General features: G+C 37.2%; 1 protein-coding gene and 1 pseudogene across 1 annotated transcript; one reads left to right on the top strand and one right to left on the bottom strand.

Moving 5' to 3' along the window:
* The first annotated feature begins 7,470 nt into the window (after positions 1-7,470).
* Positions 7,471-34,408, top strand: TMEM64 (transmembrane protein 64). The gene is made up of 3 exons (XM_022584823.3): positions 7,471-8,491; positions 25,751-25,906; positions 32,087-34,408. The coding sequence occupies exons 1-3, from the start codon at positions 7,691-7,693 to the stop codon at positions 32,276-32,278; spliced, it is 1,149 nt and encodes a 382-aa protein (XP_022440531.1). The 5' UTR covers positions 7,471-7,690; the 3' UTR covers positions 32,279-34,408.
* A 22,002-nt stretch (positions 34,409-56,410) lies between these two features.
* Positions 56,411-63,167, bottom strand: LOC149746952 (vascular cell adhesion protein 1 pseudogene; annotated as a pseudogene).
* Positions 63,168-72,089: the final 8,922 nt, after the last annotated feature.

Raw genomic sequence — 72,089 nt, forward strand, 5'->3', positions numbered from 1 at the left:
CTACTTGAAATGGGAAAGACAAATCTTTCTGACTATTCTGAACTGGAAGCTTTATCTGTAGAGTCAGCCTATAGCTTTTCATTTTCTTACTGTGAGTAGTAATTACTAAACAATTACTTAGCTGATATGACTGCATTCTTTCCACTAATCCTTACCTGCAATCTCTGACAAGAGCCACTTCTTTGGGGTCAAATATATAGTGAAGAGCAATGAAAGAGGAGAGGGGAGCTGGAGATACTCCTCAGGAAGATGTGTACTTGGTAAAGGATGGACAGGCATGTAAGCGTAAGGATGGCAGATCGAGTCTGGATGAGATTGTTGCATTTCCCACCATAACTGTAATGCTGGACAGAAGGCATTGTAGAAGACTGATTATATTCACAATTTAGCTCAGGGAATTAAGGAAGCCTTTAATTGGAAGTATTCTAGTTAAATACAACCCAGGAACAGAAGTAATAGCACTCTTTGGAAATGACTACCCCATCAGTAATTATCTTCCTTGTCTCTGCCATCCCAAACCTCTTGGCATCACTCTGATGCACCTATCACACATGCTTTGTAGTGGAGTTATTCTTCTCTTCTCCACAATTAGACTCCCCAAAGGTAGGAAATGCCTTTAACTCATCTTTACATTCTCAATGGAATCTATCAAAGTATGGACCTCCAATATGCTCTTGTTGAACAAATAAGTTAAATACACGTCATTCAGAAAGAACTAGTTGCTAACACTGAAATAGCAACTTCATACAGGGTCCAGATATACTCATTTAAATTATATATCTTAAGCAGTTCTGAAAAGAGAAGGCATTTGTCTTTTATACAGTGCTCCAAAAGGGTGTTCAAAGTATCCATCTTGCTAGCTAGAGAGCCTACTGAAGAACAGCACTGTTCTCCTGTTACTACCATTTGATGCAGTACTTACACTTCCATTTCCTTTGGCTGCAGTAGTCATTGAAAGATGCCTGACGTGTGTTTATTTGACACAGAGTTTGTCATGAAGAATTCAAAGGCTTCTGGAAGCCTATTATAAAATAAGCCAGATTCTAATTTTGATCCCAGAGCCCCAAAATCTCCCCCAAAACATACCAATCAAAGACATAAATAGAAGCAAGAGAAAGGCAAAGACATCACAGACCACCCAAGTCAGAAGAAAAAGAGATGCCTAATTGTGCATGAGAAATAATTTGCATGAATAACAACAAATCACAGCAAACCAATTTTAACTGTTAGCTTCAATATTCACATATCAAACTGTATTTATCACTACTTAAATTTAAGTGAAGGTAACATTTTACAGTACATGGAAATCCATAATTGTAAAATAGATAATTCAGAGTTTGCAGAGTAATTTACCATTGAATTAGTTTTTAATAGCCTCTTCCCATTTTGCATTTAAATATGATTACTTAACAATGTTTGACTGAATTCCCTCTTCTACCCCATTCCCTGTTCTCACAGATACTAACAAAGTAAGGTAGCTAAATGGCAAGCACAGTGGAAAGTCTACAACAAGGAGGCCGGAAAAATGTACCCATTGTATGACTGACACCTGAAGAGCTGAGAAGACAAACCAGTCCTTATTTGTGATCAGGGAAATTCATGGGAATCATGCCTTAGGCTACCAAAGGAGAAAGAAAAACTATCAGCATCTCCCCAAATACATTCAAATAAACCCTCAAATGACAGACTCCATTACAATTAGAAATAAGCACTGGCAACTCTTCATTCATTTCTATATCTCTTCTTTGAACTTCAAGCATTGTCTCCTCTGCATCTAATCCTTTCCCCAGATCTTAATCCCATTCCTTCTAATCTCCTTCAGAGCCTGGCTTCATCACTTACTTTCTCCCTTCTGTTCCTTAACTGTTTTCTCACTCCAGCCTTCTTTATCTCAGTTTATAAACACACTGGAACACCTCACTTATAATATCCCCATCTTCCTCATCCTGCATTACCTTCTAGCTGTCATCCTTTCTTTCCTTCCTTTTTGTTCAGGATGATCAAAAGAGCTATTTAAACTCACTCTTTTTTTATTTTTTCTAATTTTCTATTGTAAATTACTTATAAAATTTACCATTTTAATCACTCTAAAAATTTTATTAAAGTATAGTTGATTTACAATGTGTTAGTTTCAGGTGTACAGCAAAGTGATTCAGTTTATATATATATGTATATATATACACATATATATATTTTCAGATTCTTTTCCATTATAGGTTATTATAAGATATTGAATATAGTTCCCAGTGCTGTACAGTATGTCCTTGTTGTTTATCTATTTTATATATATCAACAGTAGTATGTATATGGTAATCCCAAACTTCTAATTTATTCCTCCCCCCACTTTCTACTTCAGTAACCATAAGTTTGTTTTCAATGTCTGTGAGTATATTTCTGTTTTGTAAAGAAGTTCATTTGTATCTTTTTTTTACACTTCACATATAAGTGATATCATATACTTGTCTTTCTCTGACTTACCTCACTAGGTATTATAATCTCTAGGTCCATCCATGTTGCTGCAGATGGCATTATTTCATTCTTTTTTATGGCTAATATTCCATTTTATATATATATATATATATATATATATACACACACACACACACACACACACACACATACACACACATACCACATCTTCTTTTTCCATTCATCTGTTGATGGATATTTAGGTTGCTTCCATGGCTTGGCTATTGTAAATAGTGCTTCTCTGAACATTGGGGTGCATGTATCTTTTTGAATTAGAGTTTTCATCTTTTCTGGATATATGTCCAGGACTGAATTTCCTTTTTATTGAAAGTAGTTTACCTAAGGCCCTAGTGGCTACTTTTGAAATAGATACCTAAGGGGCACTTATTGGTCCTTCTCTCACCTTGAATCCTTTGCTACATTGGGCACTGCTGACTCTTCCTTCTTTCTTAACATTCTCTTTTCCTTGGATTTCTAGTATAACAGTTTCTCCTGATCTCCTCAAATTACCTGAACTTACTTTGAATTTGAAACCTGATTCCATCACTTTCTCTGTATAGCCTTCGGCAAGTTATATGAACTCAGGTGTTGGGTTGAACTCATCAGTCTCTGACCTGTCCACCTATGTCAGTCAGGGTCCCAGCAGGCAACAGCAGCCATAGTAAAGAGTCTAATCAAGGGAGTTTTACAAGGGATGGTGAAGCATCAGGAAACCATTACCAGAGCTAGGAAAGAGCTGGAAACTTAAAGGCCACTCAACAGGAACTTTGGACATGGAAGAATTCAGTTACTACCAAAAACACAGTGAAGCTGGGTTGGGAAGAGATAAATACCCTGACCACCTCTCACTCTACTATCTTCCAATCTTCTTCTGGTGACACTCATTGGTCAAACCTAATTGGAAACCCAGAGCACAATGAATACTGGGTGATGCAAACTCTAGAAGTCAACCTCCTGAGATGCACAGCAAGGCAGGGAAGAGTAGAGAATGAACCTGGATAGAGGACTAGCGGAAAATAGCCAGTAGATGAGCACACTACCTACCATCTCCTTCATTTACTTAAAAAGTATTTTGTGGGGCTTCCCTGGTGGCGCAGTGGCTGGGGGTCCTCCTACCGATGCAGGGGACGCGGGTTCATGCCCCGGTCCGGGAAGATCCCACATGCTGCAGAGCGGCTGGGCCCGTCAGCCATGGCCGCTGAGCCTGCGCGTCCGGAGCCTGTGCTCCGCAACGGGAGAGGCCACAACAGTGAGAGGCCCGCGTACCGCAAAAAAAAAAAGTATTTTGTGTGTCAGGGACTATTCTCAGGAATACAGGGGATCACAAGACAGAAAAGATGCCCATTTTCATGGTGTTTTCATTCTCCTTGGGGAAGACAGATAGTAAAGCAATAATCATACAAGACAATTTCAAATGGTAGGTGCAATGAAGGAAAGGAGTATATGACTAACATAGATGAGGTGATGGCAGAAGAGCTTAAAGTAGATAATAAGAAGAAAGGAATAATAAGAAAGCTTTCTAAGAGGTAGGGGAAGAGTATTCAAACAAGAGAGATCATCAAAAGCAGAGTACAAACGTCCTGAGGTTGAAACCAGTTTGGCTTATCCAAGGGAGAGACAGGAGGCCAGTGTGGCTGGGGGAAGGGTGGCAGAAGATGAGGTAGGAATGGTAGGTAAAGGCCAGATCATAAAGGGCTTGTAGGCTACTCAAGGACTTGGGTGTTTTTGCTAAAGCAACAGAAAGGTTTTAGGCAGAGGGTGGGAGGTTGGAGCATTTTTAGGTTAAGACACACCTAATTAACATTTGTAAAATATAACTCTCACAATTCTTTGAAAAATAAATTTTGGTGGGACAAAAATGGAAATGTCCCGTTATAGTCTGACCAGAGCTCCCATGTTCAGGAGCGGTATTTTGCAAAGCGGTGGCACTGTTTGGATCAGGATGGGCACCTGATATAACAGTGGCCCAACCACAGGCTGGTTGGCAGCCCATGATGTGGCTTAGAGCTATGGGCTCTGGCAACTGAATTGTGCTCCTCTGAAATGTGTATTATAAGATAAGAAGAGGGTTAATTAGCTGTCAGTAGTGTGAGAACTGATCAAAGAGGTAGAGAAAAACAGAGATACAATGGGAAATAAAAGAACAGCTTCTCTTTAGAGGTGCCTTGATTCCTAATAGCTATTAATATATCCATATAAATACTCCTGCTTCCAACCCTTTTAATTAAGGTGGCTTCTTGGTCTCTCTTTCTTGCATGAAAATAGTCTAATGAGCACACTGGTGTATCCAAGTTTTTGCTCTTCTTCTCATTCATTCAGTAAGAAGTGACAAAGATTTGCTCTGAAAACAAACGAACAAAAACACCCTCAAATCTCAGTTGCTTTAAACAACCAAAGTTTACTTCTCATTCACTTTAAATACCATCATGAAGTGGATGGGACACTATTCTGCCTCAACCTTCCAAGACCAAGATTAATGGAGCATATTCTCTGGAACATTGTTGATTGCCATGGCAAAGAGAAAAAGAGTTCTGGAAGGTCTTGCATCAGCAATTAAACTCTGTGCTCATAATTCACGGGCAGAATGTGTCACTTAGCTCATCCCAACCACAAGGAGGCTGGGAAATGCAATCTTACCATGTACCTGAAAGACAACAGGAAATATTTGACACACCCACCACCATTCACTCATCCATAACCATGGCTTTAACTGCTGTCTATATACCAATGTCAAAATTTCTAGGAGAGATGCCCCGTTTCCCCTCTTTATCCATATTTTCAACCACCTACTGACATGCCACAACTGGATTGTATCATAGACATTTCAAGTCTCATGCACCAAGACTGAACCCTTCATCTTTCTCACAAACTTTCTGTATTTTTTCTCTTGGTCAGTGGCTCCAATATCTATCCACTACCTCAAATAGAAAACCCAGGTGTTATCTTTGACTCTTTCTCTCTCTCTTCTAACATCCAATCAGTCGACAAGCCCATAGCTTCTAATTTATCCCAATTCTACTAACTCCATGACCATTACCCTACTTTAGTCCCTCATGGATTCTTGCCCAAACAATTCTGTTAGCCTCCTGTCTGGTTTTCCTGCCTTCATACCCTCCCTTGTAAACTGTAATTTATTCATTCAACAAACATTTAAAGAGTGCTTACTGATTCTTAGATTAAATAAGTAATGGGCCCACCTTGAAGAAATTCAGCGTAAAGAGGGAAACATTGATGTAAACAAAAAATTTCAACACAGTGGACAAATGATAATAACTATGTAAAAAGAGGGGTGGGAACAGAAAGGAGACACCAAACTGGGTGTGATGGTGATGGGAAGGTAGTGTTGGAAGCTTCTAGGAAGAAAGTAAAACTTTAGCTAAATAAGGGAGTTGCTCCTCCATGTGAACCACAGGAGTTAAAAAAGAGGTGAAGGAAGCAGCTTGTGCCTGACATCTTTGAGAGACTTTGACTCAGCCAAACCAACATGGATTGAGAGGAATGGCATGAAAGAGAAAGCAGGCACCTAATCAGTAAAGACTCAAAGTGTCCTGGTGGCTACTTGGCTGATAAGTGGGTGGAAGATCATCCACTGAGGTTAGAAAAGAAAGAGCAAGTCTATGGGGTACAATACTTTTTTTGTGTGTGTGTGGTATGCGGGCCTCTCACTGTTGTGGCCTCTCCCGCTGCGGAGCACAGGCTCCGGACGCGCAGGCTCAGCGGCCCTTGCTCACGGGCCCAGCCGCTCTACGGCATGTGGGATCTTCCCGGACCGGGGCACGAACCCACGTCACCTGCATCGGCAGGCGGACTCTCAACCACTGCGTCACCAGGGAAGCCCTACAATACTTTTAAATTATGGATACCTTCACCATATTGATTCCAGGCACAGTGCCAAGCATCTTTATTATTTTATTTAATCCTCACAACAGTTTTATTAGGTAAAATTGTACTATTGTCTTCATTTTGCAATTTAAAAACAAATACTGAGATTCAGGGATTAATACCAGTTACATAGTTACCAGATCTGTTCTGCACCAGAGCCCAAGTTGGTATCTTTCTACCATGCTATGCTGAATTTGAGGTGTCTACAGGAATTCCATCTGGATGTGTCCAGGAGTACAAGGGAGGGATAGGAAAAGAGACACAGACTTGGGGCTTATCAGCATATGGGGACACAGTGGGATCAAAGCTATGGGCTCAGATGAGAGGGTTTAGCGAGCTCTAAATAGGGAGAAGGAAAAAAGAGGACCTGGGGAACACTAACCTTAGAGGGCAAAAAGAAGAAAGGAAACCAGCAAAAAAATAGTTTGAGAAGGAGCCATCTGATACTGCGAATCCTAAAAATGTCCTTCGGTGAATCTTTTTGAGAAGTCCCTAGTCCAGGTGTCTGGCGCTCAGTAAAGGACTTCTGGGGTCAGAAGCGGCATTCTGTCAAGGTTGGGCCTTTGTACCTAATTCTTTCAGTTCCTTAAGGACCAAACGACGACCTGAAACCTATACGGAAACTTCACTACCTGGGTAGGTAAAAATTAGCAAATCCTCCTTAAAGCAGATTAAGAACTTTTTCCTCTAGTGTCCCAAAGGAGCTGTGAATGTGAACCATCAGAGGTTACTGCAGAAACAACCAACAGGTATTGGGCAAGGATCCAAGCAGCTGGCGGACTGCGACTGGGTCCGGGGAAAGGAGAGCTTGCCCTGACAGGCAGGCACGCGCACGCCTAATAGGAAGGCCGGGAGAGCCCGGCGCTCCCCGCGCTCACCGCGCGTCACCCGACTCTACACCTCATTGCAGTCCCCTCCTTCTCCGGTGCCCGCATACTCTCTGATCTTTTTGCCCTCCCAAACGCTCCCCTCAGCATCCCAGCCCTCCCTACGCGGTCACTACCCCTCTCTTTACCCGCTCAGCCGGCTGGGCTGTGCGTCACGGAGGCGGGGCCAAAATGTAGCTCCCGCCAGGCCCCGCCCCGCGCGCCTAAGGCCCCGCCTCCTCTGGACGAAACTGGGAGGGCACTGCTTGTGTGGGGTCCGGAGTTTTCTCACTCAGCGGCATCATCCCACCGTCTCCGAGTCCTTGCCTTTTTTGGAGGCCCTCTAGTGCCACCTGAGCGAACGCGGGGAGTCAAGGCCAGGCGTGCGGGGCGCCATGAACGGCCGCCGCCTGATGGGCGCGGCGGCGGCGGCGGAGGGACTGGTCGGCTGAGGGCCTCTTTGGGGCCGAGGCATGTGGATCCCCGGCGGGAGCTTGCTTCAGACTCTGCCACGACTTCTGCAGCACGACACCCTTCCGGGCCACGCAGAACTGCCGCCCCGCTGGGCCCTGCCGCGGGCGGCGGGCGGGGACGACTCAGAGGACCGCCTTCCCCGCGGGGGCGGGGCGAGCGCGGCGGAGGCGGCGGCGGCAGCGGCCTCCGGAGCCTTGCTCGGAGCCTATCTGGGGCACCACGGTCAGCCTGCGGCCTCTGAGCTGCCGGCGCCGGGCGCGGCCTTGGCGGGCAGCCCCGGGAGCGGCGGCGGCGGCGGCGTGGTGGTCGGCGTGGCCGAGGTGAGAAACTGGCGCTGCTGCTGCCTCGGCAGCACCTGTTGGTGCCGGAGCCTGGTGCTGGTCTGCGTGTTGGCCGCGGTGTGCTTCGCTTCCCTGGCCCTGGTCCGCCGCTACCTGCAGCACCTCCTGCTCTGGGTGGAGAGCCTTGACTCGCTGCTGGGGGTCCTACTCTTCGTGGTGGGCTTCATCGTGGTCTCGTTCCCCTGCGGCTGGGGGTACATCGTGCTCAACGTGGCCGCCGGCTACCTGTACGGCTTCGTGCTGGGCATGGGACTAATGGTGGTGGGCGTCCTCATCGGCACCTTTATCGCCCATGTGGTCTGCAAGCGGCTGCTTACCGCCTGGGTGACCGCCAGGATCCAAAGCAGCGAGAAGCTGAGCGCCGTTATTCGCGTCGTGGAGGGAGGAAGTGGCCTGAAAGTGGTGGCACTGGCCAGACTGACCCCCATACCTTTTGGGCTTCAGAATGCAGTGTTCTCGGTAAGTGGTGTCCCGCTGGTCCATCTCTCTCCAAGTATGCTTTTGAGCGATCTTGTGACAGCCCTGGGAGGACGCTCCAACAGAAAAATGCCAGCAGAGAAGTGACATTAACAACAGGAATTAAAATTACTTTCCGTCGTACCCTGAGAAATCTCAAACAAATAAAGCAAATCTAAGTCCGGCCCTCAATAGGAGATTTGGTAGAGAAAGAGCTACTCCTTTTTTGGCATATGAGTTTGATTAAAAATGAAGAGCCCTAGAGAGGGTGGGAGGGAGGCTCAAGAGGGAGGGAATATGGGGATATACGTATACATATAGCTGATTCACTTTGTTGTACAGCAGAAACTAATACAACATTGTAAAGCAATTATACTCCAATAAAGATATAAAAAGAAATGAAGAGCCCTTTTAACTATGAGGGGAGATGAGTGGAAATATCCATTTTAAACATTTGTCATCTGATTTCTGTAGCAGCTTTGGCAACAGTCAGGGAGTAAAGGCTTCACATGCCTAGCTTTCTCTCTAACCTGCGTAAATGCATCCAGTGTTTTGACTCAAGTTTTTAACAACGTGGGGCTAAAGGAAGTGTTTGGGTAAACAGTGTAGAGGGTAGTTACAGACTCCATATTTTGGAGTTTCCTAAAATTTTTAATAGGCTTTTTTTTTCATCAAGTAATTTGCTTTTACAGTGTAATGGGGGGAAGCCTCCTTTTTATCTTTTTTTGGAGGAACTTCATTTTGAAATCACTAGGTAGTAGGATAAAACAAAATAGGACAGACAACCTTTCTCCCAGTGAGAATATATTTGTGTTTTTACACACCTTCTGTGCTCTTTTTGCCTTGTATTCATATGTTCTGCTTATTCAGTTTAGGTATTTCTAGTTAATGTACATCACACTGTAACTGACTGAGGAATAGAAACACTGCGAAGTGAGGAAACCATCCCATTGGAAGAAAGGAATCCAGTATTTACAAACTTAGTGTCTTTGGAACAAATTATTAACACTATCTGCCCTTGCTTTCCACTTTTCTAAGGTGAAGGGGTTGAAGTGGTTACTGAGTTCCTCAAATTCAATGATTCTAAAGTTCAAAGAGTTCAGATAGAGATTCCCAGGAACTCAACCCTTCAGCTAGACCTAAAGAAAACTCTGTGTGAAGAAAGAAATTTAGCACTCAAATCCATAGGAATCAATGTATTTTATGTTATTCTGACACATTCTTTTGTCTCAAAAATAAATTGGTAGTCTCTAGAAACTTTCTCATTTTGTTTTATGTTAAGAATAATTCTAACCAACCTACCTCTCTGTGATGAAGTTAAGATTTTTTTCTTTTTTCTTCTTTTCTTTTTAAATGCCTTTTGCAAATCTCATGTTGATTCTAACCAACAGCAGTAATGACTAGATTGAAGCTTGGGGAGGCATGGAAATAGATAAGGAGTTTTCTGTACAGATACAGTTTGGTGTTTACAGGCAGTTTGGTATGTTCACTTCCTTAAACTTTTACCTTTTCACAACCTCCTATAAACATGAACTTTGACCCAACCTTGGATAATAATAGGTCAAGTATCCTAAGACTTTGAAAGAGAGTGGGAACTAAGGAACCTGAATAGTTTTCATACCTTTAGTTTGCTTCCTCTCTAGTATAATTTCCGTGTGCATTTTCTTGTCCACCTACCATGTGCCTACTATCCTAGGCTCTTTCCCACATATTATTTCTAATCTAAACTAACCCTGCAGAAGGTGATTATACATATTTTATAGACTATTGTCTAATAGTCTGGAACACAGGGTTGGTGCTCTGGAATTCTATTGTCCCCATAGAAGCTGTTGACCTTGGTCAAGTTACTTATCCTCTCTGTGGTTCATTTTCTTATTTGCAAAATGGGGAAAGTAACGGTACCTACTTCATAGGATTATTGAGACAATTAATAAAATAAATACTGCTACTGACCTTGGATTAACAAACACTCACATGTTGGCTTTTGTCACCATTACTGTTGTTATTACCCAGGGTCACCTAGGTAGAGTCAAACTTTGCACTACGGTTTGAAGATAGGGTCTCAACCCATAACTCTGTTTCTTCATTGTATATTTAATACCTAGTATAGTCCCGGGTATATAATGTGGACTCTATATATTTATTAATTAAAAATTAGGTTTTTTTAAAAGTAATCTCTTAAACATATTAAACATGTGATTAAGAAGTTATACTTCGTACTTGGAAATAATTTAAGGTAATTATGTAATTGAAACCAAACTTGACAAGGGGCAATTCTCAGTTGGCCTTGTGGGGTCAAGAGAAAAGAAGGAAAAAAAGAAAACTGGCCTCTTGAAATAGGTATTATTGGTACAGTTTTACTGAGGAAGAAATGGAGGCTCAAGCATGCAGGAACTTGTTCAGGATCACCGACCTACCAAGTGGTGGAGCTGAGTTACAAACCCCAGACCAGCTGAAAAAGTGCATGGTAGTACTGTGTGAAATTCTCACTCTTGGCCATAAGCAGGGGGTTTGTGGAGCCATTGGATATAGCCTATTATATCTTGTTCATTTCTATTATTGACTGTCTGCTTAGTAGCTCTTTCAACCAAAACTGTTTACTGAATTCACCCAGGGTATGTGAGTGAAAAGAAAGCTTAGTTTAGGCTGATTTTTGTTTTAGGCTGACTTTCCCTTCTGCCTTCTAGAACTTCATTCTGCCTCTACCCTCTCTGCCCTCCTACCCCTCAGGCTACCCACAGCTGCCCCCTTTCCAGGCATATTTCTTTTGTTTTTTTCTTCCCTATCTTTTTTTTTTTTTTTTTGCGGTACGTGGGCCTCTCACTGCTGCGGCTTCCCCCACCGCGGGGCATAGGTTCCGGACGCGCAGGCCCAGCGGCCATGGCCCACGGGCCCAGCCGCTCCGCGGCATGTGGGATCCTGCCGGACTGGGGCACAAACCTGCGTCCCCCACATCGGCAGGCGGACTCCCAACCACTGCGTCACCAGGGAAGCCCCCTACCTATCTTTTAAATTATCCCTTTTCCCTGCTATTTCAGTTAAAACTCATCTTCAGTGTCCACGATTGATTGATCTTTAATCAATGCCCATGATTAAAGAAATTTATCTGGGCCCACTTCAAAGAGGAAGTGAAGTATAGTGGTCATGAGGGGCACAGACTTTGGAAATAGTCCTTGATTAGCCTGTGCTGAGTTATGAGGCTTAAATAAGCTAATGCAGTGAAGGCATTGAGTATTTGCCTGGCACATACTCAATTCTCAAAAATTATTAGCAATTATTATTCTTAGTGGTGGAGGTGTAGTGGTTTTTATATTTTAGAGGCAGGAGCTGATTGTAAAAGGTGAATGTATGGAAGAAGGAAAGGTGCTCTCCCTTGCTTCCTATCTATTCTTAATTTTATTTCTTTCCTTCTCCCATGTGTGCTAGAAAGGGATAAGCAAACTGACACTTACTTTTGAAAAGCTTGAAATGGAAAATAAGTACATAACACTTCATTGTATCAATCCTTAGGTTATAAGAAATATAATTTCCAAAGGACATATTTAAATTTTTTCCACTTTTAAAAATGCACTCATTGTTTCTGTTGGGAAATAGTTAACCCCTCTCCCCCGACCAGTGTTTTTGATGTAATCTTGTATCTGTAGGTATTATTGTACATTAAGACAGATTTCTAGACGTGCAGTCTGTGTGTGTTTCTAGGTACTGTTCTTATCTGCGCACGTATCTAGGATGACTGTTTCTTACTGCTTCAGTCAGGATAGGCTAAGTTATGCTTACAGTAACAACCCCCAAACCTCGGTGGATTAAAAAGCAAAGGTTTGTTAAAAATGCAACTTGAATTATTGTTTATGATGAAAAGGAGATAAATTTAATTTATATTTTGAATTCAGCTTTTATGATTTGGGGGACTATAATATATGCTTCCAGCATTTATAATACAATTAAAAAAATTTTTTATTAAATAGACTCTATATTGCATATGATGCCATATTTTTCCCATGACTTCTCATAAATATATGTTCTTTAAGTATAAAAAAGAAAAAAATCAAAGGTTTGTTTACTTACTTGACACAGATCCAGGTTCAACTTGGTTTGGGGAAGGGGTGGGGAGTCTCTGCTTTATGTCGTTTTTACTTTGGGATCCAGGATGACAGAGCCACCATTTTTCACTTGGTTTATGTGACATGGTGAATTGCGCACTGGTTTTTAAAGCTTTCACCTGGAAGTAATCTCACTTTTTACTGGCCTGAACAAGTTACATGGCCACAGCTAACTTCAAAGGGGCAGTGTGTGTGCCAGGAAGGAGAGAGAACTGGAGTGTTTGGTAGCAGTCTTCATGACTGTGGCACTTGACTTAAGGATTCTGCCTCCCAGGCCCTTCAGTTCAGTCCACTGCCACTACCCTGGTTCAGGCATCTCAGGCTCCCATCTGGTCTCCTTGCTTCTTAAACAAGGGTTTCTAATTTTTTCTCTCTCCAGAAAGCTCTTTCTAGAATGCATATCCAATCTTGGTACTCCCTGCAGGGAAACTCTCAAGTGGGTTTTCTTTTCCCCTCAGGATAAATTCCCAGTGCTCATCTTACCTCTATAGCCTCTCTATTATCATTCCACAATTACTAAGTGCCCTTTGATGTGTTAACTATTTCATCCTCATTCTAAGAGGTAGACATGATTATTTCTGATTCAGACATAGCAAGTCTTGTCTGTAGCCTCAGAATTTCCTTTTTGTTGATAAAGTTGAAAACTGTAAACATTCATTAGAATAACATCCCATTCTGTATTGAGTAAACATTAAAGCATTCTTGTAAGGTCTCCTATAAGATGCCCCCTTGGAGACATCTGAACTTCTACAGTTTAAAGTTACCACCTGTGAAATGTCAACTTTAATCCAAATATATTACACGATAATTGGTTGTTATGGGTAACAGTATTCATATTGGTGCTTGCAACTTCCAAAGGGGTTTGATTTTGTTGTTGCTGTTGTTCCATAGGAGATCCTAAAAATCATTCTCTGTTTTCACTTTGGTTATAGAAAAACTTCTCAAACAATTCCACATGGGAAATTTTCTTTCCATCATGGTTAAATCTTTGAAACCTCAAATAAAAACATATAGCATGGAAGATCCTCTTTTTCATATGTTGTATACCACTTTACAATATGCAGAGCAAATTTACATACATGATATTCTTTAATCATCACAACAGTCCTCTGAGGAGCTATTAGTGACTTATAGGCAGTTATATAGAGGACAAAATATCACACACTTGAAATTAGATTTAGTTCTAACATTTACTCTGACGTCTTGAGCTACTCTTTTGAGCCATACTTTCTGTTGTAAAATGTGTTTACTAATACCTGCTACAAAGCTGTGGTAAAATATATAGCTTGCTCATTACTTACTATTTCTTTCTGTCTATCCTCTGCGTTCCAAAAAAAGGACATTGATACTCAAAGTTTTTTTTGTTTGTTTGTAATTTAACCATTATTTATATTGTACTTAATAACTGCCAGGCACTGTTCTTCTAACATGTACACACTACTTATTTAAGACTCATATAAACCCTAATCCTCATCTTAAGCTAAGGTAGTTGAGGCAGAGTGATGAAAGAACTATCCCAGAAACATACAGTTAGTAAATTGTAGAGTCATGAACTTACCTAAGATTCTGTTGTTGATCTGAGCAGAGCTGGGTTGCTCAGAGATCTCCTTATTCCATTGATAGTTGCAGAGCACTTGCCCTAGGGCCTCCCATGTGTCAGGCACTGGGCAAGGTTCTACACAGTTGAATTAGACATCATCCCAGGAAAATGATTTTAAAAAATATCAGAAGAATAATGTTTTGTGCATGTGAGAATTACATGAAATTGGAATTTTAACATCAGTAAATAGTGTTATTGGAATACAGCCATGCTCATTCATGTATGTACAATTTGTGGCTCTTTTTAAGATAAAACAGCAGAGTTAAGTAGTTGTGACAAAGACCCTATGGCCTGCAAAACCTAAGATATTTCCTACCTGGCACTTTGCAGAAAAAGTTTGCCTTAGAGCTACAGCAGTCACAGCCACCAGACCTGAGTCCCTGCAACTGTAGGAGGAGGCCCTTAAACTCTCATATATATATTTTTACCTTTGTATTTAGCAAAACCCTTTTTATAAAAAAGACCATATGTGGATAAAAAGAAAAAAAAAAAGAAAGGAAAGAAAAGAAATGAGTAAATTTAAAAGTACAAGGCCTGACCCATCATCCTGGCTCACTTCTCAGTGGAACCACTTTAAAGAATTTTATGTTACCTAACTGTTAGTTACTTTGGCTATTTTTATTAGCCCACAGTAGGTTAGAAGCAGCAACAGAAAGGTTCTTTGTTTGTTTGTTTTGGGAGGGGCAGGGAGCTGTGAAACTGGTGTACTGACTAAAATAATGACAGCAAAATAAGATTAAAGACAAAGTTGAAGCAAATGTAACTGTAATGTATTTTCCTAGAGTTTGCCTTGAGTAATCAAGAAAAAGATACATTACTTCTAGTAATTTAGTTCACAATCGAACTGAAATTTATGATAATTAAATAAAAGTATTTTATTAGCTAGTGACTGAAAGACCAGAAAAATGGTAAAATCTTAGCCTCATGGACTCTTTGGGGACCTTAGGTTCTGTCTCAGCTCCTGTGTGACTTTGGTGAAGTCATTTAATGATCTGGCCTCCAGTTTTTGTTATTTGTAAAATGAGAGAGGTTAGACCGGGTCTCAGAGTTTGCTCTTAAAAAGACAAATGTTCTGAGTAACTAGCATTACTTTTTATTTAACAGTTTGGTGATAGTATGTTTTATAAAAATGTTTTCTCATCTTATTACATTCTTATTCTGTATTATAGATATACTCATTCATTCATACACAGATGATGGGTCATGATACTTGTCACTGTACCAGTATATCTAATGATTATTTCTTCTTACTATTAAAGGATACTGATTCATTGCCAGTGGTACAGTTCAGATGGAATAGAAAGACAGAGGCACAGTCTGTGTTTTGAAGGAGCTTGGAGTCATCAAGTCTTGAAGGTTGAGACATGATGACCAAGTTGAAAAATGTCATGCCACCTTAGCCCACATCCTTAGACCTCACAGTACCACTGAGTATAGCTGGCTGTTGCGTCCTCAAAACTGTGTTCTCCTGTTTGTGCCTCTTCAGTTATCTCACCAGCTTCTGTGGTTTTCATGTGTCATATATGGGGTTAGAATTCACAAATCTGTATCTCTAGCCTGTTGTATCATAGTAATGAATACAGTATATCTTATTACCCCTTCCTAGATAAAAAAAATTTCTTTAGAGACAGAGAGTCTTATTAAAACTTATTTTAACAATATTTGCTTTTTCTGTCTATGAAATAAGTATTCATTGTAAAAACTTTGAAAAGTATAGTAAGTACAAAGAAGAAAAATCAGTAACATTTCAGTGTTTATTTTTCTAGTCTTTGCATTTGTTAATGCATGTGTTTTCATTATATAACATTGTGGGTGAATGTTATAAATGATTTTTGTGACTTTTTACTGAATGTAATGAACATTTTGGTCATTAAGTATACTACAAAATGACTTAAAATGACCACACAGTCAGCTGTGGTTTTCTATCTTTGTATCTTTATCCTTGCTTAGACCTGGGCCTTACGTGTATAAGGCATTTGATAAATTTTTGTTGAATGAGTAGAAGTAATAAACCTATAGTTTGTCATAACTCTATAAAGAAGATCTTTTTAACTCATGTTCCAGAATTATATGCCGTAAGATATATATATATATATATTTTTCCCCCCTGGGGAGGAGGTTCAATGTGTGTATTAATCAGATTCTCAAATGGATCACTGACCCCTAAAATATTTAGGAACCGTTAAAAGCAGTTCCTAATTTAGGGATAGTAAACTAATGAAAAAATCTGTATATATGAAGATGGTTTCTGCATTGTAGACAGATTTATTGTCCTATCTCTTGTCAGTAGAAGCCTCTACACTGATGCTCTCTCTACCTGTTATTGTGGGGTCTCTCAGAGCCCTTGGCTCATTGGGGTTTTTTTTTTTTTTTTCCAGTAGCAAGACTTTTCTCAGTACATTCAGGGTTGCTGCCTGAACAGAGGGTCTTAACCTTGATAACAGGCTGACCTCAGAGGTTACTGGAAATGCTTTTAGTGTTCATTCAGTATTCACTCAACAAGTAACTGATAGATACTACTCTGTGCCCACTGCTGTTCTAGATGCTAGAGATACAATAGCAATGAATAAAGCCATCCCAGATCCTTCAGGGTGCTTGCAGTCTAGTGGAGAAAACATTCTGGATATATCAAGGCTAATATTTTGCTGATAATGAATTAATTTCCATTTAATACATTATTTCTCTGAGGGGAAGGGGGAAAGCATGTTTAGTTTCTGAACAGCCAATTACAAGTGGACTTTGCCCTAGCCTGTTTATAAACTGGCAACTATTATAAGTCTCCACATTTATAAACAAAACAATTTTAATGTTGGTACAGTCTACATCCAATCAACATATATTTAGTACCTGATATATAGTAGGCATCATACTAAAGACTAGAGACACAATGAGGAACAAGACAGATGGGTCCCTTCCTTTACAAACTTATAGTCTGAGGAAGGGGTAAAGGGCAAACAGATGGTGAAACCTTCCGTTACTCTCTAGTATGAAGGGACTTGGCGAGTAATAGTGTCTGTCAGAGAACTTGAGAGCAGTTCTTAATGCAGACTTAGGAGCTTGGGATAGGTGTCCTAGAGAAATTGATGACTGAGTAGTGCAAGCTAGTTTGGGACTTTGCCCAAATAAAAGGAGTGGGAGGAAGGGTATAAGTGTTCTTGCCAGAAGGAACAATGTACAAAGGCCCAAAAAGAAGAGAGCAAGGAATGTTCTAAGAACAAGAGAATTTTGATGTGTCTGGAACATAGTGTGATGTGAAGCATGACACATTCAGAGGCCAGGTCATGAAGCAGTTTGCATGTTGAAGAACCTGACCTTCATTCTGATGGCAGTAGGAAGGAGTTTAAGCAGGATTGGATTTGCATTTTTAAAAGATTTCTGCAAAATTTAGCATAGGTTGTGAGTGGAGGGTAGGTCTAGAGTATCAAGACTAGAGAGGGGGAGACTGAATAGGAATAGGGACAGACAATGGGTAGATTTCTAACATATGTAAAAGGTATAATCCATAAGAAAGGGTAGATGATTGGCTGTGAGAATGAGGGAAGAATGAGTGGCGTGACTGACTTCTGAAGTGTCTAGCTAGGGCAACTGAGATTGGGAACACTGAAAGAGGTATTTTGGGGAGGGAAGGGAATGGGCAGTTAATGTTTTTCCTTTAACCAGTTTTTAAAATTTCATATTTCTGGAAGTGAAAACTACTTGCCATTTGTTGACTATTTCTCCCTCTCTGTTTCTGAAATATTGAGAGTAAGTATCAATATTTAGGATATATATTATAAAATATATAATTTATCAATAATATTTAGATGAAAAGAGCAAATGTAGTCATTTTAACTTCTTTTGACCATTCCTTAAAAATTATTATAGGGATTCATGATTTTTTTCTGTATAATATTACTAAATATATATTTTAATTGGAATTTACTTTAATAGTAACTTTGTCAATAAGCAGCATTGCTTTTATATAAACTAAGAAACACACCTATACAGGAAGGTGTAATTTGCCAAAACTAATAGAGATTCACAAAGCTATGGATAAAATTTGAGTTCTCCCATACACAGATCAGCTTTATATTCTTCACTCGATCTGTGTCAAGATATTCTTTGTAAAAATGATAAAGTTTCTTAGTGTGTTAAATTAAAGCCCGTAAAGCCGTTGTGTAAACAGCCGTAAATAGAGAAAGCAGAGGGGCTGGAGGCAGGATTGCCAGGGGAGCTGTGCTTTGTGCCGTGCCTGAAAGGACAGCAGGCCTCAGGTTCAGTGAGCATCTGAGTGATCCATCTAAAGACAGAGTTCTCTTATTGTCAGCTTCAAAAATATGTGTTCAGAGAAGAATCAGCTCTTGCTATTCAGAATTAAGGGTTTCTTTCTCTTTTTTTTCCTTCAGATGGGCACGTCTTTGTTTTCAGGATCTATCTGGTATATGGTAAAGTAATATTCTACAGTAACCCCTACTGACCCAGACAAGTGAGTTACATCTCCAAGTAAATCACAGTACCTCTGAGAATAAGAAAAAAAAAGCATGGGAAGATGGCTATCAGGTAGCATTCACCATCCCTGGAACACTCACTGGAGTATTTCTGATCACAGAATCTAACCAGCAGGATAACACTGACATCCTAGGCTGAGATTTCTAGGAGTCTTTGGAGTAGGAAAACAGTCCTGAGCCAAGATCCCAGGGTATTGTAGTCAGGAATTCCAGTGGGAATACTCTAGGCTCACATTTAATGTCTTTTTGGAAAGTAGGACAAGGAGTCATGTTTTGTTTTGTTTTGTTTTTTTAACATCTTTATTGGAGTAAAATTGCTTTACAATGGTGTGTTAGTTTCTGCTTTACAACAAAGTGAATTAGTTATACATATACCTATGTTCCCATATCTCTTCCCTCTTCCGTCTCCCTCCCTCCCGCCCTCCCTATCCCACCCCTCCAGGCGGTCACAAAGCACCGAGCTGATATCCCTGTGCTATTCGGCTGTTTCCCACTAGCTATCCACCCTACGTTTGGTAGTGTATATATGTCCATGCCACTCTCTCACTTCATCACAGTTTACCCTTCCCCCTCCCCATATCCTCAAGACCATGCTCTAGTAGGTCTGTGTCTTTATTTCCGTCCTGCCCCTAGGCTCTTCATGACATTTTTTTTCTTAGATTCCATATATATGTGTTAGCATACGGTATTTGTTTTTCTCCTTCTGATTTACTTCACTCTGTATGACAGACTCTAGGTCCATCCACCTCACTACAAATAACTCAATTTCGTTTCTTTCTATGGCTGAGTAATATTCCATTGTATATATGTGCCACATCTTCTTTATCCATTCATCTGTCGATGGACACTTAGGTTGCTTCCATGTCCTGGCTATTGTAAATACAGCTGCAATGAACATTGTGGTACATGATTCTTTTTGAATTATGGTTTTCTCAGGGTATATGCCCAGTAGTGGGATTGCTGGGTCATATGGTAGTTCTATTTGTAGTTTTTTAAGGAAACTCCATACTGTTCTCCATAGTGGCTGTATCAATTTACATTCCCACCAACAGTGCAAGAGGGTTCCCTTTTCTCCACACCCTCTCCAGCATTTATTGTTTCTAGATTTTTTGATGATGGCCATTCTGACCAGTGTGAGATGATATCTCATTGTAGTTTTTTTGTTTTATGTTGTTTTTTTTTTTTTTGCAGTACACGGGCCTCTCACTCTTGTGGCCTCTCCCGCTGCGGAGCACAGGCTCCGGATGTGCGGGCTCAGCGGCCATGGCTCACGGGCCTAGCCGCTCCGCGGCATGTGGGATCTTCCCAGAGCAGGGCACCAACCCGTGTCCCCTGCATCGGCAGGCGGACTCTCAACCACTGCGCCACCAGGGAAGCCCTCATTGTAGTTTTGATTTGCATTTCTCTAATGATTAATGATGTTGAGCATTCTTTCATGTGTTTGTTGGCAATCTGTATATCTTCTTTGGAGAAATGTCTATTGGTCTTCTGCCCATTTTTGGATTGGGAGACATGTTTTTTTAAAAGTCAGTGGGTAAAGGCTTACCAGGGAAAGAAGGTTGGATGGGTCTCTTTGTGGGAACAGGTATTCTACATTAGCTTTGTTTGTCAAAGACTGGAACTAGGTGCAGATTCTGAATAGGACCGTGGCTTATAGGAAATGCCATATTAGAATAATTTAGAAACTGTTTATCTTTAATACACTTAGTAATAGTTGAAAAACTGTATGTGTGTGTATTATTGTTCTATTGGTTAAATTATTTGACACGCCAGCAAAACAGTTTACAATGATTACCTGAAATTAGTTTCTTTGCTTTATTTAGCTATGCAGCTTTTCAGAAAAGAACCGTATTTAAATAATAACACTTGCTTTTTCTGAAGGCTGAGGTTCGGTTATGAAACGTTTGATAAACTTTGATTTATGCTTTGGACAAGGGTCTTGTTAAAGAGTTAAGTGGCAGGGTTGTTTCAGATTTATGATATCTGTTCTTAAAATAGCCGTTTGGATATTATTGATGTCATCCATGAATGTCAATTATGTGTTCTCTTTGGAGAAACTTCATTACATTTAAAGATTATGAACTGAAGCTTTGCATTCTGATATTTTGGAACTTAAATATTTATTTTAAAAATAACTTCCCTAACATATAATGTTATTATTAACTGCAGTGTAATAATTTTTATGATTCATTTTTGTCATATTTACTTATTTTATATATTTGACATGTTTAATTCTAAAGAAAGTTCTCCATTCCTGTAAGTGCTCCAGAGTGATAGAGGAACCTTCCTAATACTTAGCCCCATTCATGTCGTTCTTTGATTAGACTCCCCAGAGCTTTTCTACTGAGTACAAACTCATTCCCCTTTCACCCAAGGCCCATAACAAGTATCACCCCAAATACTTGCCCTGTCTTTATTTTACAGGATTCCCTTGCCCTATAAATAAGCCAAACTGTACTGCTAACTTTACTAATACATCCTGTATGTTCCCTACCACATTGTCCTTATTCATTCTCTTCTTGGAACACCTGAACTTCCTCATCCCACCTGTCTTTGCCTGCCAAACCCATATTAGCTTGTGGAGTTCATTTCAAATTCCTCTTATTCCACAATATTGCCCTTTGGCCCCCCCACTCCTACAGAGATTTTAATCCCTGTTTACTCTTTAATACTTTCTGTGTAGTTCTTCTCAAGGCTCCCTTTCTGCCTGTTTCTGAAGTAGTGTGTGTACTTGTCAGTGTGTAAATTCTTCAAGGTAAAAGTTGTGTCATACTGCCTCTCTTGCAGGCACCTACCAGAGCATCTTGCATGGAGCAGTCTTTGAGTCAGTAATTGTTTAGGTGAATCTTTAACAAGCAGTCACTGCAGTATTCTTTCTAAACCAGCAGTGGTGTATCTCCAATTAATCATCTATGAGTAGAGATAAATGTATCTTTATTGAAAACATGATTTACATAATTATTAGGTTAGATTGTAGTTATAGAGTAACCTGTAGCTGATTAAAATACCAGACTCTTAAAATTAATGAAAGTGAAATTTAATAAAATAGCCACTAGCTTTCTTATATAACAGTAATACCCAGTTAAGGATGTGGAAAAGTTATTCTCAAAATTAATGGCAGTAGCAACAACAACTATAACACAGCATGCTTAGAAATAAACTAATAAGAAATAACTGATACATGTGAATAAAACTACCAAACTTTAGTAAGAAATGTGGAGGATTTTTAAGTAATTATAAAAACATTTCTTGATAAGAGGACTGAATATTCTGGAGATGGCATCTCTGTCCAGATTAATTTATAAATTTACCTTAATCCTAGTATAATATTTACTAATTTTTTTGAGTGACAGAGTGATCCTAAAATGTATCTGTAAAAATGAATAGGTAAGAAGGTTATACAAATTTTAGAAAGAAGAGTAATAGGGATTTGAAGGATGGGAAATTCCTTATGAGATATTAAACTGATAGTCTTTACAATAATTTGGTTTCAACACAAGGTTTAAGATATCAGTGGACAGTATTAGAGCCCAAAATAGAGCCCTTTATATACAGTAACTTCATTTATAATAAAGTAAACATCATAAGTTGCTGGAGAAGTTATTGATTATTCAATAAATAATGCTAGGAAAATTGGCTACTGGGGAAAGGGAGGAATAAGGAATCCTCACCTTTAATTCAAATAAATTGCAGAAGGAATAAGTGGTAAATATTAAAAGGAAAATATAATAAAAGAAATATAGGAAGAAATTAACAATGGGATCTGAAAAGACATTCTTAAGCTAAAAGCAATGGAAAATCAGAGGAAACAATTAATAATATATATAAATAATACATGTATAAATTTAGAAACATTTGAATGTCAAAACATAAAATTAAAGAGACACTTTAAAGGAAAATATTTACCACATATAATGGACAAAAAGTTGCCCTTAAAAAGAATAAATATCATGAATAAATAAGAAAACACTTAACATTTCAATAAAAATGAGCAAATGTGAACAAATAAAGCCATAAAGAAGTGCAAATGTATATTTAAAACTAATGAAAATATAAATTAAAATAGTACAGATTAAACAATGATCAAACATTATTTTTACCCCTATCAAACTAAGAAAGATTGAAATTTAAAACTTAAAGTTGGTAAGAGTATGATGAAATGGACACACCTATACATTACTTACTGATAGGTATGTAAAACTGTGAACCTTTTGGGAAAACAGTTTTTACTGTTTGATCCAGTAATTCCATTCCAAATGATCTTTCCTAAAATAATGGAGTTGCATATTAGTCATTTCTTGCTGTGTAACAATCACTCCAAAACTGAATGGCTTAATAAACATTTATTATCTCACAGTTTCTGTGGGTCGGGAATTCCTGTACAGCGTAGCTAGGTGCCTCTAATTCAGGTTCTCTCTCAGTACTACAATCAAGATGCTGACCAGAAAAAAAAAAAAAAGATGTTGACCAGAGGTGCAGCCATCTTACGGCTCCACTGGGGGAGAATCTGCTCCCAGGCTTACTCTGGTGGCTGTTAGCAGGTCTCAGGTATTTGCTAGCTGTTGGCTGAAGGCATCAGTTCCTTGGTACAGCAAGGACCTCTCCATAGAGCTGCTTACAACATGGTAACTTACCTTCTTGAGGGAGAGATGGAAGTCCTGTTTTTTTTGTAACCTAATCTTGGAACTAACATCTCATCGCTTATGCTGTGCAGTCTGTTTGCTAGAAGAAAGCACTAGGTCCAGCCCACACTCTAGGGGAGAGGATCACACAAGGGCATGAATACTATGAGATGGATTTATTGGGGATATTTTAGACACTGTTCTCCCACAGAGGTTAATATAGAAAGGTTTTCATATAGGTTTAAAGAATGTATAATAGCAAAAAAAAAATACGTAATCACATATACACAAAGAAATAAGGAAACAATTTTAGATGTTCTACAGTAAAAGGATGGTTAAATTGTGCTACATCCACACAGTGTTATTGGGTTGGCCAAAAAGTTCCTTTGGTTTTTAAGTAACAATAAAATATACATTTTTCATTTTCACTGAGAACTTTGTTGAACAATGTATTCACTGTTTTGTTCCACTACCTTCTGCCATTTTCAGGCAACTTCATAATTCCATCTTTCCAAAACTTTTTTTGAGTAAAGAACTGTTCCAGGTGCCTTTTACATTCTTCCAGGAAATTGAACTTTTTTCCATTAAGAGGAAACAAAACAACAACAACAAAAAAATATATATATATTTTTTTGTTTGTTTTTTGTGGTACGCGGACGTCTCACTGTTGTGGCCTCTCCCGTTGCGGAGCACAGGCTCCAGACGCGTAGGCTCAGCGGCCATGGCTCACAGGCTCAGCAGCTCCGCGGCATGTGGGATCTTCCCGGACCGTGGCACGAACCTGCGTCCCCTGCATTGGCAGGCGGACTGTCAACCACTGCGCCACCAGGGAAGCCCTATTAAGAGAATTTTTTAAAGACCTAAATAAATGGAAATCCGAAGGTGCAGTGTCTGGTAAATATGGTGGATTAATCAGAACTTGCCAGCCAAGCTGTAACAGTTTTTGCCTGGTCATCAAAGAAACATGCAGTCTTGCGTTATCCTGATGGAAGATTATGTGTTTTCTGTTGACCAATTCCGGACGCTTTTCATTGAGTGCTGCTTTCAGTTGGTCTACTTGGGAGCAGTACTCGTTGGAATTAATCGTTTGGTTTTCCAGAAGGAGCTCATAACAGAGGACTCCCTTCCAATCCCACCATATGCACAGCATGACCTTCTTTGGATGAAGACCAGCCTTTGGTGTGGTTTCGCTTGCCTCACGATCGCTTCCATTCCATATTATTGTACAGTATCCACTTTTCATTGCCCATCACAATTTGTTTTAAAAGCAGAATATTTTTGTTACGTTTAAGTAGAGAATCGCATGCGAAAATACCATCAAGAAGGGCTTTTTTCCCCCGCTTAACTTACAAGGAGCCCAAACATCAGTGCGATTAACATAACCAAACTGGTGCAAATGATTTTCAATGCTTGATTTGGATATTTTGAGTATGCTGGCTATCTCCCATGTGGTTTAACGTTGATTGTTCTCAATTAATGTCTCGATTTGATCACTATCAACTTACCTGGTCTACCTGACAGTGGAGCATCGTTCAGCAAGAAATCTCCAGCACGGAACTTTACAAACCACTGTTCAGTCACAGCACCTTCTCCATACACTGCATAAATCTTTTTTTGCGTTTCAGCTGCGTTTTTACCTTTCCTGAAATAATAAAGCATAATATGCCGAAAATGTTGCTTTTTTTCTTCCATCTTTAATATTAAAATGGCTACACAAAAATTCAATTTTGATGTTATTTTTTAAATGCACACTGATATGACAGCTGTCACAATACAATCTAACAAAATTGTTTCGAATGAAGTTAAAGACACCTAAGTGCTACTAGAGCCATCTTATGGAAAAAAATTGAATGAACCTTTTCGCCAACCCAATAGTGTAATTGTATAATAATAATAATTTCTACCTTTTTGAGTGTCAGTCATGTGCTAGCATTTGTTAAGATATTTACAAATATTTCTGATCCTAACAACAACCATGTAAGGTAGTGGTTATTATCCTCATTTTACAAATGAAAAAACTGATATTCAAAGACTCCGCCCGTAAATGTCATTCTAGAGTTACTTGGCTTCAAAGCCCAGTGACCACATTGCCATTTAAGTATGCTTATGAAGAATATTTAAATGACATGAGGAAGACTTAAAAAACTGTTTTTACAGAGTGATCTATGTGTGTGCACATTTTATTTACGTGTAAGGAAAAAACAATAGTCACAAATGTTAGCTTTCAATGGCAGAATAATAGAATATTAAAATTTTTCTTTAAACTTTTATTTCATCTTTTACATTCTGTATGTATTCCCTTTATAATCATTTTTAAAAACCAGAATGCTTTGAAAAATAGTTCAGCTCCCTCTACTCCAAGGGAAAACTGCTAGCAAGACTTGTACCACAGTTTTATGTAAAGTTGAAATTTTATGTTGTAATGAATCATTCCATTTAATCTGCTCTTCTAGATTACTGATCTCTCCTTACCCAACTATCTGATGGCATCTTCGGTTGGACTGCTTCCTACCCAGCTCCTGAATTCTTATTTGGGTACCACCCTGAGGACCATGGAAGATGTCATTGCAGAACAAAGTGTTAGTGGATATTTTGTTTTTTGTTTACAGGTGAGTTTAAGGCCAAGGCTTATGTTTTTTTGTTTCCTTTTTGTATGACATTACTGATTTAAATCTAAGAAATTTCACTGAAAATAATTTAAGGAGATTTTTTCCTTTTTACACTTTTTCTTCTTTCACTACTACTTCATATTTTGACAACACTTACATTTTTAATTGTGTGGATATATGGAAATATACAGAACTGAATTGACACTTATTGAAAATTCTCTTAAACACAAAAAAAGGAATGACAAAAATAGGTTTCTTTTTGCAGTGATTATTTTCAAAGTCATGACTAAATCAAATATTCTGTTTTGAGTTTGTATGAAGTGTTAATACTACATTTCTAAAGATAATGAGATTTGGTGGGGTTGGGTTTTTATCTTAGTTACTTTACCTTCAAATTTTGAAGGTATTGAACTCTTCTATTTGTATTTTTTAGATTATTATACTGGCAATGTAAATTTATTTCTAGTACAATTTGATGTGAACAAAAATTTTTTAGAAAGTATTGTTTTATAAAAAGTATAGAAATATTCCATTATAAGTTCAAATAATATTTGTATAATAAATGATTACTACCATGCAGATTATAGCATAGTTTGGGGTACATACAATTCAATATAAGAGGTTAATAAAAGAGGAAAATCCTGCTATGTAGGCAGACTTATTCAGTGCCTTAAATTACATGCAGGAAGAGTTAAAAATTCATTTGCTTGTGATACATTTCATTCCTGAGATTTACCAAAATATAAAATCACCATAATTTTTGATGATTTAGTAAGATGATGATGATGGTCACTAACATTTATTGAATGCTTTATATGCCATATATTTAAGCTCATTTAATGCCTACCAAAACCTTCGTAGGCATATAATTTTATTATCTATTATCTCGAGCCAATTGTACATTCAGTGATGTCACACTGGTAGCTTGAAATTGGTCATGATGGGGGTATCTACAGTTATGGAAAATGGCAAGTGCTCTAAGTCAAGCTTCCCACCTCTGATCCCTAAGAGCTAGTTTACTAGCACACCATTGGATAATAATTTGTCTAATGTCTGAGTTGCAAGGGGTAGGATCAGGATTTGAACAAAGGCAGTTGGTTCTAGAGACCACACTCATAACCAACAGTCTACTGAGCAGATAATACTAGTGAGATAGCTGACTTAACTTACTGGTCCCTTGACTTTGTAAGTTTTAATTTATACTGTTATTGAATATATGGTGTCACATTGCAAATTTACTGTTAGTGGTATTCTCAATTTATTGAGGTACTATATTGTATTAAAAATACTACGATAAATAAAGCCAGAGTTAATTTTCTTTGTGCTTATGCAGTACAAGTTTAGTAAACAAAGTAAGCCCAGGAATATTTACATTAAACTATAAATAAAGCTTGTCAGTGAAAGGGCTTGCTTTAACAAAAATTTTGTAATATTTTTGATATTCAGGAAGTCAGTTTTTATTTTTCTTTACTATTTTTTCTTCAGAGCTACATTTTTTTAAGATAACCTGCTATAGGTTTAGAGTTTTTGTTACAGTTGGTTTATTTTTATTAATGTAGCATGCCAATCACATACTAAACTTTCTATGTGTTACGTAGTATCTATGTTAATAATTTATGTTTATAATCATCCCAAGGTACTCTAAGATTCTGATGTACACTACATTCTCAGATTGATTTTTTTAGTATATTTAAGCATATTTTATGTTTTTCAAGTTTCCTGAAAACAATTTGAAACATCTTTTTTTCTTGACATTGTAATTAGAATTCCTCATTATTAGTAGTTTTCAGAAGATATTCACTATTTGATACTTTATATTTCTATGCATCTTAGTAAATTACTCAACTATAATCAATGGAATTGTAATAGAACAAACTAGTTCATGCATTTGTCAGTGATGCTTCTTAAAATATAGGATGTTCTTTTTTCTAAGCGATTTCTTACCCCTTTGCTTGAATTGGCAAATTATTTAAGCTTAGGATACAAAACAGGGGGAAAAAGGTAAATGTTTCTTAGCCCAGACATTTACAAAAAACAACCACCACAACAACAAAAAAGTGAAGGCATGTTTATGCCTTGATTGGATATATTGATGATGTTACTTGTAATTTGTTTCAGGGAGAATTTAATTTAGCTTACAAAAGATATACAGGAGAATAAAAAGAGAGGAGAAAGAAGTCATCTTGAAGGAGAAAATTAGCATAGGAAAAAAGGATGAAGCGTAGGTTAAAGTCAGCAGAGTAAATAACATGAGGTTCCTCATATTCGCTAGAAATGAGCCACAAATTTGCCTCCCACTGTAGCCACCTAAATAGAGTCCACAGTGTCTGTAAAATCAAAGAAATACCAAACAGATGTTCAGAGGAAGGCACAAGTATTTACTGTGCTGAAATCCAACTTAGATTCCATGGTTTGTCAGTTCAGTTCATCTTTTCCATATATTTTTGTGTGTACTCATCAGCCAAAACCCCAATCCTAGATAAATGCAAGTTTTGATCTGCTTTGCACCTGCTCTTTTGGGGAAGTCATACGACCAAGCAAATTGGTGATATTTAATTCATGGTTGCAAACCTTCAGCTGGTTTCTCAACACTGCCCTATATTCTGTTTCCTTTGTCTTCCCGTTCCCCCATTTTCCTCAATGACTATTTCAGACTTATCCTCACCCTCCTCACAGTTTTTTCCTCCTCTCCTGGCTTCCTTCTTCATTCTCAACAGATTACCTCTCTTGCTTAACAGAAAAATCAAAAGCCTTCAAATGGGAAACCCCTCAATTTCCAACTAAGAAATGTACTAACCCTCTTATGTTCTGCTCATACTCTCGGCTTGCTTTTCAGTTAACAGTGGAAGAAATCACTTTCTATAGGCTTTCCCCTTTAAAGCTTGTCTTTCTACTTGTGTTTGATTCTTTTGTTTTATTGTTTTTCTTTTTGTTCTTTTTTTTTTATTCTTTTGTTTTAATAGGGAAACTTTTTAAAAAGTTTTTTGTTTTTTTGTTTTGTCCACTTCACTGGGCTGTTGGGAAGAGTCAGTACACATTGCCAGGCCCTGGGCTCCAGAAAGGCATCTGGGGGAAAATCCCATGTAAAGATGTAGCCCATTCACCCTTGCTGGGAACCCAAAAGACTTTTTCAGTGGTTCTAAACTTATTTTCTGTGGCCTCACCAAATTCTTCCCTCAAGCTTTCATCACTAACCTTCTCTAAATCAGATACACTTTACAGTTCTCATCTTAGCAACCTAAGATTCTGTTGACTATGCCTTTTAAAAACACCTTCTTCTCTTAGCTTCTTTGATAACAGTCTCCTGATCTTTTTTGCTGTTTGCCTGGCTCATTTATCAGCACCTCCTTCTCTTTTCACCCCTAACTTGGTCTTCCTTAAGATTCTAGCCAGAGCTTTTTAGTCTCACTCTGAAAACTTTTCTTCTTGGTAAATCCAGTTACTGTGGTTGCTGCTATTATGTTTATTGCAAGGACTCCCTAATACACATCTTCAGCTCAGCCTTCTTTCCATACCTTTAGACCCATTCACTGAATTGCTTTGGATATCTAATAGGCACCTCAAATTCAGCATGTCCTAAGCAGAACTTAGTATCTCATCCACACCCTCCCCCAATTAGTTAACATTTTTTTCATCTCTTTACATTGTATCACCATCCACATAGTATCACACTTAGGGTGTTCAATAAGTATATCTTGTGTTTTTAAGAGAGCTCACATGTTAGAGAACAAAGACAAGATTTAAAAGCCTACGTTTAAAATAACTAATTTGGGGCTTCCCTGGTGGCACAGTGGTTGGGAGTCCGCCTGCCGATGCAGGGGGCAGGGGTTCGTGCCCCGGTCCGGGAGGATCCCACATGCTGCGGAGCTGCTGAGCCTGCGTGCCATGGCCGCTGAGCCTGCGTGTCCAGAGCCTGTGCTCCGCAGCGGGAGAGGCCACAACGGTGAGAGGCCCGCGTACCGCAAAAAAACGAAACAAAAAAAACCTTATGGTTACAAAAGGGAAACTGGCAAGGGAGGGATAAATCAGGAGCTTGGGGTGAACATACGTACACTACTATATGTAAGATAGATAACCAACAAGGACCTACTGTATAGCACAGGAAACTCTACTCAATATTCTGTGGTAGCCTATATGAGAAAAGGCTCTAAAAAAGAATGAATGTATGTGTATTTGTAACTGAATCACTTTGCTATACACCTAAAACTAACACAACATTGTAAATCAACTATTCTCCAATAAAATTATTTAAAAAAGAAAATGTTTTAAATAAGGATGAATAAAATAAATCTTTGTTTCCTATAACATAAAAAATAAAATAAAATAAAACTAATTTGCTTAGAATTGTATTAAGTAATTCGCTTCATGTACAGATTCGCTTCATGTACAGATTCCCTTGTGCAAGTTCCAGGTTCCCCCATCTACTCAACCTACCTTACTCCCAGTATCCTGCCCTTCCCCCTACCTCCCTCAACACTTGTATCTAGAATATTTCTCCCATAAAATTACAGGTAGGCTTAATTGAAACAGTGTTATATTTAAGGATCACTATGCTTAGAGCAGCCTTTGAAAGCTTGCTGGGACATTAAACAATATCTACTGAGATTGAGGATATGGGGAGGGGGAAGGGTGAGCTTTGACAGGGTGAGAGAGAGTCATGGACATATACACACTAACAAACGTAGTAAGGTAGATAGCTAGGGGGAAGCAGCCGCAAGGCACAGGGATATTAGCTCGGTGCTTTGTGACAGCCTGGAGGGGTGGGATAGGGAGAGTGGGAGGGAGGGAGACGCAAGAGGGAAGACATATGGGAACATATGTATATGTATAACTGATTCACTTTGTTATAAAGCAGAAACTAACACACAATTGTAAAGCAATTATACCCCAATAAAGGTGTTTAAAAAAAAAAAAAAAAATATCTACTGAGAATATTTGCTCCGAACTCTAAAGAACTGCTTTAAAATGAACTTTGGAATAAATACCATTTAAAAGATATAGACTGCTTAGACATTCATTGTGCTGAATTGTATGTAGAATGTTTAAGCACAGAGGGACCACAACTTTTGGACAGTGGGAGAAGCCCATGTGGTTTAAAGGGACTTACCTGAAATCACAGCACTAGTGAGTGGCTAAACCAAGACTAGAACCTGATTTTCAGTTTAAAGCTTTTTCTAGTTATCCCTTTGACTGGCGTTTTTCCCCTCACCATGTTCCTTTGTTTTTGTTTTGAAAAGTATAGACAGTTTCGTGTTCACAATCTCTAGTTAATTTCTTTTGAAGCTTATTGTCATTTCATTTTTTAAAATTGTTTAAATTAATTTATTTATTTTTGGCTGTGTTGGGTCTTCATTACTGTGCCCGGGCTTTCTCTAGTTGTGGCAAGCAGGGGCTACTCTTTGTTGCGGTGCGTGGGCTTCTCATATGGTGGCTTCTCTTGTTGTGGAGCACAGGCTCTAGGCACACAGGCTTCAGTAGTTGTGGCGCGTGGACTCAATAGCTGTGGCTCGTGGGCTCTAGAGCACAGGCTCCGTAGTTGTGGCACACAGGCTTAGTTGTGCCATGGCAAGTGGGATCTTCCCGGACCAGGGCTTGAACATGTGTCCCCTGCATTGGCAGGTGGATTCTTAACCACTGCGCCACCAGGGAAGTCCGGCATTTCATTTTTTAAAAGTGTTTCTTAATATTTTAAATTTTGGCTGCACCAGGTAGGTCATTTGCAAATGGTAGTGCTTCTCTCTAAGTGGGCTTAAAAATACCTATGGACATTTATAGTTCTGCACAGAAATAATACTACATTATTACATTAATAAAGTTTAGCCAGCTTTACCTCTATTGTAGAAATTTTTTTTATTCCTTGAAGGAAACTTTTTGGTACAAAGAGAGAAGCTTGACTTGTATCAAACAAACATCATTTAATATGGACTAAAAGGGATGTATAGTTGCCTTGTGTTAACCGGATACCATATAATGGTTACCCTGTAGATTTTGGCCCTCCACACCCAGCAGCCAAAGGAAGAATAAATGACAACTGTGTGTAAACTATTTAAAAATTTTACCTAACGGTATTTGACAAGCATCCTGTTTGTAACATTTCTAAGACAAATATTTATTGGATATATTTCTCCCCTTTTTCCATGTAAAATATTGTTAACTGTAATATTTTATTTTTATTCACAGATTATTATAAGTATAGGCCTCATGTTTTATGTAGTTCATCGAGCTCAAGTGGAATTGAATGCAGCTATTGTAGCTTGCGAAATGGAACTGAAAACCTCTCTGGTTAAAGGCAATCAACCAAATATCAGTGGCTCTTCATTCTACAACAAGAGGACCCTAACATTTTCTGGAGGTGGAATCAATATTGTATGATTCTAATGAAATGTATGATTGTCAGAGCCTAGTGTGTGGTCCAAGGTCTAGCAGTCCCCTCGCTAGTGGGCAGATGCAAGTTCTAATTGTATTACAGCACAAAAAAACAAAACAAAACAGAAACTGACTAGTTTTTAAATTGCACATTTTTTAAAAAGCAAGAATAATTTTCTGGATAGGTAAGTGTAAATGTAGATGCAATTTTGGCTGCAACTCTTTATCATTTATTATACCCATAATGGCCTATAGGTCTGCACTTTAGTTTTTCTTCATTGTTTTCTTTATGGGTACTTATGAATAGAGAAATAATCCAAATATTTTTTTGCTTAGTGTCTTTATTTATAAAGTCTATGAATAGTTGTAAGCATCTTTCCTACTTATAAAGATGAGTAAAAGTATGCAATTTTAAATGTATAATATTATTGGACATTCTTTGCTTTGGTAGTCTTTCCAGAAAGGATAAACGGTGTTGTTCTTTTTTTTTTCTAATTGTTTTAGGTGGGACCACTTTGCTTTCCTTTTCCTTGCTAGTTAGAAAATAGACATGAACTTTTGTTTGAATGTATTTTTGTAAGGATCAATTATACCGATACACACAAGCTTAAATCCTACATTGTGGGACTGAAGTGCTCTTAAGATACCTTTTTTAGTTTCACTGTGTAATATGCAAAGCAAAAGGGAAATTATTTAAATGGGTGGTGGCTCAAATTAGAACTTGAGTTCTAATTTCATTACATTGGTTTTACCCTCCTTAGGTCTTCCATCAAAGGGCTGTCCTATTGCAGTCTTACTAAAACATTTTATTAAAATAAACTTCTTTTTCTTTTTATATTCATAATTAGGCTTTGAAATAAAGATGTTATTCCTTTAAAGTGGTGGGCTTACCATCATTAAAGATGTCACTCAGGTGGCCTTGTTTGATCAAAACGCCTTTCTACAAAACCAAGCTTTAAAATCATGTTTATAATTCCATTGAAGTACATATATATTTTTCCCATAGTCTTCATCTTTAAAACTATAAGTAATGTTAACTTAATGCCCAGATTTGTATTATTTGCCGTACTGTAGAGTAGGCTTATTTTGTTTGGTTTTTGGTACTTATTTTTCTCTAAGACTCAGGAATTCTGAAATGTGAAATTAAGTCTCGCAATTCTTTCTCCTGTAGAATGAATTGAGTGTATTTATTAATAGCACTTATGTGTATAGAATATAATGATTTGGCAATATGATTCATATGACATATTATTCATTTATCACCTTATATTTTTTAAATAGCTTAATTATGAACTTGATTCATTTTTTTACAACGGAGATTATAGATATGAATGCAAATTTTCTAATAGGTATCTCTTTTTTAGCTATGAAGATGTCACCTTATCAGAGACCTCCCATTTGCCTTTTCATTAGGGTAAAATCTTTGCCCTGATGTACTAAAGTGCAAAAGAATTATTTGTAAGCAGATTATTTTAGTTTTATGCTAAAGATGCATTTGATCACTTTAATGTGTAAATTTTTTGCCCTGTTGCAGGTATAATTGTTTTCCTGTCCTTCATAATGCCTAAGTTTGCTCACCTTTGAGTAACAGTGAAGTTCATATGTACCTACCAAGAAGAACTCAGTGCAAATGATCTTATAGGCACCTGGGTCTATAGCATTCAATTGGCCTACAAATCCTTCCTTCTTTTATTGGTAGAAAAAATATATAGTATTGGAATATTATTATTCTTTTTTGAATCCTAATTACTTGTTTGGTTATCTTTAAAAATTATTTAGTTTAATTATCCCAATAAACAATATGTTTGATTTATTCTTTTCTGTCTAACTTGACAGTATTTCTCTTGTGCTTCTTGTTTGTGTTTAGTTTTTGGTAAAGAAATCAATAATTTAAGATCACTACTTTCATACACTTGTATTACACTTCATGTATTTTGAAGTGCATTTATTTAATTAGCATTTTGTAACTTGAATAATTTTGCCAAATGAATACCTTTTGGTAGTTCGTCACGAGTTCTTCCAACTGTTGCATTTTGCTTAGTACTTAAAATAAATATGTAAAGGTAAAAGAGAAGTAATTTTCTGTATTCTGCCAACATAATTTTATATAATAAAGTCATCCATTTTTACTTAAAATAGTATGGATTTACTATTTCTAAAATACTAATCTAAAGCTGCAGTTTTCCTTTTGTTCATCATCTCTAGCCTCCACATAAACTATTATTCCTTATAGTCATGCTGTTTGATAGCTGGTTTTTTATATGAGCTGTCTATAAATTGTACAAAGCATTACCATGCCTTATTCACTCCATCTTTAACTCTGTATCCCAGATTTCTGGCAGCAACAAATTTCTACAGGATCCTTTTATGTTGCCCAAATATTACATCTAGTCGTAGAGTATATATTTATAAGAGAAAATGTTTTGGATTTCTCAAATCATTTAAGTGCAGTATAAAGTTGCTTTATGCATATTTTTAAAAGCACACAATATACCTTATCTCAAATCTGATGAAAGATATGTTCTATTTTTAATTCGTTGGGCCTTTTTCTTAGTTTTCCACATTTTCTGGGTTATTACTAATGATTTTGTTTACTCTTTGCCAAGTTCTGTCATGTAAATTATTTTTAAACAGCAGCACCTCTTTTTAAAAACACATAATAATTTACTAAATGTTTTCATGTCCATTTTCATTTGATCATCTGATTTGTGAAATAACTTGAAATCTGTACTTTGGTTTGTGAAAATAATAGAACCAAATCTCTGTCATTAGAATGTGTATTTTGAGTTTATGTTCAGAAGTGACTTCGTGGGTTTGTTCAGAACCAACCATACTCTCCTTTTATGCACTTTGTAACCAACTGCAAACCTTTTAAGAAGACTTTCCCCTGATAGGATCAAGCCTATGACTATAAAACATTTCCCTCCCTGAGAAGCTATTAAGTTCAGTATCTACTCTTATTTACCATTGCTCTAACTGAGCTAGGTGGTGGAGCTACAAGCATATACCAGTATGTGTTTGTTAATGTGCAATGCTGATTGGAACTGTTCTTAGGAAAGGTGCTATGGCTTACATATGTCAATATTTGTGAGACTTTCTTTAGAATGCTGAAAGTTGCTAGGTATGTGCCAGGTTGATGCAGGTAAATCCTGAGATGCATGGTAAATCCGTGCTGTTCAAAACCAGTCAGCATTTGCAGAGAATAAGAGAACTTTAATGAGGACCTCAGGAGCAATGATACTGACCTAGGTTGATGACTTCAATGATGAAATTTTGTTTCAGACACAGGCCACTCAGTGTACCAGAATGGTGGTCTGAATAACACTATCTGGTTTTTAAATTGGACATTGCTAATTTCTGTTATAATAAACTGTTTAGGATATAATTTTTTTAAAGGTCATGTCTTTAACCTAAAAAGCTTAAAAGAAGGGAGTGGAATCACTTGTTCCACAGGATATTTAAAGCTAAGGAGTTCCAATAACCTCACATATGTTGAATGAAAACTGTTAAATAATTCAACAACTAAATAATAACTTGTTACTTCTGAATTGCAAAGTGATTGCTGCAAACTATTTTCTCAGGTAGCTGAAGATTTAAAATAGATAATTCTAAAGGTAAATCAGTAAAATCTTTTGATAATTGGTATCCCAGATCACTTGTGTGCCTGAGAAAATAAAAGGTTATGCCAGGGGAGGGAGCAATTCAAGAACAAAGGAGGACATGCTCCTAAAAATGGGAATGCTGGTAATTGACCTTAGATGGGGGTGGTTATGGTTATAGCAGAGGCCCTGTGGAGAAATGGTTCTGATGTCTTACATTGACACTCGATCTTCTGTGTTTTTTTTCTAATATCCCCAAATCATGAAATGCTACCTGCCAGTCAAACAATTGTTAGTCATTTATCTCAGGCTGCAGTAATGCTTATGATGCCTTTCATAATGTTACAGGACTTTGGTAAATCTAATTTCCTGTTGACCTCTACCCTGTTTCTATGACTGTTTCCTGGAGGCCCCATTCCAGCTGCCATAAAACTTTCGTCTTAATACTTAGAAAGACACTTGTTCTTGTTTATTTGTAGCAGATCCCATCCTGTTGCATGTATACTTTTCCTAGACATTTTAGGTCAAAATTGCTTGCTAGAGCATAAAATAGGCCAAAGACGGGACACCACATGTTGCAGACTGCCTTCAGCTGGGGTGGTGCAGTGGAACACTCACTGGATAAATGTGTTAGCAGTGTGTTCATTACCCAAGATTGTACAGTACTTTCTGCCATGCTCACCCTCCTTGATTGAGGGTGCCTGTCAGCACTCAAGAGTGTGGGGAAAACATATTTTAATAGTATACAGTATTATGAGTTAAATATTGAACATTTTTAGGGAAAGCATTATATGTGTGATAGTGTTAAAACAGGATATATGTAGGTGGTAAATTTATATTTAATCATCCTGTCATGTTTCAACAAACCTGATTATCTGAATTAAGTAATTACTAACTGATACTACTGTCTTAACAGTGACTAATATTCTGTGGGATAACCTGTTGGTTGAAAGCCTTAAAAATCATAAAATATGCACGAAGCTGAATAGAAAAGAGTGAGTAGAATATATATTGAACCAAAAAAAAAGAGTAATTTGAAAATTATAAAATTCTTGAAGTAGGTATACAATTATGTTTTAATGTAAGTATATTTATCCGAGGATGCATAAAACTCATAACCATCATAAGAGTGAATTCTTTGATTCTGTCTTTGTTAGTTATAAAGCCATTTTCAGTAGAAATGTTTTGATGCATGGCCTGTTTCATGCTCATTTCTTACAATCCTGCACTCAAGTTGACCACAGCTGGGAGGACAGGGAACTGAGTAGTTTTCCACTAAGGTTTTTCAGTTCATTATTCTGATATTAAGTTAACTAACTGGTTTTATGTCATCATATTTCTACTTTAAATATATAATAGGACAGCTTTGCTTGGAATCAGCATTCTAGGTAGGTTTCATAGCAGTGCATTAACTTATTAAATGGACTTGGGACAGATTCTGGTAACATTGAACCTGAGAGTGTCTTTGCTTCCCTCCACTTGGCTGCTAGGATCAACTCTATTATGAGTTTGTGGGGGTCTTGGTATAGAAAACCAGAGCAGGGGTTTCTCCTGCATGGGCTGCCAAATGCTGGTAAGAAAGGCTGGAAAGCTGCAGATCTTGGGGAGACTTCAGTTTTGAAATCCTGTGGGTTTCCGAATGGAAGTTTGATATCAGTTGCACAAAAATACGTCAGCTCTCCCTGACCTCTAAAAGGCTGAGAAGGAGCTGAATGACCTTAATGTTCCTTGCTGCTCGAAGAGGAGAGAATTCAGGAAGACCATATACAGAGAAGCTCCCTGCAAACTTCCTCGAAGGAATTCGCAGCGAGCCTACTTCACATTCCACCTCTGGCATTTCTGATGCCCCATATTAATTGCAGCATTGTTCTTAGTGCCAAACAACTGGAGACAAAGTGAACACAGTTCATAATAGGGGAATGGCTAAATAAATAATGTACCATTCATACCATGGGAGATTGACTAGCCACTTCCTTAGAAAGGAAGAACCAGATTTATGCCAGTAAATTAGAGGGATTTCCAGGAAGTATTGTTTTGTGAAATAAATGAGATGCAGAAAACTAAGTAAAAATACCACATTTTTGAGAAAAAGTCCTATCTCACTTTCTTGTGCATGAGTTTCTGTATGTGACTTTCTATACATGAATTTGTGTGCATGTGAATAGGTGCATCTCTCCATATCGGATTAAATGAGTAGCGAGAGAAACGTGAAAAGAAACCTATTAGCTTAAGATGGGTTATTTTGATGGTGGTGGAGAGCAGGTGTGGGGGACTAATAGAGAAGAAATGAAGAGGAGAGAGAATGAAGGTAATACAGCCAAAAGGAAAGTGGGGAAAATTGCACTAATTTTTTTTAAATAGGTAAAATGAACCTATATTCCTTTCTTTGGCATGGTAGAAGTCATCCTCTTATTAAACCATCCCAATTGATAGCTATTCTGTTCAAGTACTCGAGGTCATATAGTACAATATTGAAGTTGGCTCTCTTAAGGCCAACTGCCAGTGGTCAAATCCCAATACCACTGCTTCTTGGCTACATGACCTTGAAACATTAAGAAGTTACTTAACTTCTCTCTGTGCTTCAGTTTCCTCACCTGGATGATAGCCTACCTCGTGGGGTAATTGTGAGAATTAAAGAGATTAAAATGGGTTAAGTGCTGAGAGTAATACCTGGTAGGTAGTAAGTATATAATAAGCGTTAGGTATTATTACCCAAAACCAACCTTTTAGGAGTTGAGAAGCACTTTGACTATTTGAGTGTATATTTGACAGACTACACTGAGTTGATCATTTATGGACCAGAATAGGGGAGAGTATTAAAACTTTTACCTGGCTCCTGTGTTTACAGAGCACACAGTGAAGTTGGAGAGAGAACATATACACAAAATAACTACTATATAATATGTACAGGGTAAGATATCAGTGAAAAAATATAGCACAAATTGAGTAATTAGTGAAAGGAGTACTTAGATCATTGTATTTAGGTAAAGGTTGGGGAAGTTTTCTAAAGAAGATTTAGCTTATTGTTTTTTTGCAGATAGGGGCTGTAAAGTACATGGTTCTCAAAGGGATCTGTGACTAAAAAAGACTAAGACACATTGTTATGTGTCTTAGTCTTTAGGTAAAAGGTGAAAGTTGTGCAGATAGGAATTTTGTTCCTTTCCTTATTGTGTCCATAGTTTGAATTGGTGCATCAGTATATTTATGTCTCTCCTCTTCCTTTACACCTCATAGACTCTATTCATGTCTGTGAGGCTAGCCACTTTCTAAATGCTAATAAGAAAACAAGTTTAACCAAAGAAACCTGTAATTTATCCTACTTTATGCTATTTGAGGGTTGGTTTTGTTTGTTTATTTGTTTTTTGGAAAATGAAGGAGTTTTCAGTCTAGTAAGTTTTCCCCAGTGGACTGCTTTCTCTACCAGCAGCTCTTTTAATTTTTTAAGCCAACATATAACTTAGACTTATTTGAATTGATATCTTATGAACCTAAGTTATTTCCTTCATAAACAGTTGACTTTAAGTTTATTGCCTTATTGTGGTTTGTGATGCCAATATTACCCTTTTATCAAGATTCGAATTTTCATTCGAATCATTGTCAGTCATTTTTTGAGAAAATACTGAAAAAAAATTAGCTAGATATCAGACATTCTGCTAGGCTTTGGAGTTAGAGAGATAGGAATAATACTAGAGGAACTCTCATTTAGTGGGAAAGGTAGAAGAATAAAGGAACAATTACAATAAAATGTGATCAGATCCACGATAAATGTTTATACCATAGAGGCAGAAGGTTAAATTAGAATCAAGAGTTGCAGCAAGGACAAAGGGAACTTGGGGGGGGAGGGGAGGGAAATGAACCAGGGTAGGAAAGTATTCCACAGTTAGTGATAACTGAGTTGAGTTTGAAAGGATAAGTGCAGATTGTCCAAGGGAAGAGGAAGAAGAGCATTCTAAAGACAAAAGCACAAGGGCATGGCAAATAATTAAATACAGCTAGAATATAGAGAGCAAGTGGGAATATTGAATTAAGGCTAGAGAATTACATATATGATGTGTGTGTACGTGTGTGTGTTATATACCCACATATATATCACATGAATAGATTTATGTAGAATATTAAAAAGTAAGAAGTTAGGATTTTATGTTCATGGATGAGGAGATATCAAAGTGGCAATTGAGTCTGCATTTTATATGACACTAAGATTATTGGAGGAATTGAAGAGTCGAGACTACTACTCACTCTGAAGACCAGGGGAGAAATGATGAAGGCCACAAATAAGACATAACAATAAAAAATTTAAAAAGAGAAACTGTTACATTTTAGAGGCATAGAAAATAAATTTGGTGAGTATAGGATGAGGGTGCCAAAAAAAGGGGAGAAGCTGTGATGGCTCCTCAGGTTCTGTGAATGGTGACATATTTATGAGCAGTTTGGAGGTGTGGGAGATGATGAGTTTGAAATGTCTATGAGGCATGGAGATCAAGAGACACTGATTAAGTGGATATGTGGGTCCAGAGATATGGGCTGGGAATAGAGGTTTGGAACTTATCAACACACATAGATGGTATTTGAGGCTTTTGGTGTGGATTTTGTACCAAGTGAATACGATGGTGACTAGGAGACTGATAGAGAGCAGCCAGAGAGAATAGCAACCAGGAGGGAGTGTCATAGGCAATGGAAGGAAAAAGTTTTGAGAAATAGGAGGCTGTTAAATACTACAGAGAGGCCCAAATAAGTTAAAAACTTGAAAGTATTCATTGGGTTTGACAATTAGGCAGTCATTGGTAACTTGGTGGCAGTAATTACAAGCAAGTAGGGGGTGTGCAAGCCATGTGCAAGTGTGTTAAAGTGTAAATGAAGACTGCAAATGTAGACCACTCTCAATAAACTTGGCAGTGGGAGCATAGAAAATTACAATTAACATTGAAATTAATTAGAAAAGGACCTGCTTTTCAAAAAGATTTGCATTTCTTTACCTACTCTAAAATTTGCATTGCTTGTATAGTTTCTACATTAATTATGTCATTTGAAGTTTTTAAAAGGCTATGAATTAAAGAGGAGAAAGCAGTAGCTGGGGAGTGGGGAAAGATAAAGGAGGAGGTAGGACTGTGGTTCTCTCACATTGAGTCACCTGGACACCTTTCAAAAAATATCCATGCTTTGCCCTTACTCACCTATTTTCATAATCTCTGCAGGTAGGGCCTAGGCATTGACTATTTTTTAAGAGGTCCAGGTACCTTGATACCCACTGAAGGTTGAAACCACTGAGAAAAGATTTTTCTCTTAAGATGGGAGTGACTGAAGACTGTTTAAATACTGAGAAAAATGAACAATCTATAATTTATATAGCTTATTGATTATATGTTATAATTTATTGATATGAGATACCATTAGCTTATATCAGAAGATACTGATACTAAAGAATTAAATAGATCATTGACTGGGGGTTTAAGAGACATATGCACTTTATTTCTGACTGTCACCAATTTGCTATATAATTTTGTGCAAGTCAAAAAATATCTACACATGTATACAGTGTGGAGGCTATGATTCTGTACCTAAGGACCATTTCCATCTCAATTTCATTTTATTTTTCATCTACTTCTTGAGCAGAATCATGGCTCTCTAGAGTAAGTATCTAATTTGTATCTGCAGTTAAATATAGTTCCAATTCCAATTAATCTTAGGATGTTTCCTTAATTTTCCTTTTCTTCCATCTCTGAAATAAAAATTTCAAAATGTTTACAGGATGAAGCACATCCTAAGAACTGCATGGCTTAGAGGAAATTCATACTGCGTTTACTGCGTTCTCTTCTACTCTCAACATTCATACCCCAGGGAAATTTATTTTTAAATTAGTTTGTTCAATTTTGGAAAAACGTGTTTTAAAGCTGAAAAGAATGAAGATTCATCTACTTCTGCATTCTCATGTTGAAAGAGGAGGACACAGGATCAGAGAAAGTTAGCAACGGAGCATCTTATTCCCCCATTCTGTGCCTTCTATACTAGTCCACTCTTTGGCAGATGGGAAGCCTACATAAGCAGTGACACAAAAGCATCCAGCCTGTGTTGCCTTGGTGACATGGGAAGCTTCAGAAGCACCACAAAGCCCAGGGACCATCACCCTGATTAAGTGAAAGTTTTATTACATATCCACTTAAACTTGATATAATTTGATTAACGCTGAATTTTAAACTCACTTTGAAAATATCAAGCCCTAGAAAATTGCATCTATAATAATAACAAATAATTATCAAAATAGTTTGAGGCAAATGGAAAAATATGTATTCCAATCTCTTAGTTTTAAATATTTATCATTGAGATCAAGAAAAATGAATTTTAGGGCACTTAGGTTAGACAGTGTCACTCAGAAAAAAGTTTGTTATATGTAAAAATAGATATAATTCCCATGAAGCAAAAGAAGCAAAATCTATTTTCAAAATACAGAGAAATTTACAAAAAGTAATTGAAAGGAAAAGGAAAAGTATTCCTAGGTAGCAGTTGCAAGCGTTATCATATCTCCTGGATATAGAAGTAGGGCATCAGTTCAGTTATAAGATCATTTCGGCTCCAGCATTAGTCTCAAGGTTAAGAAATGATAGTGAAAGTTCTAAGTATGCATATGGTTATAAAATGCTTTCAAGGTTAAGTATGTGCACTAAACACTCAGGAGTAGATATCAACTGAGCTTATTATCAGACTTAGCTTATGGACTTTTTGTACCTACTGATTTGATAGACAAAATTAGAACTAAAATAGGATTTATTCAAACTGATTGAAAGAAACAATTTTAGTTGTAATACTACAGAAAAGTTGAAATTTTATAGAAACTACTTTGACAAATCATCTAACCTAAAGTTCTGAATTATTTAAATGAGTTAACTCTGCAGAGAGGAAAGTGAACAGTAGTTGGCTTCTGATTCAATTTTTGTACTGTATCGCCCCCAAAAAAGTTAAATGCAAAGCACTTATCCCATTCCTTCCCTCACTGCTCCCCATTTTTTCAGTGACAGACTTAATTACCATTTCTGCAGGGGACACTGTATAGAGGCTCCATGGGCAAAAGGGAGGCCCTAATTGTCTCACTGAGATATAAGAGACCAAATAATTGAAAATTATGTCTCTGTTGGGTATCAGAGTTACTCTTGGCTCATCAGTTAAGAATTAGCCTATTTAGATGCAGCTTTTACTACCATTTAGTATCACATAAGTACACTGAATTTCTTGCCTTGTTACTCCTGACACATGAGCTGAAAACTCTTCGTGTTGATTTAACTTGAAGTCAAAGTCAAAATTGATAAAGCATTTTAAAATTTTATAATCAAATTAGAAACACCTCTCTCATTTTGACTTACTCTTTCATATCATCATTCAAATAAATAAAATAAAATAAAAAAATAAATAGAATGTTGTACTATTTTTCTTACAGGGATTATAATATATTTAAACTTTTAGCTGTTCTGTTAGCTGGGAATGAGTGAGCGGGACTGTACTATTCTTGTAACATGAAAGAGGCAGTTCATCGCATTGTTAAATCACACATTGAATTCTCTCAAATTATCCTGTCAAGTAGGTCTTCTTACAATAATTATTCCAAAGCATTGTTCTTGATTTTTATTTTAATAAACTGATGCACGGATCATCTGCAATAATAAAAGTGTGAAAATGTCCAGGAAAGTTTAAAAAGAAGGTAACAAAAGAGGACTTTCTGTGCAAAAATTTCATATGTAAAGTCATTGAAATCAGAAGAAATAGTTAGATTAATGGAACAGAAGAGAAAGTGTAGAATCAGACCCATGTATACATAAGAATATATTATGTAAAGAAGGTGATATCAATAAATAGCATTGTGAAAACAAGCTATCTTTTGAAAAAATTAAGGTGAATTAAAGATTTAAAGTGGAAAAAAAGGAATTACAAGGTGCTACCCTCAGAATTAATGAACAAGGATAAATTTTAAATTTCTAAAAATAATTCAAGCCTAATTCCACCTCCCTAAAATGTTTAATTTTTTCAACTATTATCCTATACATATTGTTTAATGCAGAAATGTATGTTCATTATGTTTTACATTCCATTTTATTTAATGTTGTATGATTTGTCTTAGGTCTATTTAGTATTTTCAGTTATTTTAATGAAATCTTATCTTTTTAACAGGTATATATAATTCACAACTAACAATTTAGTGTAAAGATTTTTGGATATTTTTCTCTATAAATATGCATCTAAATATGTTTGTATGCATTTATCTCACTGACAAAAATGGAGACATACTATATATACTATCGCAATCCTTAATTTTTTTTTCTCTATACAATATATTTTAGAAACGACATAACCTTTAGAATCAAACTCTCATTTTGAAGTTCAAAACAAAAAGACCTTCTGTGGTTTTGTTTGGAAACCAAATTGTAAAGAAATCATTATTTTCTAAATTAATTTCTAGGCTGCATTTAAAATTTTTTCTACTTTGTTATCTATTTTAAAGAATATACTATTTCAAATTATTTTTATTTTTATCTGAGATTTACTTATTTTGATTGATTAATTTCTGCCACTTTTATGTTTTGTCATTTTACTTTATAATTTAAAAATTTATACTTCTCCCTTTTCCTTTTTCCATTATGGTGTTACTCTATTTACATTAATATTTTAATAACGTTTGAAAGTAAATATTGTACTTTTAACACTTTATAAATGAGTTAAAGCAATTCACAGTCATGATACTGCAATTATCAATTTATAACTAATCAAGCATCCTACATTTTTGTTTCTTTTTAAGGAGAGAAAAATAATTTTATGCTCTTTAGTGATGTTTTCTGTTCCCTCATTCTTCATCATTAGTTAAATGGGAAAGTCTTTTTGTTGTTAGTTTTAACTAATGTTTCAGTATTCATAATAGGTAGTAATATTACATCCCTTACCTTTCTAGAGTATTCATAATTACTCTTGTTCTGTCAGTAATTACATCAATTTTTAGTTATAGTAAAGTTTTTTACTCATCTCTAAACTACATAATACTTATTCTAAATATTGAACTGCCTCTGTTGGGACCTCTTTATCCCTGTCCACAGGTTGTCTTGAGTTTTCTAGAGATCTTTACAGGAAACATATACTTGGGTAATAAATATTGCAGGTCTAAAAATGTTTTTAGGTACTTTTATACACAGATGATAGCTCTATTAAACAGACTAATCTTTGACTACATACTTTCAGTTTTTAATTCAACTTTTTATTTTGAGATAATTGTAAATTCAATTCACATGCAGTTGTAAGAAATAAGAGATCTTGTGTACTCTTTACCAATTTCCCCCAATGGTAACATCTTGCAAAACTAAAGCTCAATATCACAATCAGGATTTTGACACTGATATAGTCAAGAAACAACATTTCCATCACAAGAAAGGAAATTTCTTTCCTTTTATAGCCACAGCATGTTGTTCTTTTATAGCCACATTCATTTCCCTCCTCCCACCTCCTCCTTTATCCCTGGTAACCAATAATCTGTTCTTCATTTCTATAATTTTGTCATTTCAAGAATGTTATGAAAATGGAATCATAAAGGATGTAAACCTTGGGGACTGACTTTTTTCACCAGTATAATTCTCTGGAGATACACATCCAGGATGTTGGATGTATCAATCATTTCTTCTGTGTTATTTTTTCTAAAAGTTTTATAGCTTTATAGTTAAAGTCAGTGATTCATCCTTGACATTGAAAATTTTCCCAGGACATGTTTGATCTTGGTTTCTGTTTGTTGGTTTTCTTCTTTACTTCCTCCCCAACTCAAATCATATTTCTTAATATATTGAAAAGCATCTTCAGTTTACAGTTGTACCCCTTATTAGTGATTCTGGGGGGTTTTGTGTGTGTGAATTCTTTACTTAGCACTTCTATTATTCAAAAATTTGTGTCTGTATCTTTTCTTTTCACTGGTGCATGTCCTGCTCTTAAAACAGCACCTGCCACATGGTAGGTGCTATATAATTAACTGTTAAAGGATTAAATAAATATCTTTAATGTTTCTCAGCTTATCTGTCATTTTCTTTCTCTGTTATTTTCCCCTCGTATTTTGTATTTCTTCCTTGAGTTTATATACTATTTCACTAAATTCAATTTTGTTTTTTTTGTTTGTTTGTTTGTTTTAAAGGTACAGATTCCTTTTTTTTAACATCTTTATTGGAGCATAATTGCTTTACAATGGTGTGTTCATTTCTGCTTTATAACAAAGTGAATCAGCTATACATATACATATATCCCCATATCTCCTCCCCCTTGTGTCTCCCTCCCACCCTCCCTAGCGCACCCCTCTAGGTGGTCACAAAGCACTGAGCTGATCTCCCTGTGCTATGTGGCTGCTTCCCACTAGCTATCTATTTTACATCGGTAGTATATATAAGTCCATGCCACTCTTTCACCTCTTGATCGGACTGTTTATTCCAATGATGATAGTAACTTGCTTCAAAGACCCGGTGTTTATAAAATATTTTAAGATGGAGTGCAACAGTGTCCCAGAGGAAAGCCTGGGGTTGCTCAAGGAAGGAGCACAAAGTCTAGTGGTGACCTAATGAGGTCATGAGATTGGTTTTATACATGAGGAATAAATAAACACACTGTGTATAATGGAAGTCATGTTTCTCACTCTGATAGGAAGGAGCTACAAATATGGAAAGCAGGAATGTTAGAATGAAATTTTTGGCATTGGATTAGAATTTCAGTCTTGATTTTCTAAACAGAAATAGAGATATATAAATATATATTTATATATAAGTATGTATGTGTACACATATGTTGTATATGCATATAGATTTTTTTTTTCTATCTCTGTTCACTGAGATGGTCTGGGAGCAATGGCACTCCAATAATAATGAGAACACCTAGTACCCAGATCTTGGTTTCAAAATGCCATTCTCTGCTAAAAGGAACCAGTGCTCCTTGGACAAATGGTTAATCCTAGCTGGGACAAATGGCTAATCCTAGCTTTTTTTTTTTTTCACCAGGCAAGGGCAGCTATGTTCTTCCTTCTCAGACACTTTCTCACCCAGCCTGACCATAACCCGGCCTCGTTCCCACCCCACTTTGTCCCTCCTCTGGTCTTGCTCTTGTTGTGAACAGAGCAGGACAATGTGGTCCTGGAGCTGTTTTTTTGTGGTGAAGAGAAGGAAGTGCTCGAAGAATGATAGGACACCTCAAAGCAAGCAAACAAACAAAACAAAAAAACCAGGAGCTGGCCTGAAAGGACTCCTGCTGGCCAAATCTGGAACAATTTGAGCACCAGCGTAAATAAAGATAAAAACAGGTCATAGCCCATTAATGAAATAGGAGTATATGAGTCAATACTGAAAAAAATTAGTAAAGAAATGGGAAAAGAGGAAGCTCTACTTTATAGCAGAATGCCAACTAATAAATCTAGAAGATATTGTGGACATAAAAAATCACCATTCAGCAACTACCATACTTGTGGTGGAGAAATCTGGCTGGTACCACATTTAACCAAGTGCATATCACCAGAAATGGTATCATCAAAATTGTATACCACATATATGGTAGCCATGGAAGTGCCCTGCTGAGAGAACATACCTTGGAGAGAAAAGCTGCTGACACTTCCAGCCACTATCCCTATGAATGCTGAGGTCCACTTCTCCTAGTCTACTCCCAGCCAATCACTGAGCATGGTGGGGATATTTAAGCCTGTCCATTCCTGCCTGATGTGGGATTCCTCTAACAGGAAACATTTTCTTGGGGACACCCCATCAGTCTGTCTTGAGGTTTTCTCAGAACTGCACTAGAGTGTGAGTTCTTACCTCCTTCTCACCTTTCTCAGGCGTTTGTCCCAAATATTGGTCTAAAGACCCTCTCTCTGCCAATTCCTGCTTCTTCCCCTTTATTCTTCACAGGCATTTCTCCCAATAAGTCTCTTTTGTGTTTAATTCAACTTGGCATCTTTTTCTTGGAAGACAATCCGATATGAGGAAATGAGGGGGGGAAAAAGCATCACTTCTGTGATATTTATGCCAAAAATGCATAATCTGAATCTCTTTATTAGACAAACCCACACTGAGGCATCTTGTACAGAATAATTGACCTGTAATCCTCAAAAGTATGAAAATAAAAGACTGAAAAACTGTTCCAGGTTAAAAAAGTCTAGAGACAATATAACTAAAATGTAACATGTGATCCTGGGTTGAATCTCTTAGTCACAAAGTCATTATCAAGATAATCGGAACTTCTCTGGTGGTGCAGTGGTTGAGAGTCCACATGCCAATGCAGGGGACACGGGTTCGTGCCCCGGTCTGGGAGGATCCCACATGCTGCGGAGCGGCTGGGCCCGTGGGCCATGGCCGCTGAGCCTGCGCATCCGGAGCCTGTGCTCCACAACAGGAGAGGCCACAGCAGTGAGAGGCCCACGTACCGCAAAAAATAATAATAATAATAAGATAATCGGAAAACTTGAACTGGTTCTTTGTATTAGATGGTAAAAACGTCTTGATGGCAGGAGAGGAGATACTCACTGAAGAATTTAGGGACTATGAATGCATCATCATATCTGAAACTGAGTTCAGGAAGACCTTTGTCTTTGCCCTATACCTGAAAATTTCCTGTAAATTTGGAATTCTCATTTTTCAAAAAGTAAATCTGGTGGTATGTGGAGTATGGATTAGAAGAGGCCAAGAAGTAAAGTCTCCAGACTTTCACAGGTGCCCAGATGAGAAAGAGTGGGCCAGCAGATTTGGCAAAAGCAACAATAGATTCAAGGTAGATTTAAGTGATAGAATTAGTGACTCATTAATAAATTGGATATGGGGGGGTGTTAAAAAAAGGTTTTTTGTTGCTGTTGGTGGTGGTGTTTTGGTTTTTTTTGTTTTTGTTTTTGTTTTTTTGACCACACCAGGCAGCTTGTGAGATCTTAGTTCCACAACCAGGGACTGAACCCAGTCCCACATCAGTGAAAGCATCGAGTCCTAACCACTGGGCCACCAGGGAATTCCAAAAGAGGTTATTAAAAATAGATTTTTGTTTCTGGCTTTAGCAACTGAGTGGAGGCTAGCCATTCAGTGTAGCAAAGAAGATGGAGGGGTTAACAGGTTTGAGAAGAAATTCATGAGTTCTGTTTTAGACATGTTATGGGTAAGAATCCTAGTATTAGTAGGCAATTGGTTATATGGGTCTAGAGCTTAGAGTAGAAGTTTGGGGCAGAGATGTAAATTTAGGAGTTATTAGCATATAAAAGCCATTGAGATGAATGAGATCACCTGCAGAGAAAGAGTAGACATTGAAGAAAGAAAGTCCATAAATTAAACCTGGATGATCTCCAACATTTACATATCAGTTAAAGGAGGAAAGCAGCCAAGTAGACCAATTCTGATGGAAATCTATTTAAATAATTGCTCATCTGTCCCATACTTCTAAAATGCAAAGTAGATAGGATCTGCATATTTATCCAAGAGGAAGGCATGCCAGAGTGCTAGGTTTGTCAGCTCCTCTCTCTCTCCACATAGCTCTCTCTCTCCACATAGCTCCTCAGGCTATGTGGACTGACCATTCCTTCCTTCCAGCATTATCCTCCATTGCAATAGTAGCTGAAAACAGATGAGCTCTAAATCTGGTTTTAAATTTGCACATGCAATAATAGGCTCATTCCTTATAAGAACTTGGGAATTATTGTTTCTCCTGGGGCTCATTTAGAAGCTTCCTAGTGTTAACAAACAGGTAACTATTTGCCTTATTACATATACAAGAGAGAGAAAACTACTCTCACTTTCAATTCACTATTAGTATAATCATCAAAGGGGACTGTAAATGAGAGCTTTCTTAAGAAATACAATTAGCTTGAGACTACTTAAGTATTCTTTCACAAAATTTTAACTCTGTCTCTGAAAGATACAAAACATATGTGGATTGATTTTATATATTTTACATTTGCTATTACACAAATTCAATAAAAATAGCTGGCATTTTTATTTTTAAAGATAGGTCGTGGGCTTTCTGGGTACCCCAGTAGCTGGTGAATGGGAAAGAAAAACAAAACTAAGTAACCATTAAAACAGTTCTTCCAGGCTTCCCTGGTGGCGCAGTGGTTGAGAGTCCACCTGCCGATGCAGGGGACGCGGGTTCGTGCCCCGGTCCGGGAGGATCCCACATGCCGCGGAGCGGCTAGGCCCGTGAGCCATGGACGCTGAGCCTGCACGTCCGGAGCCTGTGCTCCACAACGGGAGAGGCCACAACAGTGACAGGCCTGCGTACCACAAAAAAAAAAAAACCAAAACAAACAAACAAACAAAAAAACAGTTCTTCCTAGAAGCAGGATAAAATGGATGATCCTGATGACATTTTGGCAGGGGGATTTCTAGGAAGATGTCACAAATATTCATAGTGACTCCAAGGAAGATATCTGGTCCAATGTCCATAGGGTATGTACTTTGTACACCCTTACAAAATTGTATTAAGAGAGATATTTAGAATGCTGATGTTGAAAGACTTGAAGAATCTTACTTGATCTGTAAATTTAATAGAAAGAGTTCTATCTCAGCTCTGCCATTCACCTGTGAAAGACTTCACTAAATGGAGTTTGGCCCTGACATTTCCCTCAGTTCGTGTTTTCTGTCCTTCTCATATTTATGAACAAGCTTAGCTAGAGTTCTTGGCTCTAACCCTCCAAAATTTTAATAGTAAAATCAGTAGTAGTAGCATATTGAGTTACTTGAATGGTATTTGCCATTGCACAGAGTAAAAGAAGGGTCCAGCTGGAGAAAGTCTCTCTTCCTTATCACTAGCCTGTACACAACTGCTTTTCTTCCCTTTCCTAGAATAGACCAGGGACCCTGATTAGGGCTCAGCTGAAGCAGAAATACAGAAACCAGATGTTTCATGGAGTCTTAGTCATAGGTACTAATGTATATTTAATTATTTTATTTCAACACCCTCATTCTCTCAGAGGCACTTGTCTTATTCCCTGTTTTGTTCATCACTGTATTGCCAACACCTAGAATAGTGCTTGGTATCAAGTAGATACATTACAAACATTTGTTGACTTACTGAATACTAAAATTAATATGACCTTGTGTAGATGGAATATGACTTGCTTACTTCACTGTATTTAATAAATATGCAAAAATGTTGACTCTAGGGAATTCCCTGGTGGTCCCGTAGTTAGGACTCCACACTTTTACTGCTGAGGGCCTGGGTTCAATCCCTGGTCAGGGAACTAAGATCCTGCAAGCCACGTGATGTGGCCCCCCAAAAAATGTTGACTGTAAATAATTTTTCACTTTTCATACGTGATATAAATGCTAGGGAATATAATTTAATACTCATAATTATACTATACCTGAGGCTCTTTCCTTTTCTGCATTATTGAAAACAAGAACATTTAATTTTTTTGTGAATTTAATAGAAACTTTCTGAATACTTTCATAAATTCACTGAGGGATATTGTAGAGCTCAGTGTAACAAGTACAGTCATTAAGGTTTAGAAATTAGTTTCTTTCTTTACTTTCAGTAATTTAATGTTTATTTTCTTAAATCTTTAATCAATACCTTAGAAATTTTCATATTTCATAAAAATGGGGTAATTTATTGATTAATTGATTAACCCTTTGATATTTGTATAGGAAGTATTTTTCCCAATTTATTTTCATTTTATTTTTCTTAGAGTTTTATAGATATCTATAATAGACTGATATAAGTTGTTATATGTAAGCCTCATGGTAACCACAAATTAAAAGCCTACAGGAAGTACACAAAAGGTAAAGACACAGGAATATAAGCATACCACTACAGAAACTCATTAAATCACAAAGGAAGAGAGCAAGAGAGGAAGAAAGGAACAGAGAGGAACTACAAAAACAGCAAGAAAACAATTAACAAAATAGCAATAAGCACATACCTATCAATAATTACTTTAAATATAAATGGACTAAATTCTCCAATCAGAAGACATAGGGTGGCTGAATAGATTAAAAAAACAAGACCTATCTACATGCTGCCTACAAGAGACACACTTTAGCTGTAAGGATATACACAAACTGAAAGTGAAGGGATGGAAAAAGATATTAATTGCAAATGGAAACCAAAAGAAAGCTGGAGTATTTATACTTATATCAGACAAAATAGACTTTAGAACAAAGACTAAGAGACAAAAATAATAATAGACAAAAAGGGGCATGATAAAGGGGCTAATCCAACCAGAGGATATAACATTTAAAATATTTATGCACCCAACATAGGAGCATCTCAATATATAAATATTAACACACCCAAAGGGAGAAATAGACAGCAATACAATAATAGTAGGAGACTTTAATACCCCACTATGCCAATTGATAGATCACTGAGACAAAAAAAAAATCAATAAGGAAACATCTGCCTTAAATGACATGTTAGACCAGTTGGGCTTAACAGATATTTACAAAAGTTACCATCCAAAAGCAATGGATACACCTTCTTCTCACGTGTACACAGAACATTTCCTAAGATACATTGTGTGTTAGGCCACAAAACAAGTCTTAATAAATGTAAGGGGATTGAAATTGTATAGAGCATTGTTTCTAACCAATGGTAGAAATGAGAAATTAATTACACAAAGAAAACTGGAGAATAAACATGCTATGGAATAACAAATAGGTCAAAGAAGAAGTCAAAAGAGAAATCAAAAAATACTTTGAGACAAATGAAAGTGGAAGTGTAACATACAAAAATTTATGGGATGCAGTAAAAGCAGATTGAAGAGGGATGTTCATAGAGATAAACACCTACGTCAAGAAAGAAGGAAAATCTCAAACAACTTAACTTTACAGCTTAAGGAAGTAGAAAAAGAAAAACAAACAAAGCCCAAAGTTAGAAGGAAGAAAATAACAGAGATTAGTGCAGAAATAAATGAAAGAGACTAAAAAGACAATAGTAAAGACCAGTAAAACTAAGAGATGGTTCTTGGAAAAAAGTTAACAAAAATTGACAAGCATTTAGCTAGAGTCAACAACAACAAAAAAAGATTCAAATAAATAAAAATCAAAAATGAAAAAGAGATATTATAACTGATACCACAGAAGTACAAAGGGTCATGAGACCAATATGAACAATTATATGCCAAAAAACTGGACAACCTAGAAAAAAATGGATAAATCACTAGAAACATACAACCTACCAAAACCAAATTATGATGAAATAGAAAATCTAAACTGACCAATAACTAACAAGGAGATTGAATCAGTAATCAAAAACTTCTCAACAAGCAAAAGTCAAGAACCGTATGGCTTCCTGGTGAAATTTCACCAAATATTCAAAGAAGAATTAATACCAATTCTCCTCAAACTCTTCCAAAAAATAGAATAGTGGGTAACTCTTCCAAACACATTTTACAAGGCCAGTATAACCTGATGCCAAAACCAGACGAGTTTGCCATACACACACACACACATACAAAGAGAAAATTACAAGCCATTCCTAATGAATATAGATGCAAAAATTCTCAACAAAATATCAGCAAATCAAATTTAACAACACATTAAATGGATCATACACCATGATCAAATGGGGTTATTCCCCAGATGCAAGAATAGTTCAACATCTGCAAATCAATCAGTGTGATACACCACTTTACACCATTAGTAAAGTGAAGGATAAAAATGATATGATCATCTCAATAGATGCAGAAAAAGAATTTGACAAAATTCAACACCCATGTATGATAAAAAACTCTCAACAAAGCATGTATAGAGGAAGCATACCTCAATATAATAAAAGCTGAAATCTTTTCCTCTAAGATTAGGAACAAGACAAGATGTCCACTCTCACCACTTTTATTTAACATAGCATTGAAAGTCCTAGCCAGAGGAATTAGGCAAGAAAAAGAAATAAAAGGAATTCAAATTGGAAAGGAAGAAGAAACTTGCAGATGACATGATATTATATACAGAAAACCCTAAAGACTCCATCAAAACACTATTAGAACTAATAAAGAAATTCAGTAAAGTTTCAGGATACAAAATCAATATACAAAAATATGCTGTGTATGCTTATTAGTGTATGAGCTATCATAAAGTGAAATTAATAATCCCATTTACAATTGCATCAAAAAGAACAAAATACCTAGGAGTCAAGTTAATCAAGGAGGTGAAAGACCTGTATATTAAAAACTAAAAGACATTAATGAAAGAAATTGAAGAAGACACAAATAAATACAAAGATATTCCATGTTCATAGGCTAGAGAAATTAATTTTGTTAAAATATCCATACTATCCAAAACAATATACAGATTCAGTGTAATTCTTATCAAAATTCCAGTGGTATTTTTCATAGAAAGAGAACAAACAATCCTAAAACTTATATGGAACCACAAAAACCCCAAAGAGCCAAAGCAATTTTGAGAAAGAATAAAGCTGAAAGCATCACACTTTCAGATTTCAAACGATATTTTGAAGTTATAGTAATTAAAACAATATAATTTTTGGAATAAAAACAGACACATAGATCAATGGAACAGACTATAGAGCCTTTACAACAAAGGAACCAAGAATACACATTGGGAAAGGAGAAGTCTCTTCAATAGATAGTGTTGGGAAAATTGGACAGCCACATGCAAAAGAATGAAACTGGACAGCTATCTTACACAATACACAAAAATTAACTCAAAATGGATTAAAGGCTTGAACATGAGACCTGAAACAATAAAACTCCTAGAAGAAAACATAGTCAGTAAGCTCCTTGACATGGGTCTTGGCAATGATTTTTTTGTATCTGACACCAAAAGTAAAGCAATAAAGCAAAAATAAACAATTGGGAATACACCAAACTAAAAGGTTTCTGCACAGCAAAGGAAAATATCAACAAAATGAAAAGTAAAACTACTGAATGGGAGAAAATAATTGCAAATCATATATCTGATAAGGGGCTAATATCCAAAATATACAAAGAACTCACACAACTCAACAGCAAAAAACAATCCAATTTAAAAAATGGGAAGAACAACTGAAAAGACATTTTTCCAAAAAAGACATACAGATGGCCAAAAGGTACATGAAAGATACTCGTCATCATTAATCATCAAGGAACTGCAAATCAAAACCACAATGAGATGCCACCTCACACATTTCAGAATGGCTATTATCAAAAAAATAAGAAATAACAAGTGTTGGCAAGGATGTGAAGAAAAGGGAACTCTTGTGTACTGTGGTGGGAATGTAAACTGGTGAAACCACTATGAGAAATGGTATGGAGGTCCCTCAAGTAATTAAAAACCGAACTAGCATATGATCTTGCAATTCCACTTCTGGGTATTTATCCAAAGGGGAAAAAAATCACTACCTTAAAAAGATATATACATGTCCATGTTCACTGCAGCATTATTTACAATAGCTAAGATATGGAAACAGCCTAAGTGTCCATTGATGGTGACTAGGTAAAGAAATTGTGGTATATATCTACAATGGAATATTATTCAGCCATAAAAATAATGCAGCGTTGCCATTTGCAACAACATGGATGGATCTTGACAGCATTATGCTAAGTGAAATAAGTCAGGCAGGGGAAGACAAATACCATATGATCTCTCTTACATGTGGAATCTTAAAAAAGAATGCTCATAGATACAGAGAACAGATTGGTAGTTGCAAGAGGCCATGGGTGGGTGAATTGTTTTTGTTTTGTTATTTTAGTTTAAATAAATCTAATTTAAATTCTTTAAAAGAATTACAAACTATTAATTAGCAATAATAATTTTAAAAAGAAAATGAAAATAAGCAAGTCAGAACAGATTTGTTTACAACTAAAGACATGTCTCAGGGGAAAAAAATGGTGAAGTTTGCCAGTGAAGCCATCTGGTCCTGGGGTTTTCTGTGTAGGGAGTTTTGGGGCTTTTTTTATATATATAAGAAAATAATGGATACCACAGAAATTTTACCCAGTATCTCCCAGTGGTAGCATCTTGCATAAGTATAGTACAGTATCAAAACTGGGGATATCACAACTATTGCTACAGTCAAGATATACTACAGTTCTATCACCACAAGGATCCCTCATTTTCCTTTTTCATAGCAACACCCACTTCTCTCCTGTCCCCACCCCCTACTTAATCCTGGCAACCATTAATCTGGTCTTCATTACCATAATTTTGTCATTTCCTTTTTTTGGCCGTGCCACACGCCATGTGAGATCATCTTTCCTGACCAGGGATCAAACATACAGTGTTTGATCCCTGCAGTGTTTCAAAAATGTTATATAACTCATAGCATTCTGCATGGTGCCCAACCTCAGGAAAGACTGAGACACCATCCTTGTGGGGAAACACAAGTAAGGCCGGATCCAGGGCTCAAACCAAAGCCTCAGGCAGGGGGTCCACAGCCCGCTTTCTGAACCCCCCAAAACTCTTACGCCCTAGACTCTCAGGAGGCCTGCCATGCAGAATGCCATGAGTTAGAAGCTGGGGGAAGGAGGGCTTAGAGATGCTTGAGGGACGTCCTTAACCTATGTGAAATGTTGGAAGTTGAGGTGCAAAATATGGCTTTGATATCTTCATGAAAAACTGCATTATCTCAATCCTGAATCTGGTTCAGTTCCCTTACTGACTTATTATTATATTAAAAATGTCTATTTAGCAGTGATTGTAAAATGAAAGTAATTAACATGCAATGTTTTTTGTGGGGAGACTAAGGGGAAACAGGTGTTCAGCCTAGAAAAACGTTTCTCATTGGATTTCCTGTGAAGTCAGTGTGTCTTGGGTTTAACTTTGAAACAAATTAAAAATTTTTTAAATTTTTTAAATTAAAAAAAAAAGTTATATAAATGAAGCCATACAATATGTAATCTTTTGGCAATGGCTCTATTTCACTCAGAATAATTCTCTGGAGATTCACGCAGACTGTAAATAATTTGAAAAGAATTCAATCTAGTAATGAAGAAAATATAAATGAAGATGATGGTGATACTATTTTGTTAAACCACCAAAGCTTAAAAAACAAACACACAAACATCCAACATATGTAACACTGCAGGGAAATATACACTTTCATGAAAAACAACTAAAATAGCTAACATTGATTGAATGCCTATTACTCAGGCAAGGTTCTAAGTATTTTTCTGTTTTAATTTACAAATTCTTACACGCTACGAAGTAAGTGCTGCCATTATCTGCATTGTATATATGAGCAAACCAAGCACTGAGACGTTAATTTGCCCAAGGTCATAGAACTAGTAAAGGTCAGAGCCATGACTCAAACATTTATTTCCTAGTTATTTTCAAATAACAGATAAGCATTATTGTAACATCAAAAATTCATCTGCTCACAATTAAAAATCATCACCAAGTGTTCTGGCATCATAATTATTTCAATGCTTCACTTTATCGCCTATGTCCTACAGTGCTAAGCACCAGAGCAACAAATAAAAATTGGTATTATTATCTCTAATACAAATAATAACCAAGTTATTTCTATATTTATAATTTTTAAAATATTTTTTTCTTTTTGACTGTGTCCAAAAGCTCTGAAATCATCATTATCAATACCTAATTTAATAAAATGCTACAACAGTAAGGTGTATTAACATTTTACTCGGTGTTATTTCCCAAGTTCTAAAATATCTGAGGCATCTACAAAAAAATGAAATTTATTTCTTAAAAGGGGGAATTTATTTTAGACATACAGACACAGATATTTAGAAATGAAGGGGAAAGAAATCAATTACCCTGAAAATATCATCACCTAATATAGTGTTTTAAAACTGTAAGCATTCTTTATGGAACCAGAAATCCACATTAACTCAATGGGTTGCAAACAATCAAAGCTATTATGTTTATCTAAATGATTTCTGAGTGTATATAAGTGAAACATAGTAATAATTTATATAGATTATGTTAATCATTTAAATATTGTCTGTCTACTTTTTTTTTTTTTTTTTGCCGTACGCGGGCCTCTCACTGTTGTGGCCTCTCCAGTTGCGGAGCACAGGCTCTGGACGCGCAGGCTCAGCGGCCATGGCTCACGGGCCCAGCCGCTCCGCGGCATGTGGGATCCTCCCGGACCGGGGCACGAACCCGTGTCCCCTGCATCGGCAGGTGGGCTCTCAACCACTGCGCCACCAGGGAAGCCCTGTCTGTCTACTTTCGTAATAAAAAGCTATTTACCATTTTTTCCTCTGATATTTGTTCCACTCTAAAAGCGCTGTTACCGTTTTTCAATTTTAAAACTATACTTTATAAATATAGGTACATATACATTAATCAGAGAAAGAAAATTACATAATTATCTTAACATTACTCAGTTAAAAATAAACTATTTTTCTAAACTTAAAACTACCATATTATGATTACTGTGGCTTGTTGCATTTAAGTGGTGATTAAAATTACAGCAAAGCATTTATGCTTTCAGGCAAAAGTATTGTATATATGATCAGCTTATTGTCATCATTATACATGTAACTGTGAAGGTATATAGACAATCTACCCAATATTAACACACCAAAACAAAACAAATAAAAAGTAGTCACTGAAATGTCTGTGAGCCAGAGCACATTTGCATGTGAAATTCCTTACTTCAGATACACAGACTTATTCTTGTCACTAGAAATAATAAAAATAAATGTATCTTTCTTTTGACCCCTGCGCCATTATAAATCAAGGTTGAAAATGTGTTCATCTTGGGGCTTCCCTGGCGGCGCAGTGGTTGGGAGTCCGCCTGCCGATGCAGGGGGCACGGGTTCGTGCCCCGGTCCGGGAAGATCCCACATGCCGGGGAGCGGCTAAGCCCATGAGCCATGGCTGCTGAGCCTGCACGTCCGGAGCCTGTGCTCCGCAACGGGAGAGGCCACAACAGTGAATGTGTTCATCTTGGATTTTCTTCTTTTTTATGCTTCTTGAGAGTATAAAATACTATCCCATACAAAATTATTGTGTAATTTTGTACAGAGATTCCTTGTAGCAAATTCTCCATAGGTGAAAATATAGAGAACTCAAAATAACTCTCGACAGATTTCAGATATTAATTATATGTTTTAGCGGGAAAAAAGTACCCATTAAATTTGCCCTTCTGCCACGTAACATAAGAATTGGCTAAATGAGATGCTAATTACAGGAATGAGATAGAATCTCTGAGAATTAAATTCTATTTAATATTTAAGTATTAACTCTCCTTTCATATTAACAACTATTCAGTTTGATTCACATATTTTGGCTCTTCAAGGTAAGTAAAATTACTTCTTGACTTCATGAAATTCACATTCAATTTTATAAAGTTTTCAGATAATAATACTTATGCAAAACCCATATTATCTTAGGTTCTTAATGGTCACAATATGTAATTTAAATGATATTTTCTTTAATGTAGAAAATAGTTTCATTTCTGAAATGGGACTCTGTGTTTAAAATACTGTAAATTAGATCATGTTTGCCCATTGAATTCTACTGTATATCTAGAATTATTCTTTGGGAAAATGTAAGCCACAATCTAGTTTAGATGTGACATGGCTCTTAAGGGCAGAGCATGAAGATTTTGATGGTTATAATGTAGCACTAGCTCTAGTGACCCATTCATCTTATAGGAAGTTTGTGTACCTCTTTACTCCATATGATCTGGCTTACTCATATTCGGATAGTACCAAAGTTTGAGTACAAGGTAACAGCTAACTTTTTTTGAGCTCCTACTGTGTATCAGACATAATTCCAATCACTTTCAGGGATGATTTAACTCTGTGCAGTAGAATTGATTAGCCCCCTTTACAGGTGAGGAAAATGAAAGTCAGAGAGCTCTCATGGCTAAGAAGGGCTTGAGAACACAGTTTGATTTCAGAGATGAGTTTAGGACCACTATGCTATGCTGCCTTCCCATTTTCAAGACTAGAGCTTCTCAATCATGAATGGGTGACAAGTATGTTCAGATATGGGCCCTCTCAGCCCTTGGGATTGATGGACAGGACCTGGAGCCCAGAACCCTGGTCTGTTCCCATGTCTGTGAGCAGCTTCATTTACTTACACCAGTGCACTACACAAAGATGATTTTCTACATGTGCCATAGTGTGAAAAAGTTTGACAAGCATGCTGCCCTAGAGCAAGGAAAACATTTAGAGATAAATATATTAACTGTGTTCCTAATTTGTAACTGACATTAAATTTTCAGAGTCAGCAATCTTCTGACAAGGGATAATTTATATACCTTATATAATTCTACTTTATGTTGCTTTGCTAATGATTTCCTCCACTGACATTTTGTTATGCTTCATATTAATTCTTAACTGGCAACATTTATCCTGACTAGAGTTACCATGAATTCTTTTTTTTTTTCAATTCCAGAAATTATCACTTTACTATACAAAAAAACCTAAACATTTACAAAAGAAAATCAAAAGAAGTTGCATTTTTAGACCTCATTGGGAAAGTTACACAAGAGTCTGATGAAAAAACAATATCATAAAACGTCTCCGTACAATGTCAGTACCATCCAGAGAAATCCAATCAACCATTATACCATAGGTTGAAGTGTTCGGTACCTGAAAGTCAACCCAGTGCCCTCTTGGTTTATCATTTGCCTATAACAATATAAAACTCTAGCATCTTTACAAAACATGGAATTGTTGCCTATGAACTTTATAGGAATAAAATTTTGTTAAAGGAAATAATATAGTACAAAGATGACATGGTTCAGCTGCCAATCAATATTAACAGGAATTAAGTTATAACAGTCAGTCCAAGCAACATTTTAATAATTTTAGAAATGTGACTATAGTGTGCTGATATTCCAAGCAATCTTGCTCTGACATAGTTTTATTTTACATATATACAAGTCATGTTATTGCATATACACATCAAGAAACTACTCCAGTTATCACATCTCAAAGGTAGTGCCTATTTTTTAGGCCGAAATTTTCCTTTGGCTTCTGGCTCACAACGAGGGGCATAGGCAGCCATTTCTTTCCAAGAGTTTACTACATTCAAGGAAGTTTGGACTCCTAGCTTGTTGTTTTCCTCATGGAATGATGAGCAGTACTGAGGATTTGAACATCGTGTCTCTGAGCATTTCAAACATTAGCTACACTTTTGATTTCCTTGCTTCTACAAGACTGTATGACCCTTTCATGTTAGCTTTTCTAGCAAAGTAAATAATCATTCCAATGGCAGGTATTATTAAGGAGGATGCACAATAGAGCATGAGAAGTTCAGGAGAAAAATAGTCCTTGTTACTTTCTCTTCCTTTAACATCAAGTGTTATGCTTGTTAATTGAAAGCCAATTTCGTTTTTAGATTCACATTCATATACTCCCGCATCCTCTAACTGGGCCCTGTGGATGGTATATGCACCATATGTAGACTTAGGCACTATGTAGCCTGACTCTGCTTTTTTCTTCAGGATTATCAAAGTTTGGAGAACATTTCCACATGTACAGGAGATAATGACAGTGTCTCCTTCCTTGACATTCTCAGAAGGAAAAGCTGTTAAGTTGTTTATCTTTTGGAGCAACTTGGATAATTAATTTGACTTCTTTTCTGCTTATTCCAACCTGTTTAATGACTTCACAGACATAAATACCAGAATCTCCCATTTTTGTAGACATTAAGGTGAGAGTGATATTCTCAGAAAGAGGCTATAGATCCTCATTACTTAGCAGCCTGCTCCACAGGATTTTCGAAGCTGGAAGGCCATCGCTAGAGCATGTCATATTCACAGATCTACCTTCCTCCAGGATGGAGGAGGGGCTGACCAAGAGGGTTGTATCACCAGGAGCAACATTAACATATAGTACCTGTGTACTCTGCCTTTGTTTAGGTTCCAATTCCATTTCATCAATAGGTAACTTAGTCGGACAAACAAGAACTTTTCCAGTATCTTCAGTGGTGGGGATGAAGATCATTTCCAATCTCTTGGTCTCTAGGGATTTCTTACTTACGTCTTCCAAAAAGATTTTATTTTTCATAATACTCTCCCGTTTAAGTAATTCGATCTCCAGCCAGTCAAAAGGATACACATCAGGAACCTTGCAGCTTACAGTGACCAGGTTTCCACTCACTAACAGACCACTCATCTCAATTTCTGGATCTCTAGGGAAGGAGTAGAGCTCCACCTGGATTACCTTTTCCAGTTTCTTATGTCCACATGTCACGGTGCACAGGTAAAAATGTTTGTTCTCAAATCTCACAGGGCTCAGGATCAACGTGGACTTGGACCCCTTGCTCCTCACCTTCCCATTCAGAGGGCTGTCTATATGGGTTCTCCAAGAGAAAGATGGGGACTCGCAACACATGACATCACAGGTCAACACAACTGAGTTGCCAATCTGAGCAGCAATCTGGGATCCAGGAGAGATCTCTACAGTAAACATTTTCTCTTGAACAATTAATTTCACCTCTTTTCTGTCTTTCCCAACCAGGTTAACTCCTTCACACACATAAATTCCAGAATCTTCCATCTTCATAGCAATTAAAGTGAGAGTTGCATTCTCAGAAAGGAGCTGTAGATTCCTATTGTCTAATTTCTTGCTCCAGAAAAATCTGTGGAGCTGGTAGACCTTCACTGGTACATGTCATTGTCATGGAGTCAGCTTCTTGTGGGCTTGTGGAGGGATTCACAGATATAACTGTGTCCTTGGGTGAGACATAGACTTGCAGTTTTTTTGTAGTCCCCCGTACTTGGGGTTGAGAATCAATTTCATTAATGTGTACTGTAGCTTGACAAACAAGAGCTTTCCCAATATCCTCATAAACAGGAGTGAAGGTTACTTCCAAACTCTTTGTTTCCTGGTACTTCATTTCTGAAGGCTCCAGAAAGTTCTGTGTCTTCACTGAACGGTTGCCCTTCAGTAATTCTATCTCCAGCTTTTCAAATGGGTAAACAGCAGGGACCAAACACGTGACTGTGACTGGCTTCCCAACTTCCAAGGAGCCACTCACATGAATCTCTGGGTCCTTAGGGAAAGAGTAGATCTCCACTGGGATTCCTTCTTCCAGTTTCTGGGACTCACAAATCACTGTGCACAAGTAATAGTGTTCATTCCCCACACTAACAGGATTTATGGTCAGCGTGGATTCTGTCCCCTCATTTCTCACCTTCCCGTTCAGCGGACTGTCTATCTGAGTTCTCCAGGAGAACGATGGGGACTCGCAGTCTGTTGTGCTGCAAGCCAGTGAGATGGAGTCACCAATCTGAGCAATAATTTTGGATTCAGGGAAGATGTTGATTTTAAAAGCTTGAGCTGCTAGTATTGGAGGGTCTCCTGCAGAGGTGGGGGGTGGCTGTGGCTTACCACGGGGACAAGGACACTGGCAGCAGAAGCTCTGGGAACTACTCCTTGGTGTGAGCCCTCCCAGAGTCTGCCATTAGCCCCACCAAAGAGCCGGGGAGGCTCCAGTGCTGGGTTTCATCAAGCCAAACAACCACCATGATTTCTTGAAATCATTAAAATGGAATTTTAATTATTCTTGATAAATTATTTTTTACTGTTCATATGGACTGCCTACTTCTCAATCAGAATTGGCAAATATTCTGGCTTGAATGCTGGAGTACCACAAAGCACATGAGGGTGAATAAAGTATTGATAAATAAAGGAATGCTTTCTTCCTTTCTTTTTTTTTTTTTTAAGATGGGGGGCAGGCTCCCCAAATCCAAGGAGAAGAGTTGCTCAGGGACTTCGTGGTCCAGGCTTTCTTTCTTGCCCCTGAGGATTTCTACTGTGGTCCCCCCACGCTTCCGCAGTCCCAGGCTCGGCTCCATGCCACTTCCCACACCTCAGCCACTGTTCACCTTGACCCACCACTGACTGCCACTTTGACCGGCCCTGCTGCCGGGAATGCTTTCTAAAGAAGTGATGCTTGAAAGTTAAAAAAAATATATGGAGAGTCTGTTTCTGCTTTGTAAATAAGTTCATTTGTATCATTTCTTTTTAGATTCTGCATATAAGTGGTATCATACGATATTTCTCTTTCTCTGATTTACTTCACTCTGTATGACAGACTCTAGGCCCATCCACCTTACTACAAATAACTCAGTTTCATTTCTTTTTAAGGCTGAGTAATATTCCATTGTATTTATGTACCACATTTTCTTTATCCATTCCTCTGTCGATGGACATTTAGGTTGCTTCCATGTCTTGGCTGTTGTAAACAGTGGTGCAATGAACACTGGGATGCATGTATCCTTTCAGACCATGTTTTTCTCTGGATATATGTCCAGACTTAGAGAATGACTTATGGTTACCAGAGGGCAAGGATTGGGGGAAGGGATAGTTAGGGAATGTGGGATTGACATGTACACATTGCTATATTTAAAATGGATAACCAACAAGCGTCTACTGTATAACACAGGGAACTCTGCTCAATATTATGTAACAAGCTAAATGGGAAAAGAATTTGAAAAAGAACTGATACATGTATATGTATAACTGAATCACTTTGCTGTACAACTGAAACTATCACAACATTGTTAATGAACTATACTCCAATATAAAATAAAAAGTTAAAAAATAATGGAGAGAATAGGAGTGCTGTCTTAATGAGGAAAGCTTGAGCTGTTTAGAAGCCCTTGCACAGCACTGAAGTGAATTTTGAGACTTCACATCACTTCAATGCCAGGATAAAATTAAGACAGTATAGTTTAGAATCCCTGGGACCCTTAGAAACAGCACAGGGAAACCCAACTGGCAATCCCAACTGTCTTAAGTCAAAGTGTAGTGATGCATAAACACTTGCACTCAAGTGTTTTCACCGTGTTTAAAATGATTTGTTCAGAACGCATTAACCATGGAAGCTCATCTGGAAGTGTGGTTTGTGGTTTTCCAGATTTTACCTCCATAAAAGTTTTCAGGTAAAGATAAATGTTGCAGGTGAGTCAAAAAGGAAAAAAAGTAATTTCCTATTGGTTGCAATAGCCAGAGAATGATTGCCCAATTACACGTTTGTTCTGGCTTAGAACTTTGGTGGGGGCCATCCTTGGAATTTGGACAGTTTGCCATCTGGTTTAAGTATGTGATTACACATAAGATACCAGGGAGGGGGAAGGAAAGGTGACTCCAAAGTTGTAAGCATCAGTGATTCAGTAATAATGGGCCATTGTCAAGGAAAGTATTACCAAGAAGAGGAGCTGGTTGGGTGTGTTTGGGGTGGAGAGGATGATGAATTCTTTGGAGAACATGTAGATCTGAAGGAATGAGGAGGAAATCCAAGTGGAGGTTTCATGAAAGCAATTGAAAATGCTTGCCTGCAGTTGTGTGGAGAGATTAGGACTGACGGTTTGTGTTGGAAGTCCTCTATTCATAGTCTTAGGAGTGAAAGAGATCTTCTCTCCAAGGAAAAAAGGAAAAAGATAAACTAAAGGGCACATTGCATAGATAACCACCTTCACAGGGGGAGAAAGGCGGAAACAAAGGAGATAGGCCACACTGGCCTCTGTGGCGTCCTTGAACCCACCAAGCATAGCCCCCTGAGAGCTTGCACCTTCCATCCTCAGCCTGGAATGCTCTTCCCACAGAGGCAGAGGTGCTTCCTCTGTGCGCCTATAATACTCTAAATGTTTCTGATGCTACATTCACCACAGATTATGACTTCTGTTTGTGTTGTCTCACCTGATACATAATAACTATTCAGTGAATGAATGAATGAATGGGAGAAGTGGAATGAGAAGAGATTGCGTTCAGGGCCACATTTCAGAAATCAAGATCTTGGAGTTCTCATAAGTTGGTCAGACAATATGTTATTTCAAGGAAAATATAATCCAGTGCTTATTGTGTGCCAGGCATTCCTGGAACAAAAGCCAGATGTTTTGGGACTTCCCTGGTGGCGCAGTGGTTAAGAATCCACCTGCCAATGCAGGGGACACAGGTTTGATCCCTGGTCCAGGAAGATCCCAAAAGCCTCAGAGCAACTAACCCCGTATGCCACAACTACTAAGCCCGTGTGCTGCAACTACTGAAGCCCACATGCCTAGAGCCCATGCTCCACAAGAAAAGCCACTTCAATGAGAAGCCCACACCCTGCAACGAAGAGTAGCCACCGCTTGCTGCAAATAGAGAAAGCCCGCGAGCAGGAATGAAGACCCAATGCAGCCATAAATAAATAAATAAAAGCCAGATATTTTAAAGTAGCGTCAAGACAACTCTCTCCATTTCTTGGCTCTGGTTTTCTAAGTACCGGCCTCATCTTCAGGCAGGTTTTTTTTTAAGTGGCAGCAAAGTCAACACTCACTCCTTCAAAATGATTCTGTCTCTGCTGGAGTCATTTGCCTACCTTTGTGAAACTACGGGATGTTGGGCCCCTGATGGATTACCCAGGCCAGAGGGGGGACAGTTTTGAGAGCAGAGTATGATATGAGGGCAGAATCAAAACGTAACAAGTCCATTCTTGAAATCATAAAAGAGGCCATCTAGTGGCACTGTGATCTGAAACAACAGAAGGGGAAAGAATAAATTCACTCTCCCCCTCCTCCATCTTATTGTCAAAATTACACTGTACTGTCAGAAACAAGGATGGATGCTGTTCCCTGAGATTGCCTCTGTTGTGTGTTTAAAGTTCTGTAGATGAAGGAGAGTTGAAAAAGCATCACCTGAGAATAAAGCCACTTGTTAGTGTTAGAACACTGAGCTTTGATGTTTTAATTTATATAAATCTTGCCTTTGGTATGTATGAAAATATAAATCTAATATAAAAGTTTTATATAAACTTTAAAAAGTTCTCTAAAGTCCCATATATATAATGTTGTACGTATATCACGGGTTTTGTAAATAGACCCAGGTTCAAATCCTGCTATACCATTTACTATTTGTGTGAAGCCTAGGCATATGAATTAAGCTTTTGTGTCTCATTCTCTCTGGTACTTACCTTAAGGGTTAACTAAGAGAGTGCATGAAAAGCATTTAGCACATTGTCCAGTGCACTAGTCAATATTGGTAGGTATTATTGGCATTATTGCTGTGGCTTAAGAATTTTTTTATTATGGTAAATAAAATATGCATAAAACATACCATTTTAACCATATGCAGCTAAGTGGCATAAAGTACATTCACATCATTGTGCAACCATTACAAATATCCATCTCCAGAATTTTTACTTCTTCCCAAACTGGAACTCTGTATCCATTAAACAATAACTCCCCATCTCTCCTCTCCTCCCAGACTCTGATAACTGCCAAACTTTCTGTCTCTCTGAGTTTGTCTATTCTAGGTTCTTCATGTAAGTGGAATCAGACAAGATTTCTCCTATTGTGTCTGGCTTAATTAAGATTTTTTGTTTTAATAACAAAAGCTAAATCCAGACTTTTTAGTCATTGATTCCTAGGGTTCCTGTACTACATAGGCCCCAACAGATGAGCCTAAATTCCACCACCTTGGCGATAGTATCTACTAATTATAGGCACGATCTTAGTAGGTGAGAAATAGTCTCTACAGTGCAGGCTTTAGATACCCCATCTATTTCCACAGCATCACAGAAGCAGAGTTTTTATAGTGTCTGTAGAATCTGAAAATATTTCTAAAAGGTAGCTGAAATGCTTGGGTGCTTTAACTGTGGATAAGGATAAAAGTTTTCACAGCTTTTTAGTAATCAGCCTCAGGACCCCTGTCCCAAAGTGACTGTAAATTGTGCAATCAGTAAGCAAAATAGATGACAACGAGGCGTAAAACTTTATTATTAAACAATGATATAAACCTAAATAAGACTGTTCAGAAAAAAACCTATTTAAAAATTTTCTCTCACAATCTGTTTCTTTTTATCATATTACGAGCTTAATGAGTTACTTCCCTGCCTGGCAAAGCTGCATTCCTTCAGTTTTGCATTTCCTGGACAAAAAGCAAGAACTGTTCAGCCTGTAACCATCAAGTACCAAGCAAGTTGCTTCTGTAGCAACAAATCACCCACATGAAGTCTCTTAGGGTTTTTATCTCTTTACGTCAATGACTTTTCAATGCAAATTTGGCTATTATCAGTCAAGTGGAAGATCCTAAAACTGCTGCTTAAAAATCTGGGAGCAGACTCTTTCTCCATAGCTCAGCTCCTTTGAGCCTGGTCTCTCTAATATCCCTGACCCATATTACGATAATCATCACTACAAACAACATATGCCACCACTGACTGTAATTTCTATTTTCCTTGTATAATCTTGGGCAAGCAATTTATAATCTCTGAACCTTAGGGTCTCATCTATAAAATAGGCAGATAAAGACAGTTTGTGAAAATGCCTAGCATGGCATGTGGCATGTGATAAGGTACACAGGCAAATATTAAATTTAGGAAAGAAGCACGTGTGTATGTTGTACTTTCCAGCCCTCTTTCTCCTTGAGACTATTTCTCATTTCTCTCCTAACAACCGTCTCACAGCTTCTTGCTCTAGTATTTAGGAACTGAAATTATCACCTCATTTGCCCTTCTACTAGCAAGACCGGTCCTAGCATAAGCTAAGACTGCCTTAATCATTGCCCTTCCCACTTAATTATGTTTATCTCTTCCACATCCTGGGCCCTCAGGACTCTGCCTGCTGCTTTGCAGAAAGCAAGTTTGATAGCCTGCTATTTCTAGTTTTTAATCTAAATGAAATGGCATTGATTCAGACATTTGAAAGTACACTGTGATAATTAGAAAATCAAAATTCTGTAAGAACAAAAGCTTAAAAAGCGTTTATATTTTGTTAACCCTGGGCTTTTTGTCAGAAAAGGTGATGCTATGTTCATTGTATACTTCTATTTCTTTGAACAATTATGCTGGTATTTATTGAGTGCTTACTACAGCCCAGGCACTGTGTTAAACACCTCACATACATTATTATTTCATTTAATCCATCCAGCAATCCTAGTAGGTAGGTGTCACTCATACCCATGTTATAGATAAGGAAACAAAGGCTTAGAAAGGTTAAGTATCTTGCCTAATTTCACACAGAGCTGGATCAAAACCAGGCTGACCCGAGAACCCATGGTCTGGCCACCACACCAGGGTTTTCAGTGGTGTGTTCAAATGCAGGTCCTCAGTCCAGAAAAGACAGTACTGAGTTATTTTAAACTAGGAAGCCTCTGGAGGGCCTTAAATGATGGTCCTTTTTACCGCATATTTTTTTTCCCACTTACCTTATTTTTCTCTTATTGAGGTCCTTAGGTTTAATTTTTTAGTACTAAAATCTATCTGTTCTCTGTTCCTTGCAGTAAGAAACATAAGGCTTCGAGAGCGTCATACAACTTCACAAGTTTGAAATTCCTGTGGCAACATAACACACTGAATCCATTCAAGAGTACATGGTGACCTCAGTGATTCTTGTGGTTGGAATTTTTCTTTTGTAATCAAAATAGTAAGAACACTTGATTAATTTTCTGTGAAAGTGTGCCTGAAATTAAGAATGTTCCCCACATAATATTTTATTTCTTCAAGTAAGAAATATACAGTCCCATGTGCAGAATTTATGAAAAAATGAAAATATGAAAAAAAATCGGAACTCCGATTTTATGTGGGTTATAACAGTTGTCTCCAGAGTGGGTCTTCCAAGTACCTTGGGAAGTTTCTATTTCTTCTATTAGAATTTTGATTTCTAATTTTTTTATGATTATTTTTAATTTCTATTTTTATATATACTTTATAATGTATATATTTTATACAAAATATATACAATTTATTTGAAATTATGTACTATTATGTACATAACATATGCAATATATATTCACATGTATTTTTATTCTATATATTCATGTATTTTTGTTCATATATATAAAGTATATGCTGAAAACATTTTATTGATGAAATGAGTCATCAAAATTTTAAGCTTCCAGCAATTCTAAAATATAACAAGAATTTATTTTTTTGTAATCTAAACAATCAGAAAAAAATTTAAAGATACAGTATTTTCATGAGAAGGAGCTAAATCATAAATAAATACCCCGTGATAAAGTTAAAAGGCCATTTGTAGGATATACCATGTTCATCTAAAGTATAATGATGATTAAAAGCTATAACAATGTTCTTGGGGCTTTGCAAAATTCTTAATTATCCTCTAGCTTAAATTGTCTTGTGTCTAGTCTAAAAGTAAAATTATATAGAGCCAGTCATTGGTAAGGATTTTTTTCAAGTTAATTTCTGATACTTGCAGTGCCTCCATTGTCCCTGATGTGACATACAAGATTTTCTAGTATCCTGACGGTGTCCAATCCTATCTCACTGCTCAACACTACTCTCCTCAAGTCTATGCTAAATTCACTTCTCTTTAACAATTCTCTTGCCTTTGGGCACTTGCAGAATCCATTCCCTCTCTTAAGAGAGAAACACCCTTCCCTTCTCTTTGCCTGGCTACCCTCTTCCCATCCTTTCAGCCTCAGTTAAACTATGTTTCTTTTAAATTCATATTAGTTGCCCCCTCTATGTATTCCAGGGTATCCTATACTCTCCTCTCCTTTAACATTTAACACATTGTATGTTTAGATGTCTGTCTTCCAACCTAAATTTGTAATACTCACCTCACATTTCTGGCAGATTGGACTATTTGGATCCAAGTCTAGGTGGAGAAATAATGGCACATGACTGAAGCCTTCCAACTTGAGTGATACGGAAGTTTCTCTGGCCCTTAAGTGGCACTGCATACCCTCTCTGGTCAGTTGGTTTATACCTTGTGGACTGTTTATTATATGCTTTGATATCTTCACTTAACTCATTCCCTCACTCTTTTTTCTTTTCTCCTTGTCCTCTCTTCTTTTGTTTATTAGACTGACAGGTTAGCCCTGCTAATATTTCTGATTTTCCTCCATATACCTACTGTCTATAGGAAATTAACCTTGCTCATCTAGGCAGTGTTAAAACTTAGGCACTGATCCAGAATGGCCAGTCGAGAAATGCTGCTGAGCAGAGGCAAGAGAATGCACTAGCAGCATGGGGAAGGACCAAGCTGACTTTAGATGAGACCAGATTTAGTAGATATTTGACCCTTGATCAACAATCAGTCTTTTAATGCAAATTTTCCCTACTTTGGGGAAAAAGAGGTAGGTTTTTCTTTCTCAGCTCCTAATCTTTGTTTTTTTTTTTTTAATCACAAAATGCATTTTCTCTATCTTTACATCCACTTGACTCTAGGGCAAGGATAGTTTCTAATTATGCTGTCAGCAAAATTATATTTGATTATGAAGGCAAAAACATTGCTAAATTTGAAATTCTATTTCATTTACATTCTAATTCAAATTTGACCTTCCTTGATTTTGTTTGATTGCAATAGTGTATTATAGTCATTCATCAGCCATTTTTCTGGATCATGAACTTAGATTTATATTGTTTGTATTAGTTGATTTGGAAAGTGCTTTCAGTTTTCATTGTATTATTTCTTTGTGGATCTGAATTGTAGATTTGCTCTTCCCAACTCTCATAGTGCTATCATAAGCAAAATAAAGTCTTAAAACCGGCACCATTCTCAAGATTTATTTTTACAATAATTTTGCCTGTAGTGATACTGTTGGCTTTAAAGTCTTCTCAAGATTGTGCCTTACACCCCTTCTCATGAAGGGATGATGTAGTCAATTTGATTGGAGTAATTTTTTGGAAATTACTGGCAGGATGGGGAGGTGATACACTGTTTTCTATCAAAACTGCCTTTCTCAGGGAAGCCTTTGCTGCCTGCCTTGCCCATGGGTAACTTACAGACTCGAATACAGATCACTCAGGGAAATAAACTGCAGTATCAATGGAGGGAAAAAAAAAATGCCTTATATAGAAAATTAATTTGTCAATTTCTTAGTGTCCAAAGTTTTCTTTTAGATTTTGATAAACAGGCAAAATTATTTTAACTAGCTGTAAGTGAAAGTGTGAAACTCTTGTTTAAGGATATTATTTGCCTTTCAATGGTTGAATACATGATGAAGTAAACATCCTAAGGTTCACATTATTAAAGTTATCACAGTAATTGTCAATAATTCTACTTAAAAGTATAAATGATTAATCGGGAGACCATGTATATGTAGAATCACGTTCTGTTAATAATCATAGATTAAGAATAGGCTGAGTTGGACTTAAACATGATGACATCTGGCCTGAGGAATGAGTCCACATAAGTGACTTTTTAAAAGTTGAACTACTTAAAAATTTAAAAATATATACATTCTTAAAAATCTTTTTTTCATGTTGCAAGATGTATACAGAAAATCAGGTAAACAAAAAGAACATAATTACCCAAAGTCATAAACTACATAAACTACCCAGAGACAACTATTGGTAATATTGTATGAAACAAGTTTTAAAAAGTGTACAAATAGTGTATATAGCATACCTATTTGTGCAAAATGATAGAAAAAGGCA

The sequence above is a fragment of the Delphinapterus leucas genome, chromosome 17 (assembly GCF_059928025.1).
Source record: "Delphinapterus leucas isolate spDelLeu-1000000601 "Yukka" chromosome 17, BTC_Dleu_Yukka2, whole genome shotgun sequence".
NCBI lineage: Eukaryota > Metazoa > Chordata > Mammalia > Artiodactyla > Monodontidae > Delphinapterus > Delphinapterus leucas.

Coding starts and splice junctions, on each gene's coding strand:
- TMEM64 (XM_022584823.3), top strand. CDS start 7,691: ATGTGGATCCCCGGCGGGAGCTTGCTTCAGACTCTGCCACGACTTCTG. Junction 8,492..25,750: donor TTCAGAATGCAGTGTTCTCG/GTAAGTGGTGTC, acceptor CTGCTCTTCTAG/ATTACTGATCTCTCCTTACC. Junction 25,907..32,086: donor ATTTTGTTTTTTGTTTACAG/GTGAGTTTAAGG, acceptor TTTTATTCACAG/ATTATTATAAGTATAGGCCT.